Source organism: Rutidosis leptorrhynchoides, chromosome 1 (assembly GCF_046630445.1).
Source record: "Rutidosis leptorrhynchoides isolate AG116_Rl617_1_P2 chromosome 1, CSIRO_AGI_Rlap_v1, whole genome shotgun sequence".
Classification (NCBI taxonomy): Eukaryota; Viridiplantae; Streptophyta; class Magnoliopsida; order Asterales; family Asteraceae; genus Rutidosis; species Rutidosis leptorrhynchoides.
Window position 1 is genome coordinate 25109493 of NC_092333.1, and position 72089 is coordinate 25181581.

General features: G+C 33.1%; 2 protein-coding genes and 1 long non-coding RNA gene across 23 annotated transcripts; 1 reads left to right on the plus strand and 2 right to left on the minus strand.

Moving 5' to 3' along the window:
* The first annotated feature begins 2619 nt into the window (after positions 1-2619).
* On the plus strand, positions 2620-9544 carry LOC139857774 (uncharacterized). Of its 16 annotated transcripts, none has more exons than XR_011762694.1 (14): positions 2620-2704; positions 3174-3229; positions 3311-3389; positions 3596-3767; positions 3836-3957; positions 4091-4412; positions 4492-4621; positions 4769-5391; positions 5650-5846; positions 6012-6389; positions 8335-8546; positions 8695-8798; positions 9101-9287; positions 9391-9544. It is a non-coding gene; the product is annotated as an uncharacterized lncRNA (long non-coding RNA). The 16 variants fall into 16 exon arrangements; XR_011762705.1 differs by having other exon boundaries at positions 3332-3406; XR_011762702.1 differs by having other exon boundaries at positions 3332-3389.
* Positions 9545-18465: 8921 nt separating this feature from the next.
* Positions 18466-23242, minus strand: LOC139857817 (cleavage stimulating factor 64). 2 transcript variants are annotated; one of them, XM_071846665.1, is made up of 8 exons: positions 23057-23242; positions 22868-22945; positions 22317-22355; positions 21728-22234; positions 21408-21494; positions 20272-20466; positions 19379-19509; positions 18466-18746 (listed from the first exon to the last, which is right to left on the minus strand). In XM_071846665.1, exons 1-7 carry the CDS (start codon positions 23147-23149, stop codon positions 19384-19386), a joined length of 1125 nt encoding a protein of 374 aa, XP_071702766.1. In that variant the 5' UTR covers positions 23150-23242; the 3' UTR covers positions 18466-18746; positions 19379-19383. The 2 variants fall into 2 exon arrangements, with proteins under 2 accessions (XP_071702766.1, XP_071702759.1); XM_071846658.1 differs by lacking the exon at positions 18466-18746 and having other exon boundaries at positions 19170-19509.
* Positions 23243-30854: 7612 nt separating this feature from the next.
* Positions 30855-37085, minus strand: LOC139857832 (uncharacterized). 5 transcript variants are annotated; one of them, XM_071846672.1, is made up of 8 exons: positions 36876-37085; positions 36153-36367; positions 35292-35432; positions 35026-35191; positions 34797-34917; positions 32547-34274; positions 31716-31801; positions 30855-31111 (listed from the first exon to the last, which is right to left on the minus strand). In XM_071846672.1, the coding sequence occupies exons 1-4, from the start codon at positions 36887-36889 to the stop codon at positions 35034-35036; spliced, it is 528 nt and encodes a 175-aa protein (XP_071702773.1). In that variant the 5' UTR covers positions 36890-37085; the 3' UTR covers positions 30855-31111; positions 31716-31801; positions 32547-34274; positions 34797-34917; positions 35026-35033. The 5 variants fall into 5 exon arrangements, 4 of the variants coding, with proteins under 4 accessions (XP_071702773.1, XP_071702781.1, XP_071702793.1 ...); XM_071846680.1 differs by having other exon boundaries at positions 32547-34101; positions 34238-34274; positions 36153-37085; XM_071846692.1 differs by having other exon boundaries at positions 32547-32628; positions 33985-34274; positions 36153-37085.
* Positions 37086-72089: the final 35004 nt, after the last annotated feature.

Consider the following 72089-nt stretch of genomic DNA (forward strand, 5'->3'; position numbering starts at 1 on the left):
TTTAGACCACAAGATTTAGTTTAAAGTTGATTGATATAGAAATATCAATCTAAAAGTGTTGCTGCATTTTGTAATATCGCTACTAAACAAGTTTACCCTATGACACCTTGTACTGTCAGTGTCGTGGAATCATTATTATGTAACCAAAGACCAACGGTCGAATGGTTAGAGACGTTACTCTCAATAGGCCTACTCACAATAATTAAGTTTGCATTTAAACGTAGCAATTAACGATATTACGGTAGGGATTTAGCATGAATCAAAGCATGACAGCATAGTTAACAATTTAGTACTTGTGTTTAAGCGTAAAACAGTTATAAAGCAAGCATGTATCTCACCCCAAAAGTTATAAAACAGTTATGAAACAGTAAAAAGTGGGGCTATGAAGTTCACTTTAGTAGCACACGAAAGAATTGAACGGAAGGACGTGACCGAGATCTCAACCTAGAGATAGAACGTATGATCAGACATTGCCTAACAGACAATAGTATATAGTACTATATTGATAGTAATGGTTCACTAAAGAATTTCTATTTTCGGAAGGTTACTATTTATGGAAAGTTTCCACTTATAGTAATTTTTCAATTTTAGAAAGTTCGGATTAATCTTTAGCAAGATGTTGTACAACTCTACTCAAACTTCGTTGCTATCAAATAAGTCAGGAATGACCAGATGTAACCGGGGGCCCAGGATTCTTGACCAGAATCTAAGTCATGGCATTCGAGATCCACAAGCTTACCCATAAATGGCAACTTAGACCGTGAGTAGCGATGAAGTTCACATGAATTATACATTATCTTTGATTAATCTTCACTTTAGGTGTATACACACAACGAATTATTAATGTACTTAATAATTATATATGTGATAATATAACCTAAGTTTTATTTAATATTTAGTTATTATACCTTAGTATGTCTTATATATATTAAATATAATTACCTTTAAATAAATACCTAAATTACTTCAAAAATAATAGCGTTTTATTAATCGAACATTATTCAAAAATGTCTAAATAATAAATTAAATATCTAAAAATTACATACATAATTTTTATAGTCTTAGTTAATCATATAGATTAGTAGAAAAATTTAAGAAAACGTTTTTATTATATTTTTGTAATTATTTTTGTTTTTACCCTTAATGTATTCACAAAACAATTTTAATTCTGCATAATTACTAAATAAACCCAAATAATTATTTTTATAATTTTTATAAGTTTCTATCAGTCTAATAACCTGTAGAAAACTATTTAAAAAATATTTTTTTATTTTTTTATATTTATTCTTAATTTACCTTCGAATTACATAATAATAGAGTTTAATTATATAATAAATACCAATTCGACCCAAGTAATTATTTTTATAATTTTTTTCAGATCTATATAAGTTTTAAAAACTCAGAAAAAAATTATATATATTTTATTTTTGGTTAAAAGTATTTATTACGAATTTTATATTGTTTTTACGTTTAAACACTACATAATTCGTATTTAATTATAAATAATATTCCATAAATTATCAAAATTATTTTTATGCATCATAACACTTATAATACTAATTATAACATATAAACATAATTAATTTTGAGTTTTATAAAGAATATACAATAAATATAAATATAAATGACAATATTGAAAAAAATTAATAAAAATAGAAAGTTCCTCAAATTTTCTTCAAGGTTTTGAGAGAATAACTTAAGTTTTTGTGTTTGGCAAGAAAAAATGAATGAGGAGTCATGTATTTATAGGTAAAAAATAGTTGGTGAAAAGAAAAAAAAATAATAAAATACAGGTGCCAATTTTGACAAAATAATAAAAACATGTTAAAAATGTTTTTGATAAGTTTTTGTTTTTGAAAATATTTAGTCAAAATTCATGGGCTCATTATTTAATTTTTTAAAAAAATCTTATTTCTTTTTTTTTTATATAAGCTAAAAATATAAATAATGATTAAAATAACTTATCATTTAATTAATAATTATGTTACATATAGTTTTATATATAATACACATTAATATTAATATTAACTAAAGTTATTTTATATAATTAGTATAAACTTTAGTTAACAAAACGTGTCGACGAAAAAAAAATATTTAATCAACGTCGAATTTAATCATATATTAAGTATGGATAACAACCCTAGGGGCAAAGTAGTCAATTCAAGTATGAAAATATGAGGGTTGTTATAATATATAAAAGAAAATAAATAATTTAAATAAATAAAAAAACAAAAACAAAAAAAATATTTGAATAAAAGTGTTAAAATGAGAGAAAATATTGAGTTTGATGGGTTAAAAATGATGGGTTTTGATGTGTTTATATAGAAAAGAATATAAATAATTTAAATAAATAAAATAAAACAAAAACAAAATTAAAATCATTAAAATACGTGGACCAATCAGAAAACTGACGTTTTTTTTCCGTGAGAAAGTTGACTAACGCTCCGTTCGCGTCACCGGTGACGCTCGGCGTCACCCGTCGGGGCCGCGTTAAAATTGGTCTTATGCAATTCTAATAACATTCTCTCCTCTTCCTTACTACTTCCAATTCAAATGGAATCTTTCGACTAAAGAAATGAGATGGTTAAATGGAATTTAATTACAGGACATGAGATATTGTTCAATTCAGTGGAATATTTCAGTATCTTTCTTTGATTTTGTTCAATTCTCCGAAACTAGGGTTTTCAAATGATTCGATTTGTCAGTAAGTGCCCCTTATTATAATCGTTGATGGCTTCTTAAATTTTACTAGTAATGTCGATTGGTACAAAAGTCTGTTATTTATTTCTAATTCGGTTTTCTTCTTCGTTTTTCAAAGAAATTCGGGTTCCTTGTTTTTTTAGATTCTGTCGAGTTCTTCGAAATTAGGGTTTTGCTCTTTTGATTTTGTTCAGTGCTTCAGATTTGGGTATTTTTTCTGTTGTTTTTTTGTTAAAATTCTTATAAATTAGGGTTTTTTCTGTTGATTTTGTTAATCTTCTCGAAATTAGGGTTTTTATGGCTCTAATAAGGATGTGATTTTTTTCTTAAAGAAACAAAAGATGATCCTTATTAGGCTGACTGATTTCACATCTTTATACTTTCATCCTTTGCCCTAATACTACCTACAATATCATCAAACAGACTAGAACTTTGTACTTCGATACTTTCTTAAATTCAGATTTATATTGCAGCCGGAAAATTGTGATGACAAGGAGGGTCATCTGTACCTGAAGACAAGAAGCCTGTGGTAGTAAAATCGCATATTCTAGTGTTCTTTTCAAAAAATTTTAATTTGAACCAAAAACTGATTGTTTTTAATGATTATCAGGGTAATGATGACACGCCAAAGGAGATTTTCGACTCAAGAAGTTTGGGGAAGTAGTAAAGGGGGTCCATGGAAGGCAAAGGTTTGTGCACATTTATCGTAAGTGCAGATTTTCATGATAATCAGATTTATGCATAAAATCGTATTGATAACCCGATGTTATGATTATAGTGTAAATAGAGTTATGACATAGTGGTTGTGTTTCTCTGTAAAACATGTATACCAGGTCTGCTTGTCTGTCTTTCTAGTTTCTTTTGTTATTTTACTAATTAAATGTTGTTAATGAAGCTCATAGTCCTTTAGTAGATGACAATGAAGAACCATGTTCCTATGGCTGCTGTATGTGGTAACTTTTATAAAAAACAGAGAGGCAACTTTCTTTCTTTAAGCATGCCGTTTCTGCACCCCTTGAAGTGTTCACTTGGAAAGTCACGGTTGGCATGAATATCTATATTTTCATGTATGTTTTTTTTATTTTTTATTATCCATGATAAATATATCGTCAACTGTAAGTACCTAATTTTGCAGGCACGTGTTGACACATTCAGTAGTTGCATGTTTCTATCTGGTCATGCAAATTATGTGTGGGTATGCCTCCACTTTCTAGAGGCGTTACGACTGCCATCTGAGAGAGGACTTGCAAATTCTAGGTCACTGTTATTGCATTCCATTTTCATATTATTGACCCGTTTATGTTTTTGAAGACACCTTAACAAATTATATAACATGAAATTTATTTTCCTGTTTTTCTTGTGATACTTAAAGTCGCTTCTATTGGTGCAGTGGCATTACCTGCTCTGTCTTTAACATCATATTTTTGTTGAGAGCGTTAGATGATGCATTTAACATGGATTCAGATAAAATCTACAAACTCTTGTTGGACATATGCTAGGAGAAAAGATCAGAAGCTTGTTTTCAGTGTCACAATTCAGCATCATTGGTTTGTATGTATCTTATTGTATCGCTTTTCTCATCTGCTTCCAGATGCAACTCAAGAGTAAATCAAGAAAGCCATTATAATTGCGTGAAATCGTGACACCCAGACTCAAGTGGAAATGATCCCGATGCTACCAACTTCTGCATGTTCGTTAACACCGTTTATGAGGTGGGATGATTACACTGTACCTTCAAATGCTACATATTATGCCCTGTTCATTATCTATAAACCAAATGTTGCAGTGTAGGTTCTTAGCGGTACAGCTCAGCGACTTGTATATGATGAGATTCATGGTTATGCAATGACTGCAATCAATCATTTTCTTGATGGTACCTCTCCAAAGGATCGTGTATTTGTTGACGAGTTCAGTTGTATAGGTATGTCTTGTCATATGCTTACATTTACTGGTACATTTTTTCCTTTAGACCAAATGGACCACTTGCTGACAAAATCCAAATTTTTTTTATATGTATTTGTCTTGTTTTATTTGTTCACACATACATTTTTTTTATATGTTATCACAGGCTGCTAAAATGTATTACTCTGACTTGGCTCAAAAAGCTATTGATAGTTGGTGCTTTCTTCTCTATGTTTATCATTTTTTATATTCATAATAATGATAATGATATTAGAAAAACAGTATTGAGTTTTTGTAGAACTATATGCTACCATTTAGATCTTCGTTGGTTCCTTAAGGCATACTGTAAGTTGTTTATGTTATGGTACTTTAGTATCTCGTGGGTTAGATATTTGACAGCTACTTTGTTCCTCTTAAAATCCCGCAGATTGCATCCAATGGACATCTGCTTCACAAGTCCACAACTATCTTTCCTTGAATATGTAATATGGAGGGTATAAAGAGCGAATGTAAAAATACTTTTAAAAAATTATCTTACATCCTCATACTTGTCAGTCTTCATCCTCTCTATTTCATGTGATGTTACTGGTTTTAGTTGGAAACTGAAGTTACATAAAATTAACAAGCTTAACATGTCCTCAGGAGTAATTTTGTTATTGCTATTGTATCAGGGATAAGATACCTTCAGCATGGAATGGGATTTATGATATTATAATTATATCTTAATAATTGTACTGTTTATTTTGGCAGGTAAACACCCGATGGGAGAAGAGACAAAATAAAGTTATGGTAAGAAATATATGAGTACACATGTATGGACAATGTTTTATGTTCATATCTGTGGAATATAAAATGAAGATGATGTTATATATAATATATTCACCTTTTTAACTTGGAGATATGGACTCTACTTCTTTTTCTCGCATTTACTCTATTCAAAGTTAAGGTAATATTAAGGAAATGGTCACACAGCCAATAGTTTGAATATATGTTGTGATATAAGTGGCTTTTGACAATGCTCTCTCAAATTCAGATTGATTTTGACAGAACGATGATTGGATGACAAGGAGATTAATCTTTACTTGAAGACAAGAAGCCTAGGGTACTAAAATCGAATTTCTTATGTTCTTTATAAGAATTAAAATGGAAACCTGAAACTGTTTGTTATCAGGTAATGATAACATGCAAAGGAGGTTGCCCACCCGAGAAGATTGGGATGCTAGGAAGATGAATGGACTTCTACTGTAAGTGCAGAATTTCATGTAATTTTTATATGCTTGATTGATTTATTATCACATGTTAACACCTAATCTTACATGTTGATGCCGTCAGTGGTTGCAAGTTTCTATCTTGTCATGCAACTTACGTGTGGGTATTACCCACTTTCTGACTTGTTTATGTTTTTGCAGACACCTTATAATCTCATTCAACGTGAAGTTTATTTTCCTGTTCTTGTTGTGATACTTAAAGACGCTTCTGTGGGTGGCATGCTCTGGTCCGTCTTTGACATCATATGCATTCACTTCGGATGCAGATAACATTAACAAACTCCCGTTGGACATATGCTAGGAGAAAATTTCAAAAGCCCGTCTTCAGTGTCTACGGATAAGTTTTATGTTCATTCAAAAGTCTATAAAATATTTTTCTATCCTTGGTATCTTCTAAACTATCTCTTTTTGTCTCTTACATTACGTGTACCCTTAGGTTGGCTGTCTTGGCTTGCCGAAGAACTATTTGGTATTAAGAAGTGGTTAAAACTCAAAATCTACAGAGATACTTCTATTGAGGTAATTGACTACGATTGTTGTACATTGGATGATCATGTAATTAAGCACTTACATAGACAATACATTCAATTTTATTCTATATTTATCCTAGGGAAGTTATATAACCAAAACTGTAAAATGGGGACTGTGATGAGTTAAATGATTAAACTATCATATCATGCACATTTGATTCCTGAGTGATTACTGCCGCCATTGGGTTTGATCCATTTTCTACCAATTGTTTTTACAGATCTGTGCCCCATACTTTCTTAAACAAATTGTTTTTAAATGATAGAAAGGGCTTTGGGGATTATGTAATTTAGAGTGTATCACTTTAAAAGCGTATTTTATCTTTCAAATATAAGCCACATTAGTTAGGGTGTTGGTGTTTGGTTGATGATGAAAAGGTTTATGTGTTAGAAATACAATTTAGTGATCAAAGTGCCTTTGTTCTAGCATACATCAGGTAAATCCTAAGTATGAAATCATATAATGTCTGAAATTTATGCTTCTTCATATACCTTATGTGCAATCTTTTCCACCTTTTGTTTCTCCTTAATTCTTGAAAAGTTTAAACAATGAACTCTGTTGTTCGCTGCTAACAAACTGCTATTTGTTGCTGCTAATCTGCTTTTACTGCTTTTTTCTGATAAAAAATTATGATCAATATTGTGGCAAGCTACATGCTACTTACTTTCGATTTTCGATCACCGATGGTGATCACCTACTGCATCATTCTTCTTCTTTTGATGCGTTAACTGCTGCTACTATTATCTGCTTCATGCCTGCTAAACTTTTTATCAAAAAAATCAGCCCATGCTTTTCTCTCTTTCTCTCTTTCTCTCTTTCTTTCTTTCTTTTTTTTCTTTCTTTCTACGAACTAGGAGTTACTACCTGCTCTAGATACCAATTGTTGTTTGCTGCTTATAAACTATTTATTGCCACTAATCTGCTCATTTTCTACTGCCTTTTTCTGATAAAAAAATTTATGTTCCATGCTACTTGCTTTTGATCACCGATGGTAATCACCTACTGCGTCAAACTCAACATGGATGCAGATGACATTAACAAAGTCTTGGATATTTGCCTATAGATAAAGCTTAGAACCCTGTTGAAAGTTTCTATAGAAAATATTTGTGTACATTTCACAGAAGAAGCTGAACAATGAAAATCTTGCCCTTTGTATGTGCTAAACAATCTGTTTCCGTCACAGTTTATGACTAATGTAATAAATATTGTTTACCCATGTATTTAGGGTATCGGGCCGCTTTATCTCAAAAGTACTCCTTAATATAAGGCTTATAGGGATGATTATCCCTAACGTGACTTAAACTCACAGCTCAAGGTTGTTACTTTACCTCATTATTGCTTGTGCCAATGGCCAATATTACAAGTCCAAATACTATCAAACTAGCATAATTGGTTTGTATTATCTTTGTGTTCATCTTTTCTCGTCATCTAGCTCGCAGATGCAACTCTAGAGGATACCCAGAAAGCCTATTAGACCACTCCCAACCATGACGTCCTTCATCCCCAGCAAACATTGCCACATCAATGCCACATCAACTTTTTCTCCTCATTTCTTCCCCATCACGCATCACTACCAACCATGACATACTTCCTCCCCATCACATGGCTCCCCAAAATTAATCAAATAAGCTATATTACAACTCTCTATGCTTTATGTACAAACTTTTTGCTGCACTTGGTTCGTCCGTCATTATGTTTTGCCAGGAAAAAAAATGAGGGCATGAGTTTGAGGGCAAAGCGAGAGCAAGGCTGAGGGAGGAGTGAGGGCATACCCTATTGGCAATGGTCTTATAATGCATGAAATCTTTTCATCCTGACTTAAGTGGAATTGAATCTGATGCTACAAACTTCTACATGTTCACTAACGACGTTTATGAGGTGGATTCTACAGTACCTTCGAATGCTACTTATTGTTGGACCAAATTTTGCAGTGTAGGTTCTGAGTGATCCAGCTCGTCGACTTTTATATGGTGAAAATGATGGTTATGCAAGGACTGATGATATGCCTTTCAAGAGGATAATGCATATGTTGACGAGTTTAGGAATAAGTGTCTTCGTCAAGGACATTTTTATGAGATAATAACAGTCAAGGACATTTTGTAGAATGAGACGTATTATAATCTTTCATGGCTGAGACAGTATTAATAGGTAACTTGTGCAAAAACAACAAAAAAATGTTACATTTTGTTGTATGAAACACATATTATTCTAAAATATGTGTTGAAAGCATATTTGATTTCAAATGTTTATCCACAAAAGTGATAATCTAAATCATATATTTTATTATGTTGACCAGGTTGCCCTGATGCTTGCACGAATGGGTTCATCTGCAGATACTTTAGAATGGTGAGACATGTATTCGATAGCGCTCAAAACTAATTACGCATGCATATGCCAAATGTTAGTTCTTCACTTCTTTTTTTCGTCTCATTTACTCTCTTCATTTTCCATGTCTTATCTTAAATTTGTTAGTAAGATATAGAAGGATATAGCATGTTCCTTAACATTATTGTTGCCAAAACACTGAACTCTGCTTATATTACTATTATTATTATCTTAATAATGATAATGCTGAATAATGATAGTGATATGATATTTCCTGTCCCAAAGTCGTTTATACTGTTACATTAAATGTTTATTGGTAAGAATAGAAGACTATTTTGGGAGCTTAAAAATATTTGAAAAACAAAGCTGTTTTGTAGAATGCAATTATGGCACTATGACGGAACTTTAAAAGTCAATGTTCTGAAAGTGTTCGCATCATGTGTATGAAGTTCATTTTTCTCTTTTTATGTGATGCTTTGACTTCTCGAAAGATTTGCTTGATCTTAAGAAGTGGTTAAACTCAAAGCTAAACACTCGTGGAGTTACTTCTGTTTACGACTTGAGGTAATTGGCAATGAGTGTTGTGCATTAGATAATCGGGTATTTTAAGCACTTACAGGGACGATTAAAATAATCCTTTTTTTATTTTTATTTTTTCTTTCTGAAGGGTGGTGATAAAAATAATGTATGCACCAAAACTACAAAATGGGGACTCTGATGATAAATAATTATGTCTCTGAGATGATTGGTCAAACTATGAGATACATCATATCTTGGCGGCGGAACATTCAGGTACATTCGATGCCAGAGATATTTGCAGCCTTGAGGTTTGATCCTTTTTGTGCCATTTGTTTTTACAAATTTAAGCATCATACTTTCTTTATAAAATTGGTGCATATTGATATAAAGGGTTGTTTGGGATTGCGTAATTTTTAGAGTGTATCACTTTAAAAGTGTGTTTTCTCCCCTTAACATAAGCCACATTAGTTAGCGTGTTGTTTCTTGTTTGATGATGATGAATAGGTTTGTGTTAGAAATGCACTTTGGTGATCAAATGGCCTGTGGTCTAGCGTACACCAGGTAACTCCGAAATGTGAAATCATATTATGGATAAAATCTCAGCTTCTTCATATTCATTTTGCGCATTCTGTTCCATCTTTTGCATCTCCTCCTCCATTCTTGAAACTCTTAACAAGTGAACTCAACATGGGTGCAGATAACATTAACAAAGGGTCAGTATATGTTGATGAGTTTAGGTAATAAGTTGTTCAACACTACAAATTTCTTTTAATGAGATCGTTTCTTGTTTTTACGAGATAATCACGTTTAAGGACATTTTGTTGAATGAGATTTATCATAGCTTTTTCTATGGATAAGAGAGAATTAATACTTAATAGGTAACTTGCGCAGAAACAACCGAATACAATGTTACATTTATATTAGGGAAATTGATCAAAATACACTTTTTTTTAAGGCTTCAAACAAAATATACTTTTTTTTAAAAAATTGTCTTTTTACACCATTCGGTAGACGGGATTTCTGTCTACCACCTTTATCTGTCGTCTACTACCATTTTTACAAAGTAGTAGACGGTGAGATAAATGTGGTAGACAGAACCGTCTACTGGCATTTTCTGCAGGGTTAGTAGACACTGAGAACAAAGCAGTAGACAGACATTTACAAAGTAGTCGACTGTCTACTGCCTTCTTGTTTCTGTCTACTGCCTTGTTGTTGTTGTCTACTGCCTTGTTCTTTTTACACCATTCAGTAGACAATGAGAACAAAGCAGTAGACAGACATTTACAAAGTAGTCGACTGTCTACTGCCTTGTTGTTGCAGTCTACTGCCTTGTAGACACTAACAAGGCAGTAGACAACAACAACAAGGCAGTAGACAGCAACAACAAGGCAGTAGACAGTCGACTACTTTGTAAATGTCTGTCTACTGCTTTGTTCTCACTGTCTACTAAACCTGCAGAAAATGCCAGTAGACGGTTCTGTCTACCACCTTTATCTCATCGTCTACTACTTTGTAAAAATGGTAGTAGACGACAGATAAAGGTGGTAGACAGAAATCCCGTCTACCGAATGGTGTAAAAAGGCAATTTTTTTAAAAAAAGTGTATTTTATTTGAACCCCTTAAAAAAAGTGTATTTTCATCAATTTCCCTTTATATTAAGTAACACTTTATTCTAAGTTGTGTGTTGTAAGCATATCTTATTTCAAATGTTAATCCTTAGTTATATAAAAGTGATAATGCTAACTATGTCTTTCATTATGTTGACCAGGTATGCTTGCAGGAATGGATTCATCTGCAGATGCGTTAGAATAGTAAGACACGCTCTTGATTATGCCATTGGTTTTATATAAGTGGGCGGTTGAATTATTAGTATTTAAGAATCTAGTACCCATGTTATTAGCTGCCCAAGTATCTTGTCACACTAGTTAAGTTATTAAGTTGTAACATATATCTCATCATAAACCATAAACTGTGCTTATATTACTATTATTATCATTTTTATAATGATATTTCATTTTCCAAAGTCGTGTATTCAGAAGCTTGTACTTTTACATTAATTGTTTAGTGGTAAGAATAGGAAACTTTAGGGAGATTAATTATATGTACTTTTACATTAATCTTACATTCTTATTTCATATAACATGCTCTGTTCGGATTTTACAGAAACTTAAAATTTATATTAGGTAACTTATTGTTGGATTGGTTTAATGATCTAATTGGGTAATATCATGACGCGAGTTTAAATGGGTTGGGCTGACCACTAGCTACTCTTTTTGTACATGTTAAAATGACTATATAATTGTAGAATTACGATAACAATACAAATGAATAAAGCAATTTAGAAAGTTGTATGCATCAAACAAATACTTTTGACAACTCTTGTCGCAGTTTCACAAGCTCAACCCATTTAACCCGATCTATTTTTAGTGAAATGTTTCAATCTATCTGACCCATTCATAACTAGGGGGCATAAAATATTAATTTTTCTGAGATATATGATAACCCAAATTGACCCATCCATAAGCATATGGGTCAGTTTTCAGACCTTAGGATGATGTTTTAACTTTTAAGATGCCTCTTTTCAGTAATGATCTGTTTGTAAGCTTAACATGTAGGACACTCTTTTCTATATACCTATACTTTAACATGTAGGACACTCTTTTGACAACTGTGTATTGACTGTGTATTATTAATATTGTATTATATATTATATTACTGCTTAACTGATTTGTCTTCAATTCCTTTTCTTGCTTTTGTTATTTCTTGCGTAGTAACGTTTTATTAACCCTTTTATTGCTTGTCGTTTGGTAAGATAGACACTAGACGTTCTTATGGTAACTTGAGGTCATGTCCTAACTCAGGGGCGGGTAGGTTTATAGGGCCTAGAAGCGGCAATAGGTTAGCGAGGCCGGTTAGGATTAGAGTGGGTAGTTGGAATGTGGGAACTTTGACCGGCAAGCGGTATGAACTTGTTGAGACTTTACGTGAATGCAAGGTGGACATTTTGTGCGTTCAAGAGACTAGATGGAAAGGTCGTGGGGCGGCTAGGATCAATGACTACAAGTTGTGGTTCTCGGGATCGAGAGTAGCTAGGAATGGGGTTGGAATCATTATTGGCCCAGCCTATAACGAGTATGTTGTAGATGTGGGTAGACGGAGCAACAGGATTATGTCGGTTAGGCTGGTAATCCAGGAGGTGACTTACACCGTCATTTGCGCTTACGCACCCCATGCGGTCCGTGGAGATGCTGAAAAGAGACATTTCTGGGAATCGTTAGACGAGGTTGTGAGGATGTGCCCCCCGGACCATCGATTACTAATTGGTGGAGATCTCAATGGCCATATAGGATCTGTTGTTGATGGTTTTGCGGGAGTTCATGGGGGTTTTGGGTACGGAGTTAGAAATGAGGAAGGACTTTCTATTCTCGAATTTGCTGTGGCCCACAATTTGGCTGTTGTGAATTCGTTTTTCAAGAAGAGAGATGCTCAGTTAGCAACTTTTCATAGCGGGGGTCATAGTACCCAGATTGACTATTTGCTAATTCGCAAAGGGGACCTTAGGACTTGTGGAGATTGTAAGGTCCTGACTCCCTTGACATGCTCTTCCCAGCATAGATTGTTGGTCATGGATTTGGTTCTCCAGAGACGAGTCACCAAGAGTGTAAGACAAGTCCAACCTAAGATCCTGTGGAAGAAGTTGAATGGAGAGAAGGCGGAGACCTTTAGAACATCTGTTGTAGATAGAATAAATACAGAATTGGAAACGGTATCCAATGATGACGCGGATCAGATGTGTAACTGTCTGGCGTCCACCATTAGAGTGGTAGCCAAGGAAATCCTAGGTGTGGCTGTAGGTACATTTAGAGGCCATAGGGCTGTTAGAAAATCATGGTGGTTCAGTGACGAGGTTCAAAGCAAAGTTGCGCTTAAGCAACGAAGGTTTAGGGAGCTCATCACTTGTGGGGAGAGGACTCCGATGGATAGAATTATGGCTGAAGAGAGATATAAGGAAGCCAAAAGAGAAGCTAAGAAGGTTGTAGCCCAAGCAAAAGAAAAAGCATATGAAGATCTGTATAAGAAACTTGACTCCAAAGAGGGAGCTAATGATATTTACAGGATAGCCAAGGCTAGGGAGCGAAGACGTAGGGATCTTGATAACATCAAGTTTATCAAAAATGATGCAGGCCAAACCTTAGTAAAGGAAGACGAAATTAGAAAAAGATGGGAAGAGTATTTCTCATCTCTCTTCGTGGGGGGAAGACCAGAGCGCCATGAGGACTTACAAGACTCTGATATAGAACAATCCCAGAACAACATGGATTACGAGAGGATTAGCCAAGAGGAAGTAAGATTGGCACTACGAAAGATGGGGAGAAATAAATCAGTGGGACCGGATCAGATTCCTATCGAGGCGTGGCGGTGCCTTGGCGACGCTGGTGTTAGGTGGCTGACTAGCCTTTTTAACAAGACGTTTCGAAGCTCTAAAATGCCCATGGAATGGAGACTGAGTGAGACTATCCCCATCTATAAGAACAAGGGGGATGCTCAATGTTGCGGTAACTATAGAGGCATAAAATTACTTAGTCATACTATGAAGCTTTGGGAGAAAGTGATTGAGACTAGACTTCGACGCGAAACCAATGTCTCGGAGAACCAATTTGGTTTCATGCCAAAGCGCTCTTCGATAGAGGCAATCCATATTATTAAGAACCTTATGGAGAAGCATAGAGAGAAGCAAAGGAACCTAGAGATGGTTTTCTTAGACTTGGAAAAGGCCTACGATTGCGTGCCACGATACTTGATTTGGAAGACCCTTAAGGATAGAAGCATCTCGAGTAGGTATATTAATGTTATTAGGGATATGTGCGAAGGGGCGAAGTCTTGTGTTCGAACGCCGGTGGAAAATACTGAAGTTTTTCCAATAGAAGTAGGCCTGCACCAGGGATCGGCCCTTAGCCCTTTTCTTTTCGCTTTGATCCTTGATGGGCTTTCTCGAGGGATACAAGAGTGCATCCCTTGGTGCTTGATTTTTGCAGATGATATTGTGCTTGTTTCGGATTCTAAGGAGGAGCTTAATAGAAGACTAGAGCAATGGAGGGTGGCCTTAGAAAGCAATGGCCTGCATATTAGTAGACAAAAGACGGAATATCTTAGTTACGATTTTGATAGGAACGATGATGAACTAGGTGATGGAGCGAACATCTGCATTGGAGACCAGATCTTGCATCCGCAAACTTCGTTTAGATACCTAGGCTCGATGCTTCACAAATCCGGGAGGATAGATGAAGACGTGACACACCGTATTAAAGTAGGGTGGGTGAAGTGGAGAACAGCGACTGGAGTCTTATCGATAAGAAAATCCCCCTAAAGCTGAAAGGAAAATTCTTCAAGGTGGCAATTAGACCTGCCATGTTATATGGATCGGAGTGTTGGCCAATGACGAAGGCGCAGGAGAGGAGGATGGAAGTGGCAGAGATGAGGATGCTTAGGTGGACATGCGGTAAAACCATGTTGGATATGATTCCAAATAGTGTTTTTAGGGAGAACCTGAAAGTTAGAAGCATCATTGACAAACTAAGAGAAGAACGACTACGATGGTTTGGGCATGTGAGAAGGCGACCTCTGACTGCACCTGTTAGGAGAGTGGAGGCACTTACGGTTGACGGCATTCGGAGAAGGGGTAGACCTACTCGTAGGTGGGAGGATAGAATAAAGCTCGACTTGAAGGAGCTTTTATTGACCGAGGACATGACTTCAGATAGGATTGCGTGGAGAACTAGAATTAGAATAGAAGAGTAGGTTTTTGTTTGTTTGGGTGTTAGTGTGTCTGTGTGTTTGTGTGTTGGTGTGTTCGTGGGTCTGTGTGTTTGTGTTTTTGTGTCTTCTTTTAATGGGTTTTTCGTGTGTTTTGTTTTTGTTTGTTTGTTTCGTCATGTAGCGTGTTTTTCTGCGCTTTGTTTATTACCGGGCCCTCTTCTTTTTACTGGGTATGTTTGTGTGTGCTTGCATGTGTATGTTTGTTTTTCATGTTTAGGGATTAGGTTGCGGTTGCGGGTATGTTTGTTTGCATGTTTATTTGTTTGCTTTATGTATGTTGCGTTTGTTGTTTATGCGGACTTGTTACGTTTGTTTTTGTATGTATGTTTGTATGCGTATGTGGGTCTTCTATTATGTATGTTTGTATGTATGCTCGCGGGTACATTTCAGGTGTTCATGTTTTTTGTTTGGTTGCGTACGGTTTCTTGTATGTATGGGTGTGTGTGTGTGTGTTTCTAGGTTTGTATGTTTTGTTGTGTTTAGGGTTGCTTGTTTGTGGTCATATATGTTTTTTGGTTTTTAGTGGTAGCATCTCTCGTTTTGTCCTGAGCTTCGCCCTACTGTCTAAGGTACGTCTTCTTTTTCCCTTTTATATATATATATATATATATATAATTTTTTTTTCCATACACGGTTCTGTTAAGCGATGCTTAGCAAGCGTCGATTTATTGGCGACTTGACTGCTGTTTAGAGCCTAAATTGAACTCCAGGCACGATGTAAAACCTATGAAAATTTGATTTTACCATTTTCATGGCGTCTCTGTTTATTTTATTTTATTTTATTTTATATTTTTATTTTATTTTATTTTATTTTTTATTTTATTTTCTTATTTTTTATTACTATTATATATATATATATATATATATATATATATATATATATATATATATATATATATATATATATATATATATATATATATATATATATATATTTATATAGGGGCAGGATCAATGGGGAAGTAACCAATCGGGGGGAAGCAAAAAATTTTTTTTTTTTCGTTTTTTTTGAATTTTTTTTTCCCGGCATCAAGATCACACGAAAATATGAACATTTAGAAGAGACACTTCGTGATGAATGTTATTATTTAGGCGGAAAAACGATCGACAAAAATAACATTCAAGATAATATTGTTCGTGAAGAATATGAACGTTTTTTTTCATGTTTTGTGAAGTAAAATTTAGCCCGATTTAGAGTTTAGGGTTTAGGGTTTAGGGTTTGGTGTTTTGGGTTTATGGAATAAACCCAAAACACCAAACCCTAAACCCTAAACCCTAAACTCTAAACCGTTCGTGTTAAAAACTCAATCTAAATCCTAAATCTAAACCCTAAATCTAAACCCTAAACCCTAAATTTCTAAACCCTAATATCTAAACCCTATAAACCCTAATATCTAAACCCTAAAATCTAAACCCCAATAGCTAGAACCTCAAAATACGCTCGAAAAACACGATAATTGTTATATATTACTTCTTCGAGCGTTTTCCGTCAAAATAAAAACATTTATCACAAAGTGTCTCTACTAAATGTTCATATTTTCATCTCATATATAATGTTCGTGAACAAAGTTTTTTCAAAAAACGAAAGGAAAAAAAAAAAGTTTTTGCTCCCCCCACTTCCCCCCGAATGGTTACTTCCCTCTTGATCCTACCACTATATATATATATATATATATATATATATATATATATATATATATATATATATATATATATATATATATATATATATATATATATATATATATATATATATATATATAATTGTTTTTTTTTTTTCATTCTTTATGGCCGGAGGTCCCCTTGAAAGCAATCTCTTTACCCGTCGAATAGAGAGAGGGAGAACTTTCTCCGCTCTTGTGAGTGTTTAACTCGAGGTGGAGAAATGATTTCTCTTTATTCTAGAATAGAGGAAGGATTGTCTACATCTCACCTCTCCATACCCCACTCTTATGGGATTGGGTATTGTTGTTGTTGTTGTTGTTTGACATGTCATTCAAATATATTCTTCTCAAACATAAATATGCACATTAGGTTATCAGGTAATTGGTAATGATTTTAATTTTGCACATTAGGTTATCAGGTAATTTAAACATTTATTGGGATGATTCGTTTAATTTAGGTAATGGTTATTGGTAAGGGTAAGCCATTGAAATTAGCATAGAAAAGTTTAGAAGTGCTGTAATTTTTCCAAATATATGTTTAAATTAACTATGCGCTTAGGAAACTGATTGGTGTACTTCATTAAAAAATCTATACTAGTTGGGTGGTTAAATTTGATAAATGCTAGAATGTTCTTACCGATATGGCTAAAAATTTAATTTCAAATTGTCCAACCCCAAGGCATTCATACTTTTAACTGCTTTGTAAGATGTTTTAAAAAAACTTTCTGGTGTATATTTCATATTCATAATAATCTATCTAATAACAACATTCGAATAAATACGGTTAGATTTATTACTTTTATAGTTTTGAATACACAAAATAATTAAGAACATTTGTCAGTCATTTGGTAAAGAATGTACAAAACTCAACATAATTAGTTTGCTTTTGAATTTGAACAACCAGTCACCCACTTTGGTCACTTAGACCGTATCTAAGAGCGTCACAATCAAACCGTCAGATGAGGTGGAGCTTGTTGACGGCATTTGACGCCATTAACCCTGCGTCAATTTCTGACGCCAACTTCCGTCAGTTGCATTTTTGACGGTACAAGTTTGGAGTGTGAGATTTGGTTGAGCCAATCACATGTTTTTGCCATTTTTATATTTATATTAAATTTATTTTTTTCCTACCCAATTTCCAATCAGATTTTATCATCTCATCCTTTAAATATTTGACACAAAAACTTGACATTTTGGGTTAACGGGGGTCGAGTACAGTCACAGTCAAAAACTCACTTTTTCACCAAAAAGTGCACAATCTGACTCTGACATCACAGTCAGGGTTGGACCCATAAACTTTACTAGCATAATACATGAATAAATTTATATAAAGATTAAAGATATATTTTTGCTAACAATACTATGTTTAATATAATTTTTTTTATTATTATCATAGAAGTCCATTTTAAAATGCCTAATTAGTTCATAATTTGCGTGTTTAAAATCACTAACAACAATTTGCGTGTTTAACAACTTAGGCGTGAACCCAGTGAGCTAATATCTCAGTGGTGTACCTGTTTCCTTAGAAGCCATGTGAAAATTGTTGTCAAAATGCGCGTATATTCACATCCCACTCTTGATAAAGTAGGACGATACTCGTTTTTGTCACATGGGGATATTTAGTGGAGATATTTTTATAGTAGAAGTTTAGGATGGGTTTGGTGGATTTCAACTTAAGGGTGAATCAGTCATTAGTGTCACTCATTCAAGTTTATACGAAAAAAGTTAATAACATATGCCTAATGACTCCCAATGCTACTTGCTCACGAAGTGGAAAAAGCAATAGTTCAAAAGCCCATTGTTGTATCTAGTTAGTTCACTTGCATCCGAAAATACAAAAACCCAAAAGCTATTTTCTAAAGATGTTTCAGCATAATCGAACGGTCTAAAAACAATTTTGATTATAAATATCAAAGTTGACATGGTTGCCCAAAATGCAACACAAGTAAATAGCTTGATGAAGGTCTTGACAACGATCAATCATTTCGCCCATCATCAATCTGATCTTATTGCTTGGTGACACCTGAAAGAGAATATATGTAAGATAGTGCATATGGATGTACACTAAAAGAGAACTTAAAAAACAAAAAATATATTAGATTCTAGATAATTTTACATCCACTTTCTGAATTACTCCGTGGTAACTTCAAATATTGCTTCATAAGTTTTACTTATTTGGCATACATTATGGAACCACAGAATCAACAATCTGAACTTTTTCATTCTACCGTATCAATGTTTCATACTATAGTAAGCGTTTTGAAAGTGTGATTATGTCATTGTTTAATAAGTCGCAACGGAACGTGGTGTAAAAAACGGTGTAAAGTTGTGTGCTTTTCTAGCTTGGAGAGTAGTCACTTCTGATATATGTTGGCCATTTCATGGTTATTAATCTTGCAAAACAAATGACAGTAAATTCCTTCATAGTAACAAATATCAAAAAATATATCCAAAACTGATAATAACTCTTAATAACCAGATAAAATAAGCAGTATACTTTGACACTAAAAACTATTGTTGTCACTTAATATTGCAAGAATCAGACGATAACTTCCATAAAACATACAACAATGTCCCCCCAGAATGTTTCCTCAAACGTTGCATCCATCAAGATGATGAATTACACAAAATTACAGCCTCGGGGGAGATATTTACCGATGTTAGTGGCGCAACATCTGCTGTAGCTGAAGGACTTGATTTCTTTGATCGGGTGGTAAAAGATTGATTTGTTCAGGAGTGAGGCTCATCACTTGTTGAAGTAGTGCCTTTTCCATATCAGCAGTTAACTGTAGTAGATTAATAAATCAAAGCATGTCATCATAAAATTAATTAACACAAAGTCGTCACACAAAAGAAACTGACACGATTTGATCAAATCTATAGAAATAATAAACCTTGACAGGAAGTTGAATTATATTGGAATAATAATATTGCGGAGTAATAATAATAATGAACGTGACCTCCTAACTTGCTTTTTAATGAGAACCGATGATAAATGTATAAGGCTATTACGGATTTAAATTCATGTTTACTAGGATCTAATTTTTATGAGAAAAAGAAGGCGACCCTCAAAAAATATAATTAACTTTATATATTGGATGCGTTAGATGGCAATTCCAACCCATTTATAAAATGGACTGTTTCAGGCTTTAGTTACTTAATAATGGCTAAACAAGAAATTGAAAAAACTATTATCAAGAATGTAGGTGGCTAAACAGGTTTTGCAGATAAAAAATTTCCTAACACGCATCTGAACGATAAAAACCTCTATAAAATTAAAAATAAAATATAATCTTTATCACACTATTTATATAAATTAACAAGAAACGGAGGATCAATCCAATCCTTTTTAGCATCATTACCCAACCCCCATATCTTGCCTCCGCTAAGTGCACGACCCTAACCTTATATCAGTTTTTGTAAAAATAAAATAAAATAGAGATTTACAGATGCAGGTCGAGAAGGCTGACATCTATGTGCAACAACATATACTTCGATAAACTTATGTTAACTTTAAAAAAAAATATTATAATGAGAAAGAAATTTACAGATGCAGGTCGAGGAGGCTGAGCGGCTGAGCCCATATGAGGAGGAAATGGTGGTGAGGGTCCAGGGAGCTGCTGCTGCGTTCCAACCGCATTGTTGTCTGACAAACCAGGCATCCAAGTGGACCCACCTCTTTCAGGTTGTGATGGAGGGATTCCCATTTGATTGTAATCCATTCCTACATGTGAACTTCCTCCCTGTTTTAAACGACGACATTACGTTAAACAATTCTCGAGATATATAATAATATAAAAAATGAACAGATGCGGCACAATATGGGTTGAAACAGGTAGGTCACTGATGCATATGTGTATGATCCAGGTGGGTCTAGCTCAACAATATTTGCTACCTATTTGAAAGGATTAATTGGGTTGAATAGCTCTTTGGATCGAGCAATGAAAGTGGGGCGAACAACTTTGGGCCAAACAAGAAATAATTTAATTGGAGGAGCACATGGACATGAACTTAAATAATTTATTTCCGAGTCAGAATGTGGACGTGGAACAAGTCAAGAATTGGAAGCATATTCAACTTCTATTTACTTATCCTTATCTTTAGTTATTCTTATCTTTAGTTACTTTGTTAGCATATATAAATTGACGTAGCTGGGATTTTAGGGAGTCAGTTTTGAGTTTTTTTTATTATTATTTGAGTTAAGAAAATAAACCGTGAAGGTTTTTCTTCTTTCTTCAACCGAGAAGGTTGCAAGTTTAGCAATTATATTTTTGGTGTGTAATATCCAATTATATTTTGCTATTTGTATTGGTGACTCATATCCAATACTATTTATCCTATTCTATTTAGCCATCGATCCTTCATTCCGCATTATGTGGTATCAGAGCCTTGTAGGGTTGAGGATACCGTCCCTATTTATGATACTGACGGTGAGGAAGAGGAAGGAGAGGCACAAGCGAACGGGGTGAATATTACTTTGGGGCCTTTGGTTTCGTCAATCACTTGTGATAGTGAAGACGACTTGTTTGGCCCAAAGTTGTTCGCCCCACTTTCCTTGCTCGATCCAAAGAGCTATTCAACCCAATTAATCCTTTCAAATAGGTAGCAAATATTGTTGAGCTAGACCCACCTGGATCATACACATATGCATCAGTCACACTGGGTTGACATGCAAAACCTATACCTGATACATTGATTGTGGTGGTTGCTGGACAGGTGGCGGTCCTTGAGAAAAAGGGGGGCCCATGTTAGTAGGAGGTCTTGAACCTGACTAAAGCATTCAAAATCAAAAAAACAAATTAAAAATAAATCAGCACATGTTTTCAATATAACAAGATAAAAAAATATTGTAGCATGTCAACATAACTGACAATAGAAAGATATGTTTCCTAATTATCTTTAAGAAAAGAGAAAGTAGTTTATTTAATTTTAATAAAAAAAATATTATAACTGAACATTACATGAGAACTCGAAGCACACAAACAATTAAAAAATGGATCTTACATGAAACATGGATTGAGAATGGTGCATTTGGGGTGCACCAGGGTGCTGATAACCTGCACTGGGTCCCATGTGAGGATAATTTTGATGTGGAAAACCCGACATAGACGGTGGTCTCGGTTGTGGCGGTAGTGGCGGTTGAAGTGGCGGCATATGAGGCATGCTACTGATATGTGAAGGCATATGTAATGGGGTCGATACAGGTGGCATTGGCGGTTGAATAACAGATGGTGTTTGTGTGGAATAATGAGGTGGAAGTTGAGAAGATTGCTGAGGTGGAATCGGTGCTGATGGGGCATTATGACTTCTGCTATGTTGTATTGGTTGTATGGGATGTGATGGTAATGAAGGGTTAGACTGCTGAGCTGGCAGTGTTGACGATGGGAATGGTGCGATTGTTTGGTTGAGTGAACTACTTTGAACTGGCAAAGAAGTCACGTGAGTGTTTGACTGCTGAGCTGGCGGGGTAGTTTGTTGGGATGCAGTTGGACTTGGTTGAATGTTTGGTATCTACATTAATAAAGACAAGAATTAGTTTCATAAACATATTATAGACGAATAAAAATGTAACAATTGATATAAGCCGGCATACCTCTTGAGGAGGCTGCAACATTCCTAGCATTATTTGTGCCTGACATAAGATATAAAGAAAATTATATATAAATAAAAAGAACAGCAGCTAATGAGTAATTTTGAATCGGTAGAGTAATTTACAACTGTTATTACTAAAACACAAGTGCAATATTTTCCCTAACATGTACAAACTGGTTGAATGATCATTACATGTTTTCTAATAATAATATTATCCTCCAAAGACGCCTATTTTAATTTCAAAATCTAAACTTTTTTCACAATTTTTCATAATATAATATGATCAATCACAGGTGAATTCTTAATGCTATAAAACAGTAATAAAATTTGTCAGTGTACACAGTATGTTACCATCTGAAAATTGATAATATAACATCTACATGCAATCAAAACTAAGTTTCGTATTGAAATCAAGTACTACCAATATTCTATCTTCCAACTTGTTACTTTCAAATACTAGAAAGAGGATAAAAGTCGCAATAAATTGTAAAAAAAATTAAAATAATAACACTAAATAAGAAGATTAATAGATTATACAATAATTAATAGTACCTGAAATAAGGCTTTTGTGAGTTGGGGATTTTGAATCAAGATTTGCCTTGCTTGATCCTGATTCTGTTCTATCAATGTCTGCATAACAATAACAGAAAAATAAATATTTTAATATTAAAAATTTCATCTTTAACCCTAATTTTTTATTATTGAAAAGGGGAAGAAAGTGATTTGTGTGTGAACAATAACCTTCATCTGAGACATGATATCATAGAGTTGGTTCTTTGACATTCCAGCGAGATTCATTGAAAGACCATCGCCGCTGATTTGATTTCCGGCCATTCTACCGGAAATTGCTGATTCGGAGTGACAAAAAGCTAGGGCTTTTTTCTGTAAGGAATTATGAAAAATATGTGTGTGGGCAGAACAGGAAGAGGGCTTTTCAAAAAAGATGTATTATGGCGAGGCGGTGGCTATTACAATGAAATAATTAGAATTAAAATTATATTAATTAATTAATTGAATTATTCGATTGATTTTCGATTTTATAATAATAGATAAAAAAAAATTCATCTAAATTTGTGATATTTTTTTTTAGAGATAAACAAACATACAAGACAAATTTATTATGAATATTTACAAAGTGTTCACACTTAAACTTAAATCATGAACTCTTAATAGTCCAACCTTAATACCAATACTAACTAGCTTAAGACCCGCGAATTCGCTGGATTTATTTTTTGATGGGTCAAATTAAATTTTTATTTGTTCCATTAATAAGATTTCATATGGTATTTGTTAGACCATATCTAACGTTCCGTCAGTTTGCCAAGGTCAGATTAGGTGGCAAAACTAACGGAAACTGACGACCGTTAACGGGGCGTCAGTTTCCGTTAGTTGAAAGCGTTAGTTAGGACTTTGACGGAAAAAAAAAGTTAGATTTGTTGTTCGAATATTACTGGTCCACGTGGCGTCTGTGTCCCCCCAACGGCGGCTATAGAGCCGTTTACCCATTTTTTTTTTTTAAATACATAATTTTATATTTAAATATAACCCATTCCATCCCATTTTTACACACAACATTTCAATTTTCTCTCAAATTTTACACAATCAAACCCATTTCCACAATTCTCAAATCAAAAAAATGGCCAACCATTGCTACATCAACCTCGACGTTCATCACGATGGTGAACTTTCCGACAACCGAAACTATTGGTACGACGGGAAAACTCAATCGTTCAACGATCTAGACGTCGCCGGCTGGGATGTAGAACGCGTAATAAGTTTTATACACAATAGGGTTGATTTCGAAGCCGTCGACGTTTGGTATTGTGACGAGGTCACAAATTTGTTCAAGGCGTTTTGTTCTGATGCCGTGTGGGAACGGATGGTCGGAATAGCAAAACTGAAGAACAAACGTATCACGTTGTACTGCCGTAACGTGTGGAGCCTTCCGGCGGAGAACGGTCGAGATGATGATACGTCTTCGCATGATTCGGGATCTCCCACTCGCTATGGACGTTAATTTTTTTTTTTATATTATTTAGGAATTAATAAGTAATTTTAGGAGTAATTTTAGGATTTAATAAGTAATTTTAGGACATTAAGTTTTTTAACTTTTAATTTTAGGTTTTTAATTTTAATCGTTTTAGGACTTTTTTTTTATAAATCGTGATTAGGACTTTTTTTAATAAATTTGTAATCGTGTTTAGGATTTTTAATTATTAGTTTTTTTATAGTTTTTTTTATATAAAATGTGTTACAAATAAAATAAAATTTAAAAAATAATAAACTGGTGGACCCTACTGAAAACTGACACAAAAAACTGACTCTGACTGTTAGAAAAGGTCAAAAACCGACCCTGCTGACTCACAGCCACTTTGCGCTTTTTGGGCAAAAAGCGCAAAAACTGCCTCTGACGTAAGCGTGACCACTAGAAATGGTCTTATGTTGATTAGAAAACATAACAATAACAATATTAAAAATAATGGTGTATTAATATTGCAAAAACCAATCAATGTTCGAGCATTTTTATGTTCTAAGGGACACTTTGACATAAATCAGCATATTAGTCTTTATTTAATAAAGCTTATCATGCAAATCCACATTCAACTTGCCCTCAAATTCTGCTGCAAATGGCTCAACCAAGTATCCAATTACATTTCTTAGTCTCCTATATATATTAACCATAATAGCACGAGTTAATACAAAGTGTAAAACTTTAAAGATTCAAGTGACTTCAGTAGGATAAATATGGGTCGGGTTAGGTTGGACTGGGTTGACACCAAACTTAGACATTATGTGCATTTTTTAGAAGTAGTAACCAACTAATAATGTGAGAGAGAGAGAGAGAGAGAGAGAGAGTGTGTGTGACAACCCGGAAATTTTTGATCAAATTTAAACTTTATCTTTAAATGATTTCACGTTTCCGACACGATAAGCAAAGTCTATGAAGTTGAATCTCAAAATTTTAGAACTGTTTCATTACATTTGACTGCTCTCGACGATTCATGAACAATTATATGTATGTATATATATATGTACAAGTAAAAAACGACTTTCCTACAGTAAAACACTATTTGCTACAGTAAATGACTTTGCTACAGTAAAATACTATTTGCTACAGTGAAACCGTATTTTGCTACAGTATTACAGTGAAAACGACTTGCTACAGTAAAACACTATTGCTACAGTAAAACACTATTTGATGTCGACGAACTAGCAAACAAAAATGGATAAGGCGGCCATGCGATCGCATGGCAAAAACACTGAAAACTCATGCGATCGCATGAGGTAATGTAGCAGGTCACATACTATAAAAGCTCGGTTCATTCCTCCGAATTATTATTTTTTTATATTATTATTATTATTATTAAGATTAATATTATTATTATTAATCTTATTATAATATTATTATTAGTAGTATATATACCTAAAATACTACGACGAGGTTATGAGCGTGTCACCTTCAAAATGGGTTTGTGAGCGGGATAGAGCTAAGGAAATTATGGGTTATTGCCAAGGAGGTTATGGGTAATGTTCGGGGGTATATTTGTGAATCAAATCTAGTGTTTATCATCTTCGTTACGTCTACGTACTTTCCTACAATATTGAATCTCAATATTTATACGTAAGCACTCATATTTTATCTTTTATATATTAATTGTGTATCCATGTCTAGTGCTCGAGTATATATATATTTATATATGCTAGTATGCTAAATTTCGTTGTTAAACAATTATAATGAATCACGAATTAAATACATATATTACTGATAAAAAGTATATGATATACATGTTTTTGGAAAGCTGGCGAAAAATCAATAACTTTTCATTTAGACATCGAATAATTTCGATGAACGGATTAAAAGATATGATCAACTGAATTATGATTGACGTTAATTGAAATTGCTTTTGAATCTACAATTAAGATTTAAACAACTCGTTTACGAGATTGATAATTTGGATTTTTGAATATTACCAACCGAGTAAATGAATCCTTATATAAGGTACGTCTCGTTTTGTTAAACAACTGTCAAAATTGACTTTTTGAAACGACATTGGATAACTTTTGTATGTCGATCTCGAGCATTAGGATTGTGATACACTATGACCTGACCTAGCTTGATAGACGTTTATTGACCAACATATGTTCTCTAGGTTGAGATCTACGATTATTTGGTAATCCGAGTTTCGATCACATTTTGGTGAACGACTTTATATGCTGCTAAGGTGAGTTTCATTGATCCCATTTTAATTGCTTTTGCAATATATATTTTTGGACTGAGAATACATGCAATTTATTTTAAACACAATGGATACAAGTACGTACTAAATTCTACACTGAGTTTGAACCGAAAATCCCTTAGCTTTGGTAACTAGTAACTGCTGGTTATAAGAACTGGTGGGCTCGAGTAGTAGTATATGGATCCATAGGGCTTGATATCCCCGTCGAGCTAGAGCACTAGCCTTTTAACGGATGTATGCTATTTGAGAAGCGTACACGTTGGTTTGTGTGTATTATTAAGATGATTATACAAAGGGTACAAATTATATATACGTTAAAGTTTAGTTACCAGGGTGCTCAATTTCGTAGAATATTTTGATAAACGTTTCTGGATGAAACAACTGAAATCTTGTGATCCACCTTTATATACAGATTATACGAAACATTAAAACTATGAACTCACCAACCTTTGTGTTGACACTTGTTAGCATGTTTATTCTCAGGTTCCCTAGAAGTCTTCCGCTGTTTGATTATATGTTACACAAGCTATGTGCATGGAGTCTTACATGGCATATTTTTTCAAGGAAACGTTGCATTCACCAAATCATCACCATGTATCTTATTTTGACTACATTGTCAACGGAAGTACTATTGTAAACTATTATTTATGGTGATTGTCTATATATAGAAATCATCAGATGTCGAAAACCTTTGATTTAAATATTCATTTATGGTGTGCCTTTTCAAAAGAATGCAATGTTTACAAAACGTATCATATAGAGGTCAAATACCTCGCAATGAAAGCGATGAATGACGTGTTCGTCCTTATGGTTTTGGAGCGATCGACACACACACACCGAGAGAGAGAGAGAGAGAGAGAGAGAGAGAGAGAGAGAGGATACATACGTTTAAGTCCCAATCACATAGGTGGATTAGTAAGAATTATGTAAAACAATTAGTAGAAACGATGTCAATTTTTTTAGTACTAACATCAACTTGAATATTTCACCTATAGAAACTAAAAGTTCGATGTTGGTAACTATAAGGTTACATATAAATAAAGTTTCCACAACTAAACAATAGTATTAGCTTTATTGTAAAAGACACATCATGGAGTTCAATTCATGCGTACAAATTAGAAGTCTTTTGATGAATGTTAGTCATATTTGTTTCTTTATAAGTTATATTGAAACAGATTAGCAGAATTATACAGAAAATCGAAATCAAAATATAATATAATAAATCAATCAAACTAGTAGAGTGGAGATACCTTATAATGGTAGATGTTACATATAATTCAAGCAAGTGTATAACCTAAATCACTTAATAAAATAACAAACTACCAAAAGGAATAAAAAAGCTCGTCATTCTCAACTTTGTCCACACTTTTTTTGCATACGGGAAAACTCTCAAGCACATCAAATTTTTATGTCAAAAGTAGACCATCATGCTTGAAATAGTACCTGTACAACTAAAGTTAAAAAAAAAAAAAAAAATACTAAGAGGGTGTTTGGATTTGCGTTTTGAAAATTGATTATGCGTTTTAAATAATTATAATCAAATAATCAATTGTAACAAAACGTGATTTTGATAAATGGTGTTTGTATTTGATTATGCTGTTTGAAATCGTAATAATCAAAATAATCAGTTTTTTAGTTATGGAAAAATCAAATTATTTGAGAACTTAACATATCTATCTATAGTTAATATTAAATCTCTAAAATGATGATGTCATAAATAAACATTTTCTAAGCATAAAAATAATTTAAAATAAAAAAGAAAAATTTTAAAACAATTTTGATGATGTCATTATTTTATATTAAATTTAGATTAAAAAAAATAATAGGAAATCTTTTATAAAAAGAAATACTAATCTTCAACAGAACACCACCATATTTACAAATTTTAAAGCATATTGTATAACTTTAAATAATATTGTATTTTAGTTTTCTAATAAAAATTTCAAAAGACATTTATTATTACTAATAATTATTTTTAAAAATATAAATACTCATTTGAGCAAACTTTATTATTACTATTATTTATTTTTATTATAGTAATTATAATAATAATTATTATATTATTAATATTCAAATATAGATTCTCTTTATGAGATTAATTACGTTACGTATGTATGCGAAAATACATGTCTCTATATATTTGTGAAAACAACGATAAGTTTCTTAGTCGAACGGGTCATTAAAATAAATGATTTTAACATTTACATTTAGTTAATACCTAAAACATGTGATTAAATTGTTTCGCTTAAACAAACTCGTGATTCCACGGGTCATTTCACTAGTAAAATTACTAAAATGGACATTTTTTAAAGTTATAAAAATTAAGATTTATTGATATATTTTTATGATTATTACCAAGCTATTATACAATATATATAGCTTTAAATTGAAATACAGTAATATATCAATATGTGTAAATGTATATTTATAACATATTACTCTGTATTATTTTTAGTTAATAAAAATACTCCCTATATATTTATGTAAGTAGTTCAAGCGTCAGATAGATCGAAATGTAACTATATGTGTTTCATGCTCCACAAAAGTCTTATCATTGAATAGTCACCATGAGTGACAATATAATGTCTGATAAGTTAACAGAGCCAAGTCTGAAAAATAAAAGCAAGAAGGTACGGGGTATTACGGAATGACAATATACTGTATATATAAAAGTACGGGGTATTGCGGAGTAGAGTATATGTAGGGGTATATTAGTAAAATAAGATGTTGAAATATTTTATTGGGAATTGCGTTTTTCTCTGCAGTACCTCCCTCCTTACTTCTTGATTTTCACGATTTGGAGCTCAAAAAACGCAAAAAATTGATTTTTACCATTTATTTGCCAAACACTTAATACAGATTATTTACGATTTACAAACGCAATAATTAAAAAATAAAACTTCAATCGCAAAGCCAAACACCCCCTAAATCTAAATATTTATCAGTTGGAACTCAAACCAAAATGTCCATTCAAAGATTATGATCTTATAAATAATTCCAATACGCTCAATCCAACCCTTACCCCAAATATTTAAATTCCAGATTAATGTTTTACTATTCCAACATCTACTTTGAGCACAAAAAGTTAATGACCAAGAAAACAAAGGAGTATTTAGTCTGCGACAAGGCCCCATTGTCGTGTCACATTGTTAGAGATGAGGATGACGATGTCGGTTAGTGGGGGTTGGTTTTGCTTGTTTGCTAGTTGTTGGCCTCTTAGTTAGATTGTTTGCTAGATTCGTTTCTTCCATATTTTTTTTAATTGTCGTGTAGGTCGATGGCTTTTAACGGGGCTCGGGTTTAGTTAGTGTTTTTTAGATGTTTGTAGTTAGTTTCTTGTTTCCAGCTTTCGTCGATCCATGTCCATGTTTGTTCTTGTTTCTCTTTTTCTCTTTTTGAGAAAGAGAATTTGTTATACAAAGTTTTCGTTTTTTTGTAATAAAAAAAATCAGTCTGCAACAAATATATTTGTAATAAATGTTTTCCCAAATTAGTTCTGACCTCAAATCAATCAGAAATACTTGTAAGTTATAAGACCAAATATACCATACCACTTACATTTATATGTAGTATTTATTTTTCACTTCAAATTCCATAAAAACCAAAGGGATCCAAATCAATAACCATAATGACATTGACACTCAAAAGTGCACATGAATGGTGAAATATTCAATGCTATCTATACACAAGTGCTTTATCTCGATATCTAATATCTAATTCGTGCCATGCATGTTAAAATAATAAATGGGTCAATTTACTTGAACTAATACTTGAAGTAATCGTCAATAAAATCCATGGAGTTAATGCTTTAAAGTTTAAACCGAGTTAAAACGTAGTAAACCAAATAGTGTAACTTCACAAATCAAATTGACCCATCTATAAGTAAATGTGTCAAATATGTCATCTAGGCTATACTCACCTTTTCCCACGTATTTGACCCACCCATATTGCCACTGCTTTAAGTTAAATTAAGGATGACAAAGAGAACATGACAACCAAAACGGCGGTTATTGCATGTCTGTTTCCTAATAGAAAATCGATCACACATGCATGAAAAGATAAAATAGAATCACCTTTTTGTTATCTCATCTACATACATGTATAACATCCCCATGAAACTAAGCACAACAAAGTACCGGAACATGAGATCCGTTATCGGTACCAAAAACAGAGATTCATACCTTAGTTAAGATTTTCAAGGATATTTGGATAGGGTGAAAAGCAACAAATGATGTATACTCACAATAGTTTCTAATAGATGTGAACAAGAGAACTCTTATTAAGTTGTAAAAAATCTCAGGTATTACATTGAATACGGATATTAAATTAGCCCCATATGCTTGTACGAAAAAAGGCATGGCTTTATGGTTGACGTATTCATCATACATCAAGACTAGTTCAGTAAATAATGAAAGAATACAATTTGTACTTCTATATCTTATCTACATACCTTTATAACATCCTCATCCTACAGGTAACCAAAAATTATTCATCAACTGTGAGCTGTAGTGTACCAAAATCTATGTCTTGAAATACATATGCATCTGAGTCAATATCACTGCAAAATTATCAAAACCAGAAAAAGTTAAGGTCAAAGCATTACACATTCAACTTTAAGTAGGGATAAGAACTATAAGTTCTTACAAACTATCTACATCTTTAACATGATTTTTGGAGGTGGGATGCAATTGAAATGAACTTCATGCGACTTTCATGTTGCTGAGGCTATTTGACGTATTATCCTTTTCGCTATATTTATATCAACGAACATCTAATGTAAGTGCTCATGATCATCTAATGTACAACAATTGTAGACAATTACCTCACTTTAGATTACCTTTATAGTGGTAATCTATATAGCGAAAATTTGGTAGCAATGTAATTTAACCAAGCCTAAGATGGGTTAACAATTACCTCACTAAAACAGTTACCTCACTTTAGACAATTACCTCACTAAAACAGTTACCTCACTAGAATGCGGCGTATTCAAAATTTAGTAATCTATTTTAATGGTCAAAATTTGGTAACAATTACCCAACTTTAGACAATTACCTCCACAATAATATTAAACCAACCTAAACTTCACTAAAACAGGTACCTATTTTGATGATTACACAACCTTCTTTATGCAACATTTTCGTACAGAAAGAGATCGTTCTCACCTTGAGAAGTTTTCTCATGGAACCAAGATCTGGTGCTGGAGATTCATCCATAATCTCAATGACATTCTTTCGCTTCAACTTCTCCCCTGTCATTTATCAACAGTTCATATTTCAGCTATCCTCTATACGTACTACAAAGCAACATTCAAACATAATGCCAATTCTTTGGTGAGAAACGTATCAAACAGTTAAAGTTGTTAAATGAACAAGACTTTATGTGCTTTACAATTACGCCAAGGATTTTGATAAACCGGAGAGACCTCTAATGCTCAAGAAATCATCAAATTTCTAATCGTATAATTTAAATGACTTTCAAATAAACATTCATATCAAACACCCCAAATCATTAGCATCTGAGTTTCAAGTTATAAATCAACTCCTGTTGCACATCTATATTACAATTATTTTTACTCCAATTGCAAGACACCAGATTTAGATAAAACTCGGGAAACCACTAAGGCCCCATCAAAGACTTTATATGTGGACCCAAACCTCTCCTGAATGAAAAAAGAAAGCAATCCATAACTTGGAGAACTGAAAATAAAGATACTCATGAAGTTACAATCTATTAAGTGGCTTAAGAACAACAACTCCTCTTAATAATTATACAGTCCACCATATTTACAACTTAATTTATACACATTTAATGACTATAGAAAGGCTATAATAATGCTATTTTTCAATCATCGTTAGAATGTTCATTGCAAAGAGGGATGACTAAGATAATGATTTATTTAGAAAAAAAGGATAATGTTTAGTCATGTGATAGAGGAATGGTGAATTTACTACGCCTAAAAGTTGGATTACTTGTCAAGCATAATAGAAACTTACCTTAACAGAATTTGGTCTTGAGTTTCAGTCAGCATGGAACAAAGGTATTCATATTTTCCTCATACGTCATTGCCCGAAACCACTATCAAGAACATAATTGTAAAAAGTAAAAAATAAATTAATAGGTCATGCTCCGATGGATAAAAAATTAATTTGGAAAAAGTAAAAAGAAAAAATATTTTAACCTTCCCACCTAGTCAGTCATTTTCTCTCTCCAACAACATAATCCTAAAAACCCTATTTCAGGCGCCGCCACACCGCCATCCAACAAATGGAGAATCCACACAATATACCCCCAATTGAACAAGATCTGTTTCCTGTTGGCAATGATCAGTCACTAGCTCATCGTCAACTAGACGTACCTGAGCTATATAGACAAGTTGCTCTTGTAAACCAAAGTTTCCGCCATCTAATTAGGCGCGATCCAGAATTTATGAGAGGCTACAACCTCCGGCCTTATCCAGCACCTTGGATGTTTAGCTGTTCTGGTCCATTAGAATTTCATAATAATGAAATTCAAGGTGTAAGATTTCAAGAGGCTAGAAATCTCAGACGTACACCCCCTCACGTCCTGTCTACTCTACTTGATATACACCATAGCTATATGCTCTTCAGAGAACAAGGAGAAGATAATGTTTTCGTTTTCATGATTTTGAATGTAATCAATTAGAAGAAATAAATATTCTTCAAGATCCACATTTTCCTGTTAATGCTTTACTAGGTACAGATCTTACCTTTCAAATAGGTCAGACCTGCCATTTCATTGTTGATATGGAGGAGTTTGAGAATGATGTTAACAGCGTTTATTGGTCAGACATGTTTGAAAGGTAAGATCTGCGCCTATTGAAGTATTAACAGGAAAATGTGGATCTTGAGGAATATTTCTTTCTTCTAAATTGATTACATTCAATGTCCTGATAAAGAAAACATTATCTTCTCCTTGTTCTCTAAAGAGCATATAGCTATGGTGCATATCAAGTAGAGTGGACAAGACATGAGGGGGTGTCCGTCTGAGATTTCTAGCCTCTTGAAATCTTACACCTTGAATTTCAATATTATGAAATTCTAATGGACCAGGACAGCTAAACATCCAAGGTGCTGAATAAGGCCGAAGGTTGTAGCCTCTGATAAATTCTGGATCGCGCCTAATTAGATGGCGGAAACTTTGGTTTACAAGAGCAACTTGTCTATATAGCTCAGGTACGTCTAGTTGACGAAGAGCTAGTGACTGATCATTGCCCACAGGAAACAGATCTTGTTGAATTGGGGGTACATTGTGTGGATTCTCCATTTGTTGGATGGCGGTGTGGCGGCGCCTGAAATAAAGTTTTTTAGGGTTATGTTGTTGGGGAAAGAAATGACTGACTAGGTGGGGAGGTTAAAATATTTTTTCCTTTTTACTTTTTCCAAATTAAATTTTTATCCATCGGAGTATGACCTATTAATTTTTATTAATTTATTTTCCAAATTAACAGAAGCTTGAGTGCCAGAGTCTTGTCCTCGTCTATCAAATCCCATTTTCTGCTTCAAGCAAGATCCTTAATTTTCTAAGAGTCTGCCCATCAAAAATCAAACAAAAAAACCAGATGTATTGGTTGCTACCCAATTCCGTATGCAATCAAGCACCTTATCATATAATTTTCATAGAAACGTGAAAATATAAACTCATCCAATTAGGCAAGATTGCTTACCTTTATAATCAATCCAACTATACCAATAATTTACCACCTGTTGAATCAAACATAAAACAATCAAAGTAAATTTAAAAGATTTGCAGTTAGGGTTTATGTATCTCGTAGTATATCACTAATGGAAGTAGTCTTGAAAATTGTTATATTGCAAGCAGTATTTATATTCGATGATTATTGACATATCTAGCCGTTATCGAAGGAATTAGGTTATCTCCATTTGACTAACTAGCGGAAATAAGTTTAATTGATTACGAAACATTATTCAAAACTTATAAAATTTAGTAAATCACATTCCATGATCGACTGTTAAAAACTTCGATATTTAGTATAAATCACCGATGATCGATGAGACATGGTTAACTTTGATATTTAGTATAACTCACCTCTTTTCAATGATAACAATAGATATTAAAAAGAAAGCCCATATCATATTATATACGAGTATAATAATGCATTTTCAAGGATGACTCTTTTTGATAGCTTGACTTAAACCCAGTTAGACCAGCACCCATTATGGCACCTAACTTATTTCAAAGGGAGGGGATTATCACTTATATACCTCCCATGTCTTTTTTTTAGTGCAGCCATTGTGGCATGTATCTTCATATCACCGTCTCTAATATCTGAAACAAAAGATGATTGGAAATCCGAGATACTTCTTCATGCCCATCATAGTTTCCCTACATTCAAGTTTTACATTAATCACATAAACTGAAATATTATAAAGAAGACGGTGACTCTTACATAAAAATAAAGAATTATTAGTTACAGACTTACAGCATACTTGCAGCATATGTTACATATGTAAATAACACAATTCGATGTTCATGACAGCATCCACGGGAATAGTCTCCCCTGGCAAAATCAATAATAAATCTCCAATTCGAATATCATCAGTAGGGACTTCAACACGGATTGAATCACGGATATAGATGCTTCCAACAGATACGTTACCTGTATAAATTAAAGATCATTTATCATACTGAGTATTTTCGAATATTTCATTACAACATTCACGTTATATATCACATCAAGTTAAGCTTATTTCAATTACCTAATACAACCATTGGATGCGAGATCAGCCCCATGTAATCATTCCCCGATCTTAGAAAAAATTTGTAAACACCGTTTATGAGTGTCTCAACTTCATCACCAATTGCAACGACCACATTATATATCACATTTAGGCTGAGACCTGCAATAAGAAAACTGTAGAATTTTTATTTAAAATCTGGTGCTGATAGTTGTGAATAATTGAACGGCAGCAGCAATTTGAAATGAACAAATACAGTTACAAACTTACAGATATATTTTATTAATCCCTGATCGATACAATCGATCTTGATTATGTTTGTTACAAATCACCATTGTAGTTTTGCATTTTATCGTAACTTTTTTTTTAAAGTCAAATTCACACACTCATTAATATTTACAAACACGAATATGTCACTTGGACTTGAACCATCAACATCTTGGTTGGAGAGCCAACACGATACCGCTAGACCAAAGGCCCTTTGGTTTTATGGTAACTTTTTCAGCTTGATTAATGTAAAATTTATAATTATAATTGGTAGAAGTAAAATGTTACCTCGAGAGTCTTAATATAACCAAATCGACCAGATTAATTTAGATCGGAAAGCTCAAATGAAATGAAATGGAATTTGCATTACAATTCGTGAAAGTTAGTTCTCATTGAAGGTAGGGTTTTCAATTTGTTTTGTTTGAAGGGATGTATGTATGTTTTTTTGTCTGTGCCGCGTGTTATTTTAGGGCTATCTATATATGAGTTCCAGAAAATTAAATTTGATGTATTAAATAAATTTCACCTCTCTTTAAATTTATACTATCGCGGGCCTTTTTTATGGGTCCAATCGAAATTGAATTTGATCAAGTAATAGGACATGTTACTCCTTACCGGAAACAAAGATGATTAGTTTGAACAACTTCAATGTTGTGTGCATCAATTCATCATACATTTGGCACATGCATTGTTTGAAATTTCTTTTTTTTTTCCTTTCCAATTTTAGTCCATATACTTCAGTAAGAGCAAAATAATACAATATCTCGAGCCATGTCCAAGAGCATTGAGTGATGCTGATAACTACATATATCAGATCCTCAACCAAATGCCTAAAAGAAAACATTAAGAAATATTCACTATCAATTCAGGAACAACATTATAAACCATCAAGTAACCAAAGAATGAGTGTACTTGCATAAAATCCGAATTAAGTATGTATCTCCATTAAGCTTCATTGTACTTAAAACAATAATAATTAATATCAAGTTCAAATAATAAGTTAACAAAACCATTACAACATACGAAGTATTATTTTTAAGACATTTCATCGAACACATTATGTGCATTTCCTTCCATACGATGTTGTAAACATCCACTCCGTGCATTTACTGAATCGTGTGTAAACAAAATCACGACACTATAACATGGTTAGATATGTCTAGCAAAATTATGAAGAAAAAAAAAAAAGACATCTAGTATCTTCTACCTTGAAAAAGATACGCCTAACAAAATCAAGGAAAAACCATAAATAACAATATCAAACGAAGACGTCTAGTATTAAAACCAAGAAATATAGAATCCGAAAAACCCTAAAATGAAATGAAGAAGCCAAAATACCTGGTGTTTTTCATTTTCTACAACCGAAACAGTAGACATCGCAAATGAGATGAACTTGATTAGATTAAAGAAGATGAGTAAAAAATACGGAAAGCAAAACCCTAAACGGATGAAGGTGAAACCCAGATGAAGATTAAGATCAGATGCATGAATGGTTTCTCCATGGCAACTGATTTTGAAATTCGAACCTAAATTGAGAAAAGGGTTACCTCAATGTATAAAAGGCAGGCACGCGTGAAGCTTTTTAATTGTGAGTTTAATGGCTTCTCCAGGTTTTATTATACTCCGTATATCCCTATTTTATTTAACTGTATCATCATTTTTTATTTATAAATTAATTAGGATTAATGACATAGATGTGATTTTTTTGTTTTTTTATTGAATTTTTTTTAAGGCATGAAAAGACATATTTATGATGTTATCATTTTAAAATTTTAATAGAATATATAGATTGAATGTTTGATAGGAAAGTTATGTCACAATAGGAAAAGACAAAGAAAAAAATTTTGTAACTCATAATAATACCAAAAACTATACTTTCATCTTAAACTTTAGGTCTGGTTTCCCATAGCTTATTCCAGGATTCCAATATCTTTATGCGTTGATGAATTGTGAAGATAGTGACTATAATGAGAAAAGTAAACAACTATAATGAACTGAAGAAAAGCAATTTAATGAATTGATAACCAAAAATCCATTATATCATGTAATCATAACAGAGCAATAACAATCTCCATATAAATATATTATATTTACAATCCAATGCAAATAATCTAGGAAAGATAGTGCTTAGCGGAGCTGACTCGTTAGGCAACCAAACCTCCTTCCAAAACAGTGTGGACGATCCATTACCCACTCTGCAAGAAAAGGAATTAGAAAAAGCAATACCCCATTTACCTATCTCCTTCCCGCATTTGATAATACCCGTCCAAGGACTTGATTTACAGTTAACAGAGGCCGAGATACCTGAACTTAGCCCACCATCAGTACGATGAACTTAGCCCACCATCATAGTACTTTAAAGTTTGTTTGAAAAAACATATAAACAACCTTAATTAAGCAATATAAAGACTCAAGATTCAAGTAATTATAATTTATAATATGAGTTATAGCAACATTTCTATAGATTTGAATGACAGTAATTCTATAATAACATCAATCTTATAACAACTTTAATACAACATAAAAATAGTATAGATTTATAAGCCTAAATTCAATTCAATTCTGATTATCATCATTATCACTATATGCATTATAACATATTTGTTAAACTGGTCATCCTAAAAATACTATAGATTTATAACATAACACATATAAGAACGATTCAAATCATTTTTGAAAATCAGAAATATATTTGCTTATCTATAATTTACAGTTATTTGGATTTATAGCCTTTCAATGAATCTCAATTTCAGGTCAAATCTTTTGTGCATACTTAAAGTTATACACTTAAACACATATAACATTTATGATGGCTTGTATTGAAGTTATCTCTACTTATATAATATAAACTTATATAATATATACTTATATCATATACATTTTAACAGTTCAAAAACACTTATATCATATAACTTTACTGACCACCAGATGAATTCAATTTTTCCACAATAATTAAATTATAACATGATTTTGATAAAGAGATGCACATTTAAATATTTATGATTAATCAGTTGCAACATATTAATGTCAAAATAGCTCATAACATACTGAATTTAAATTGCTGCAAATTTACTTCAATCACTATATAGACATAAACTGATAGGACAGAACAATTCAATACCTGCTGGTCAACCATGAGCATTTCCGAGGATGCAACATATGGAGTTTTGAAGTACTTCTTACCCACAATGTTTTTAGTGGAGTGATTTCTTCTACATCAATGGGAGTAGAGAAAACTTTGCTTAATGTAGAATGATAGAAGAGATGAGTTAGTTTTTGAATATAAGAAAATGAATAGATACTGCAAGGTATAAATAGTGAAAACATTTTACAAAATCACAAATTTTTCTTGGGCTAATTGATTTCTACTTATCTCATAAACGCATCAAAATAGGCTAATTGATATGCATTTAATTTAGGAATTATGTTACAGGTCAAATTTGGAATAAATTATGGTGCTTGAATTCTAAAATGCGTATTTTATGGATTAATAATACCGAATATGTTACATTTATAGTGGTGCGTATTATGTGATAATAAAATCTGTAATTTAAGTAACATATTTTGCATATTTACAACAAATTTGAATTTAAATTCATACACAACTGGTTTTCGAGTACAAGTCAGGGTATTTTTCTACATGGTCATACCAAATTATTCATATTCATAACATGTATATACTAAATAATCAAACGATCAAAAGACCTTTAAGAAAACCTATTTACTGGAAAAAGTAATTAAAATTAAAATAAAGATGAATCAGAAAACATATTAACCTAATTATTGAAAAATTTGATTATATGTATCGATAATAACCTAATGATCGATTAAACATAAAATATTATATTGAAATAAGTTGTGATTAACTGATTTCATAGATGTTAGGTTTAAATGATAAACCGTAACCTTCAATTAAAGCCAGAGTAATCATCTTCAAATCTTTCGATTATGTTGGACGATTCATCATCTGTTTTCATATACTAACGCATTGACAATCAACATCTTAACTCCATCGAAGTACAACTGATGATCAGCACTCGTCATATTCATGATACCATAATCCGATTCTTCATCGATATATCTTAATCTTCCTGATATATTAGATTACAAAAAAATAGATTAAGCTTCATGTAAAAGGTTGCAACGATTATTGATTTGTGAGAATCCATTTAGATCAATCCGAGGGAGAAAGTTAGGGTTTAATTTCCCCTCAAACTCGTGAAAGAAGAAGAATATGGAACCCCAATTGTTGTTGTTTACTCCCGTGCAGATCCATTAATTTACTGATTTATGGCAGAACCATGAACATCATATTCATCAATTTTCGTTGTTAAAAACTGACTTGATTCGATTCCAATCTTCATAAACGATTTCCTGAACATAGTTGAGAGTTGTAGATGGACCTGTTATGGACATGATTCCTCTCATTTTGAGAGGAAATTAGGGTGATTTGGGGTTATTATTGCATTATGAACTTCTATCTCAGAACCCCTATTTTTAGATCAATGACCTAATTTTCTCTCATCTATGAACTTCATAGAACGATAAGCTCATTCGCTATCCTGTGAACTCCATAATGTTCCTATAAAAACAATAATGTTAATGATGTTAATGTAGCACAACCATTACAAAAATATATGCAATATGCATGACACAAACCTTAAACATCGAACACTTGACCCGCCCAAATGTAACTCATTGCAAATAGAGCAGCTACTTGACAAATAACGTTTGATGTCATTACCTGAACCTTCTTCTTCCTCTATTATAGAAGAATCAAATGATGGCACTACTACTCCTCTGAAGGACCCTTTTTATGAAGGAATTAATGAGATCAATTGTAATTGCAATTACACTTCAAAGGCAAATTCCGTTCATCGAACACACCAGAAAAAGTCGGCACCAACTATTTATAAGAAACCATAAGAAAGGAAACCCTAGCCTTGCCTTTCACCCTTATCAATAGCTTCAAGAAGCCAAATACGACCATCGATCGCACAAGAAATAGGTGGCAGCAATCATCAAAAAAAAGCTTGGTGAAAGGAAAGATCCCAAAAGCTTATTACCAATTACACAAATAAAAAGACATACCTTCAACCGGAACCACAATTGTATTGCAGAAGCAGAACAATGATGGCCTGACAACAACTAACAATCTAAAAAATTGGACTTATAGTCGGTACAAAAAAAATATGCTGATTTTTCGGATGGCATTCGGTTTGTACAGTAACGGCCATCCAAAGTAGTGACCGTCCAAATATCCCAATCAAAATGCAAAGTCAATTACGCCTTTTAGGATGTATATATAGTAGAGATATAAATATACAACAAACACATACGTATATACAATTACAGAATATGAATATGAAATGTGATTAAAATGAAATGAAATACAGCTGACCAGATCCGCTAGAAAGAAAATCTCTCCCTACAATGCTCTCTAACACTGAAGACTTTCCAGAACTCAATCATCATGTCATGTAAATTAACAAATTATAAAACAAATAAATCAAAAAACTGAATTGAATAAATAACAAATAAACCAAAGCAAAACAGTGTTTCATCAGAGAAAATAACAGATCGAAGTAATTAGTAGGAATTTATACCTGCCCGCCGACGACTGCAACCAAAGGAAGAGCGTCGCAAAGAGAAGCAAAAGTGGAATCACCGAGAGCAGTACAAGGTCTTTGTATACGATTAACTAAACCCATCAACCTAATCGTAATCATAAATCATAAATATCGTAATCGTAAATCAATCGTAAATCGTAAATATATATAAAAATGGAAGTAATAAACCCTAGAATATGAGATCGGATCTATGGTATACGAATTTGGAATTCGAGACAATCATATTAATTAATAGACTAAGCATCGAGAATCATCACTTTATCACTCTCATTTTTTAGAATGAATGAAAGATTTAGGTTTACAGTTGATTTCTAGACGATTGGGAGAGAAATATGGTCTGGTCTTCTCTTCTTTTTGAATGTCGTAAAAGTGAATGGTATTTCCTGAACCCCAATTTAGATTAATCTCTCCCGTGTTTTTTCTAAATGTATGGGTATTTTAGTCTAGCTATTTCTAATTTCGAGGATTATGAGCTCATAATGATTGGATGGTCTTTTTAATGGTTGAGATTTAGTGGTAGCTTATGAATAGATGGCTATGATTAAAAGTTAAAGTTTTAGATGACCTATTTTTGTGTTTGTTATTATATATAGTAGAGAGTAGAAATAGTAGAGATTGTGGGTAAAATAAGTTAAAAAATTTACTACAAAATATATACTCCGTATTAAATAATAACTAGCTTAAGACCCGCGAATTCGAGGGATTTTGCAAAAAAATTGTTGAAATTGAATAAGCACGTAGATAGAATGCAATCTAAACAAATGAAAATGAGACATTACTAATTAGACATATTTCCTAAACCAAAAAAAAATTACGGGATAAGCTATACTTGCAAAAAATAAAATAAAACATAGAAAGCACGTTATAACCAAATAAGCAAGCTACTTCACAAAAAATTAAACTATCAAACATCTTATCAAACACCTAGCATGATTAACAACTGCCAAATACCAAGTTCCTGCGCAGAACAAACCCGCCTTCAATTGATCCAAATTCAGGTGTTCTCATCTCCCACAACACTTGAGACCTCTTAGAACTGAAAATCTTTTAGAAGTTGAAAGACACCTATAATATTCAACATCAGTTTCAGTTATGTTAACTCGTTAGTCTCCCATATTAAGCAACTCAAAAACTTCAAATTAATCAGGGTGTCGATTTATGGAATATCATACGGTTCTAGCAAAAGTATTTGATATATCATTTTTCATGTCAAAATTAGTTGTAGCTGAAATCTCTTGTTGCTTTGTTGGAAACTCTTATATTTCAATGATTTAATTTTATCATATTGATGATTTGGTGTAATAAGTAAAGGTGTCATAAGGTAATCAACTGTTTACAAACTTCAAGTACTCGCTTTTTGTCAAATTAGTCAACTTATTTTACTAACAAAATGAAATCTAATTTTTATCTTATGGAGTGTCATGACACCAAAGTCATTGACCATAAGTATATTAGACCAACTTCACTTATGAATAACTTCCCAATTTGCTACAATATTTGACACTTAACCCAACTCGTCAACCCGCCTAAGTTGCAACCATCAATTCCCTCATTTTGTGGATGTCCCAACTTCACATATGAATATTTTTTAAAGAAAAATGACCTTTTACATTTTATATATGAAAAGAAGCATTCACATTTCATTCTGGTCATTTCATCATCCTTCTCCATCTTCATCTCTATCTTCATCTTCAATAATACCTGCAATGTTCTAACACTTAATCAAATCAAATATCTAACTCAAAATCCAATTTCAATTTAAAACATACATATTGATAACCTACTACCATATTTTCTTAAACCCCTTACAAAAAATCACCCAAATCATCTGCAAATCACCAAGTTCCCCCTATTTTTTTATATATATAAAATCAACTGTACTTCTGGAATCTTACCCTTCTAATTACTAAAACTTTATTTCATCATATTCCTGTTTTTAGGAACATACCCAACTACTCAAACACGGTTGACCATTAAATCTAACTATCGTCTCCTAGATCTCCGTCAGTATCAAAAACACAAGTGACTTCAATTGAAAAATATGTTGCCATATCTTTTGTGAATAAATCTTTTTTTGAGCATGACGTGAATTGATAATGCTAAAAACGAACATATATTTCATAGCATTATTCCTCAAGAAAGACAAGCTTTTAGTTGCAATTGTTCTTTTTACAAGTGATATTCGTTTAAATAATAAAAGGTGAAGACAAAAGACAGATTCGACGAATTGAAGACGCAAACGACCAAAAAGCTCAAAAGTACAAAATACAGTCCAAGAGGTTCCAATTATTGATAAGAAACGTCTCGAAATTACAAGAGTACAAGATTCAAAACGCAAAGTACAAGATATTAAATTGTACGCAAGGACGTTCGAAAATCCGGAACCGGGACCAGAGTCAACTCTCAACGCTCGACGCAACGGACTAAAAATAACAAGTCAACTATGCACATAAATATAATATAATATTTAAATAATTCTTATAATTATTTAATATATTATATTTATTTATAAAACCGTCGGCAGAAGAAAACAACCAAATATGAGCCTCCCCAGCTGGCCATGCGATCGCATGGCCTGGAAGGCATAAATCCATGCGATCGCATGAGCCCCAGTTCCAGCCCACATGCCTATAAAAATCGAGCTTTGGTGCACCACAAAATCCATCTATATCTTTCTCTTCTCTCCATTCATACGTAATATTTATATTTATAATTTATATTTTAATTTTAATTTTAATTATAATTCTAATAATAAGGGTATGTTAGCGAATATTGTAAGGGTGTAAGTCGAAATTCTGTCCGTGTAACACTACGCTATTTTTAATCATTGTAAGTTATGTTCAACCTTTTTACATTAATGTCTCGTAGCTAAGTTATTATTATGCTTATTTAATCCGAAGTAATCATGATGTTAGGCTAATTACTAAAATTGGGTAATTGGGCTTTGTACCATAATTGGGGTTTGGACAAAAGAACGACACTTGTGGAAATTAGACTATGGGCTATTAATGGGCTTTATATTTGTTTAACTAAATGATAGTTTGTTAATGTTAATATAAAGATTTACAATTGGGCGTCCCTATAAATTACCATATACACTCGATCGGACACGATGGGCGGGGTATTTATATGTACGAATAATCGTTCATTTAACCGGACACAGGAATGGATTAATAGCCACTAGAATAATTAAAACAGGGGTGAAGTTATGTACAAGGATACTTGGTATAATTGTTAACAAAGTAGTAAAACCTTGGTTTACACGCAGTCGACATCCTGGTGTAATTATTAAACAAAGTATTAAAATCTTGTTACAGTTTAAGTCCACAATTAGTTGGAATATTTAACTGCGGGAATAAGGATAATTTGACGAGGATACTCGCACTTTATATTTATGACTGATGGACTGTTATGGACAAAAACCAGACGGACATATTAAATAATCCAGGACAAAGGACAATTAACCCATGGGCATAAAACTTAAATCAACACGTCAAACATCATGATTACGGAAGTTTAAATAAGCATAATTCTGTTATTTCATATTTAATTTCCTTTATTTTATATTTAATTGCACTTCTAATTATCGCATTTTTATTGTTATTGTATTTAATTGCACTTTTAATTATCGTACTTTTTAATTATCGCAAGTTTAATTTATCGCACTTTTATTATTCGCAATCTCATTATCGTTATTTACTTTACACTTTAAATTAAGTCTTGTATTTATTTATTATTTTACATTTGGTTTTAACTGCGACTAAAGTTTTAAAATCGACAAACCGGTCATTAAACGGTAAAAACCCCCCTTTTATAATAATAATATTACTTATATATATATATTTGTATTTTTATAAAAGTAAACTAATATAGCGTTAAGCTTTGTTTAAAAAGATTCCCTGTGGAACGAACCGGACTTACTAAAAACTACACTACTGTACGATTAGGTACACTGCCTATAAGTGTTGTAGCAAGGTTTAAGTATATCCATTCTCTAAATAAATAAATATCTTGTGTAAAAATGTATCGTATTTAATAGTATTTCCTTGTAAAAATTAATAGCTATTTTCTATATACCTCGCACTACAAAACTAATATATAAGTTAACTATGCATGTGAATTTAATATAATATATAATTAATTATATAAATTAAATATATTATATATATTATTAATTATTATGTCGACAAACAAAAAAACAAAAATATGTGAGCTGGATCTGACGGCCATGCGATCGCATGAGAAATAGGCATAAAACCCATGCGATCGCATGGGCATCAGAATCAGGAATTATGCCTATAAATACCAGGTTTCTGCGCGAGTTGTTTTACACGTATATTACTATGTGTAAATTTATTTATTTAAATTATTATTATTATTATTATTATTATTATTATTATTATTATTATTATTATTATTATTATTAAGATTATTATTATTTATTTTATTATTATTAATAGTATTATTATTATTATTATTAATTATATCACTTAAAATACTACGACGAGGTCATGAGCGTGTCACTTTCAAAATGGGTTTTCAAGTGGGATAGATGTGATGACCCGAAAATTTTTGACTTATTTAAACCAATTCTCTATACGATTTATTATTTTAACACGCTAAACAAAGTCTGTTAGATTGAGTCTCAAAATTTTATAACTGTTTCATATATACAATTACCTTTGATTATTCTCGACGATTCATGAACAATTATATGTATGTATATATATATGTACAAGTAAAAAACGACTTTCCTACAGTAAAACCCTATTTGCTACAGTAAAAATTACTTTGCTACAGTAAAACACAATTTGCTACAGTAAAACACTATTTGCTACAGTAAAACCGTATTTTGCTACAGTGCTACAGTGAAAACGAGTTTACTACAGTGATTTGCTACAGTAAACACTATTTGCTACAGTCAACACTATTTGCTACAGTGAAACACTATTTGCTACAGTAAACACTATTTGCTACAGTAAACACTATTTGCTACAGTAAACACTACTTGATGTCGACGAACTAGCAAACAAAAACAGAAAAGGTGGCCATGCGATCGCATGGCAAAAACACTGAAAACTCATGCGATCGCATGAGCTACAGTAAATCGAAAAGTACTATAAAATGTCAGTTTTGCTCGACGATATTTTTCATAAATATATATGTAACTTAAGTTTTAATTTATAATTATAATTATAATTTAAGTTTAATAATAATAAAGTATATTCGAGGGTGTTTTAATTCGGGTTTCAAACCGCTTTAAGCTAAGGAAATATTGGGTATTGTTCGGGGTATTGTTCTTGAATCCAAGGCCAACCATACAGTCGTCTACCATCATTACGTCTACGCAATTTGCCAACAATATTGAGTCTCAATATTGAACTGTGAGTTATATATCCCTTTTTAAATACTTTAAATATTTTTGGGCTGAGAATACATGCAATTTATTTTAAACGCGATAAGACACAAGTACATACTAAATTCTACACTGAGTTAAACCGGAAATCCCTTAGCTTTGGTAACTAGTAGCTGCCAGTACATAGGATATGGACTGGTGGGCGCGGATAATTGTATATGGATCCATAGGGCTTGACATCCCCGTCCGAGCTAGAGCACTAGCCTTTTAACGGACGTATGTTATTTGAGTTTAAGACACGTTGGTTTGCGTGTATTAAAACGAATGGGGTAATTATCACTATAGCGTTAAGTTTAGTTACCAGGGTGCTCTGTTACGTAGAATCTATTGATAAATTTTTGATGAAATCTTGTGGTCTATCTTTATATATGTTTATGACTCGAGCAATTAAACCTATAACTCACCAACATTCGTGTTGACTTTTTAGCATGTTTTATTCTCAGGTCCTTAGAATGCTTCCGCTGTGATGTGCTTGTTGCCTGCATGGAGTCTCTCATGCTTTGTACAAAGTTTATTGCATTCAAAATAAAACTGCGTTGTGTAATAAATAATTGGACTGTGATGTCAACCTGTAAATTAAAGACTTATGTATTTCGGGGTTTGCTTATACCTAAGCACTCGCCCACATGTTTATAACTTTCTATGTTTAGAAAGTCACTTATTTTAATGAATGTAATATTTTATCAAAACGTATCATATAGAGGTCAAAACCTCACTGTGGAATCAATGATTAACGTGCCGCGTCAATAGCGATTTTGACGGGTCGTTACAATAGAGCTAAGGAAACTATGGGTTATTACTAAGGAGGTTATGGGTATTGTTCGAGGGTTTTGCTCGTAAGTCAAACCTAGTGTTTATCATCTCCGTTACTTCTACGTACTATCCTACAATATTGAATCTCAATATTGATACGTAAGCACTCATATTTTATCTTTTATATCTTAATTGTATATCCATGTCTAGTGCTCGAGTATATATATTTATACATACGTGTATGCTAAATTTCGTCGTTAAATAGTTTATAATAGATCACGAATTAAATACATATATTACTGGTAAAAGGTATATGATATACATGTTTTTGGAAAGCTGGCGAAAAATCAATAACTTTTCATTTAGATATCGAATAATTTCGATGAACGGATTAAAAGATATGAGCAACTGAATTATGATTGAAGTTAATTGAAATTGCTTTTGAATCTACAATTAAGATTTAAACAACTTGTTTACGAGATTGATAAATTGGATTTTTGAATATTACCAACCGAGTAAATGAATCCTTATATAAGGTACGTCTCGTTTTGTTAAACTATTGTCAAAATTGACTTTTTGAAACGACTTTGGATAACTTTTATATGTCGATCTCGAGCATTAGGATTGTGATACACTATGACCTGACCTATATTGATAGACATTTATTGACCAACATATGTTCTCTAGGTTGAGACCTACGATTCTTTGATATACCGAGTTTCGGTTACATTACGATGAACAACTGTATGTGCTGCTAAGGTGAGTTTCATTTGCTCCCTTTTTAATTGCTTTTACAATCTATATTTTTGGGCTGAGAATACATGCACTTTATTTTAAACACAATGGATACAAGTACATACTAAATTCTACACTGAGTTTGAACCGAAAATCCCTTAGCTTTGGTAACTAGTAACCGCCAGTTATAAGAACTGGTGGGCGCGAGTAGTAGTATATGGATCCATAGGGCTTGATATCCCCATCCGAGCTAGAGCACTAGCCTTTTAACGGACGTATGCTATTTGAGAAGCGTACACGTTGGTTTGCGTGTATTATTAAGATGATTATACAAAGGGTACAAATTATATATACGTTAAGTTTAGTTACCAGGGTGCTCAATTTCGTAGAATATTTTGATAAACGTTTCTGGATGAAACAACTGAAATCTTGTGATCCATCTTTATATACAGATTATGCGAAACATACAAACTATGAACTCACCAACCTTTGTGTTGACACTTGTTAGCATGTTTATTCTCAGGTTCCCTAGAAATCTTCCGCTGTTTGCTTATATGATAGACAAGCTATGTGCATGGAGTCTTATATGGCATATTTTTCAAGAAAACGTTGCATTCACCAATTCATCATCATGTACCTTATTTTGACTGCATTGTCAGCAGAAGTACTATTGTAAACTATTATATACGGTGATTGTCTATATGTAGAAATCATCAGATGTTGAAAACCTTTGATTTAAATATTCATTTATGGTATGCCTTTTCAAAAGAATGCAATGTTTACAAAACGTATCATATAGAGGTCAAATACCTCGCAATGAAATCAATGAATGACGTGTTCGTCCATATGGATTTGGAGCGATCGTCACATAATAATATAAGTACAACCGTACAATTAGAAAATTTGATAAGATTATTACCTGGGTGGTCAAATTAGATATGTACCTTGCCAAACTCTCAACTTGCAAGAAGTTACATGATGGAAAAATTAAAACTCCCCCTTTCTTGGTATTTTAAGTGCCCCTATTCCTGATGTAGTATCTCATGTTGGAGTCTCAACTTCACCAACTTCAGGGGTGATTCACTTTTTCGTTTTAGTAAGCAATAGTGACCATCTGCTGAAACTCTGACATTGAGTTGGTGAGGTTCTCCAATTTTGCTACCTGCACGGATGTACTTTGTAAATTTATTAATCAAACGTAGTAAGTTAACCATCAAATTTTTATATAAGAATGTAAGATGCAATATTCGAATGAAAATACGATATCGAAAAGTACCTTATCCGTAATTATTGTCTTGTCAATGGAGTTCAAATCTTCCAATTGAAATACATGCTCCTTCTCTTTAAGCTTTGCATCAAGAGTGTTAATAACGTCTTGATAGCCAGTCACATCAGTTACGGTGAATCCCTTTTTTGTTGAAGGTTGTGATCTTGATGTGAGACACAATCTGATTTCGCAACTGATCTGGAATGTCGGTGGGATTGATGTACTTTTGAAATAAAAAAATGGAAAATTAAAACTATTAGGGTTGTCAAGTATCCGTTCCCTTTATATTTGAATTCGCATTTATGCAAATTAAACAAATAATATATCCATAGGTAATAGATATAACTTACAGTATCCGGTTATCGGCTATAGCATTTAACCACACTGTACTTTTGTGCATCATCTTAGCAAGTTGGCTTTGACAAACCATGCCAGATCACCACCACCAGTCTAATCGTGATCGCAACTGGTGAGCAGATGGCAGTTATAATTGTTAGAATCTTGTATTGTTCAAACATCTTCCAAATTAACAACAAGGATTTTATATAAGTATCATAATTATACTCACATAGGATAGACTTCTTTAGTAGGTCCACACTTATCACACTCAAACCCCGCTTCAAGAACTTCCACGTCATGTTTAATTTCCAGCTTATTTGTTGCATTTTCTGTAATGGTAGCTAAAACAACCTTTATTCTCACAAGATCTTCTCACTCGCCAGCAAAGAACGAAGTTACACACCTAGCAACAAATTGTGTAAAAATTATGATATCTTCATTTCATCATTATTCTTCAACTGATATAAATATTATGACATCGTTAATTATACGTGAAAAATCAATCAATACTAAGTTATATATCACCTAAAAGTGTGTTAATTTACAGTTGCGACAAAAGTCATCTTCTTGAACTAAACAAAGTCATTAAAGTTGGAATTTGTAAATTCTGTTATTAAACAGCTGGTCAAGCTAATTTTCCATCTATTATAGATCAAATTGTTTTTATGTAAAAATGAGTATATTATTATAATTTTGCTACTCATACTTGATACTTAACGATGAAAACATATCCCAAAATTTACATCTTGATTTCACACATGAGATATTACAAATCAACCCGTTTGGGCAATTTTAATCGATTCTTTTTAGATTTATTTATTTACCTGTTACAATTATAGCATAACTTAAAACAGGACCATTGATGAATATAATCATATATGGGTTTAAATTTGTCAAATTGTTTACGTTACCTCAAGAAGATTGTTAGGAGGTCATATACCACTTGAATGATCTTGATTTACACATCAGACTCTTTGTACCTAATTGATCATGAGGTCCAAACAAGATTCTTTGTACCAAAATGTTAATAATGTTACATTGGAATTTTTTAGGTCAGTGCAGCCTGTTATTGAAATTTGAAACTTAACATGAAGTAATTCTGGGAGTTACCTGGACCGTTTTGTAAGTGTACGCATCAGTTGTTAGTTAATGTCAGGAGCCTCTCATGCAAATATTTACTGTGTATGGATATCTGAAGGGTGATTTCTATCATATTGTTCCTCACATTTGAAAGCTATAATTGCTGCAACAACAACAAAAATGATAATTAATCGAATTCGATTTAGTAGACCTGTTGAGCTTTATTCAATACTTAATTGAATTCGTCGATCGAATTAGTAGACGATGGTAAAATTAACGGATCTATTATTTTTTTAGGGTTTGCGGATTAAAAAATTAAGGATATAGAGTATTATCATGAGACAGAATTGGGGGAAAATCTGATATGGTACGGTGAGTATTGAACAAACCCTAACAATAAAATACCTAATTAAAACTACACATCAGACATCATATTCGTTAAACCTGTAAATCGAAACAACAAATAAGGAATACTAACCCGTGATTTGCAAATGACGATTATTCAACAGCAGATATTGATCCAACGAATCTACCCGTAAAAGATTTCAGACCATCATTTATGCGATTGATTCAAAGAGTGAAGGTAGGTCTCTTTTTTTTTTTTTTTTTTTGAGAGAGAGAGAGAGAATTTGGGGAAATTTTTGATGGAGAGTTTGAGAAAATGGTATGAATTGTGAAGGACCCCTATTGATTATGAGGTGATTATGAGGTCATAATATTGATTAGGAAAATTGAATGGTTAATATTAAAGTTGTTAATGAGAATGGAAGGCTAGGATTAGTAATTGGATTGCTAGATGATCTATTTTTACTTTTGTTATTATAATATAAAGAGATGGTAAAAAAGTAAATGAGAATCTCTATATTAAGTATTAATAAATTATTAAATAAATACTAATACATTTAATAAATAGAACATCAAAAATCTTCTATTTAATTACTAGCTTTGCATTTTCTTGCAAGTCGATTCATTTTCATTCATTGCATACAGATAACCAGTAATATAAAAGTTTAAACTTAAAAGTCAAAAATTCAATGTTAAACGTAACATTGTATTCATTGTATTAATTATCAATGATTAGTTACCTCTCTTTATCAAGTTCTTTTACAATTTCTAATAACCGATTTTATGTTGTTTTTATAAATCGTATACGTTTATATTATTTTATGTTTCTTTTTTGTAGGTGGCCGTCTAAAATGATCAAGAGCGATTATGATGAGTTCACTGTTGATTATCAATGGTAATTTTTCTTTTACTATCTTGCAAAATAGATTAAAACATTACATGTGTTTCCAATCATTTTACTGTTAAAGTTGTCTATTATACTAATTTGATATTGAAATGCCTCCATTAGAGTGTATATTTGGAAGCGGAGCTTTTAGAGTAAGATCACTAGCATTTAACCATTTTTCGTTTTCATCATCCATTCATGTTCTATTAATAGAGAAAGGTTATTGAATCCTTAGTATAAAGAGGAGACATGTAATTAGTCTTGCATATCACGGTGTTCTAGATTTTTGTTCATCATCGCCTTCATATGTAAAACGTAAGTTCTTCAAATTTTATTTGTTCACTTTCGATATACATATTATCATTGTGTTTTAGTTTGTATTCATCATCAACGTCAGCTCTTTAGCATTCATACATTCACTCAATTTTATTTGTTATCATTATGTTTTAGTTTGTATTCATAATCAACGTCATCACATGAAAAACATAAGCTCTTTAGCATTCATACTTTCACTCAATTTTATTTGTTCAATATATATATATATATATATATATATATATATATATATATATATATATATATATATATATATATATATATATATATATATATATTATTGTGTTTTAGATTTGTACACATCATCATCGTCATCACATGGAAAACGTAAGCTCTTTAGTCCTCATACTTTCACTCAATTTTATTTGTTCATTTCGATATCAATATTATTAATGTCTTTTTGTACCTAAATTTTATTTGTTCATTATTGTGTTTTCACTTTCGATTTACATATTATTATTGTGTTTTAGATTTGTATTCATCATCATCATCATCATCATCATCATCGTCATCATATGAAAAATGTAAGTTCTCTAATCCTCATAATTTATTTGTTCACTTTTAATATACATATTATATTATTGTGTGTTAAATTTGTATTCATCATAATCCAAATAATTGTGATTACCCTATCATAATATAATTAATATGGTAAAAATGAGATGACAAAAAAGGTTAATTGATGATTTGATTAGTTTGTAATATCTAACTTTTTACACATAAATATATTAAAATTAAATAAAAATTGATTAAAATAATTGTAACGAAAGTAATGTATATATGTATACTCTTTGAAAACTTATCTATGGTTTTTTACTTTTTAACGAAGAAGTAATTATACATTACTTAATTTGTTTTGCAACGAAATTTTATTTAATCTATATGACAAAGAGAAACAAATATACGAGTTTAAGAAAATTAAAATATAAAGATGGTAAAATTGTTGATTAATTAATCAGGATAAGATAATCTTGAACTTAAAAATTTAAAATTAAATGTTGTGTATATAGTCTTTTAATTTGATATTAATTAATATTAAATTTTTATCATAAATTTGATCATAGATATTCTTAATAACTAAAATTAAAGCATGTCATACATAATACTGATAGTATTAACTTTTCAAATTCTTTAAACATTCATAATAACTTTATGTTATATCATAAATAATAACAATACTTTTAACCCTTTCACTTTCCTTATATTAAGTACCTAACTAAACTGATAGTTATTGTTGTTTATAAATACTATTTTTTCATTTTTCACATCACTTCCACTTTTCAAATAAAATATTAGATAGAGTTGTATAAATACTCCTTTTTATCATTATTTTATAAGATGATTGATCTTTTAATGTTGTGTATCACATATCACATGAAAAATGAAGATATATTATGTTCTAACTTCTTTAAGATATTATTTGTATGCATTTTAGTTTATAATTTTCCTCTATTTTCTTTTGTTACATTAGTTATGGATATTTCATTTGGATGTTTGTAGTGATTACATTTTTAGATTGAAAATCAATTGTATTTTGTGTCAATATTATATATATATTGTTGCCAATTTGAAGAACATTATATCTTACAATTGTAATATTTGTGTCATCGATTTGACTTAAAAGATTGACATATATTGCTACGATACTAAACTAATATTAAAACATGATTGTTTCTATAATTGATTTTGTTGAAATATTTATTTATTATTGAGTTGATATTGTAGGACAAGACGTGCAACTCACGGGCTTTGCCCTCTAGTTATAGGAATAGTTGTGTTTAGTGTATAGTTATTGACTTATAATTAAATCTAGGGTTAAAGCTACTCAAGTGTCATATACTTTTTTGTCCCAATGTAGACTATATACCCAAAAAAATACTAATGTAGGTCATATACTTTCAAAAAGTGTATCGATGTAAACAAAAGGTAACATGTTACCGGCTAAACAGGTCACCTTTTGTTTACATCGATACACTTTTTGAAAGTATGTGACCTACATTATTATTCTTTTTTTTTTGTATATAGCTTACATTGAAACAAAAAAAAAAGTACACTTTTTTAAAAGTTTAATCTACAAAATCAATCAAGGATGATTCTCTTAATAAATTGACTTCAGATTAGGGAATCATGACATCAAACGAAGTTTCGCACATCATTAGAACTGATAGTCAACAACAAATTCATAGAATTTGATCTCGAGTTCATCCTTGACCGAAAACCGTGCCCGATTTGAACACCGAATCAATCTGAGAGGTTATAGAGAAATGTAAAAATACAGATGTGATCGAAATCTCTTCGTGAAACTATCTTTAAATTTACAGCTCTTAAATCGAAGAAATGAATCCGAATTTTGAAGTCAAAGTTTAGGGGGGAAAAAGTCAAACGAACAACCTTATTTATCAGGTCAACAAGTTAAGTTGGTTTATATTAACACATTTTTTTAAAGTTTATGGCCTATAATAGTATTTTTTGGGTATATGACCTACATCGGGACAAAATAAAAAGTATATGGCCCTTGAGTAACCTTAACCCTTAAATCTAATGGTGTAGATTAAGGGTAAGTTGTGGTAATTTGTTTGATCTAATGGTGGAGATTAGAAGTTAGAATTTAGGATATCTCAATTAATACTTTCTTTTAATGTATAAAAAGAGAAAGAGATAATAATATAATTATTAGAAATATATTACTTTGTTGAATTGAAAAATTAAATTAAATATATATTGATTTTACGTATCCAAATCAATATATCTTTAAACCCTATTAAGTTTGAAAAAAATCTAATATAAACGTTTTAATGAAAACTAAATCATGGTGTAAGTTTTTTTTTACTAAAGTAACATTATCAAAAGTAATTTATTTTTTTATTTTTTTGAAAAGCAAGGTAATATAATATATACTTCAAAGCGATATAATAATTGACATGACTACAACATTTGGTCGTGCCAAAAACACCAAAGGAAATACGAACTAATTACATGCTAGGGTGTAAAGAATACACCCCATAACAACTTAGGAATCTAAATACATATATGGATTAACAAGCCAATAATGCCAATCGATGTCTAATCCTTTGATCCTAGACTAGATTCAATCAAAAGATTTTACTTGAATCTCATTTAGAATTACCGGTGAGATAGAACCTTTCCCTTGAAACACCAACGAATTATGATTTTTCCAGAACGAGTATGTACATACTTACTCCACGGCTTTCCAAATTTTTGAGCCGGGAGAGGAGATAGCATGAGATGATTTTCCACGAAGAACTCAGATGTACATAAGTTATTATTCATGTTCCACCATTTGAAAACACGAGCCCACACGTCCAAAGAAAACTTGCACTCATACAATGCATGCTCAACCGATTCAAGACCATCATCACAAATGGGGCAACGAACACTATGTAAATCGATGCCTCTTTTGTCAAGTTCAATCCGAACCGGTAATCTTTTTTTCAAAGCCCTCCACACAAAATGTAGTGACCCGAACTTTTCCATGTTTATATATATTAAATGAAATTGATATTTACATGATTAAGTATTTCCAACATGTTAAGCAATCAAACTTGTTAAGACTTGATTAATTGAAATAGGTTTTATATAGACAATTGACCACCCAAGTTGACCGGTGATTCACGAACGTTAAAACTTGTAAAAACTATATGATGACATATATATGGTTATATATATATATAGTTAACATGATATTATGATAAGTAAGTATCTCATTAGGTATTTTAACAATGAGTTATATACATAAAAATGAGACTATTGAGTTAAGAAACTCGAAATCGATATATATATAACGATTATCGTTATAACAACGTCTTACTAAATACATATGAATCATATTAAGATATTGATACACTATGTTAATCATGATAAATGATAAGTAAACATGTCATTAAGTGTATTAACAATGAACTAAATATGTAAAAACAAGACTACTAACTTAATGATTTCGAAACGAGACATATATGTAACGATTATCGTAGTAACAATATTTAACTGTATATATATCATACTAAGATATACTAACATATCATAATATCATGATAATGTAATAATTTAACATCTCTTTAGATATAATAAGCAATGGGTTAACAACATTTAACAAGATCGTTAACCTAAAGGTTTCAAAACAACACTTACATGTAACGACTAACAATGACTTAACGACTCAGCTAAAATGTATATACATGTAGTGTTTTAATATGTATTTATACACTTTTGAAAGACTTCAAGACACTTATCAGAGTACTTCTACTTAACAAAAATGCTTACAATTACATCCTCATTCATTTTCATCAACCATTCTACTCGTAGTCATTCAGTATTCGTATCCGTATTATACACAACTTCTAGACGTACTTACTATGAGTATATACCAATAGGAACTAGCATGGGATTCCACTCTTAATTATGTCATGCATGACTAATCAAATATAACTTCTACCATGAACTAGTCAACTAACTAGAACTCCTTTTAACCCCACTCACCACTCATCATTCACCACTCACCAATCAATTCATTTCACTTTCAATTCTCTTTCTAACTCTCTCTCAACACCTACACACACTTATGAACGAATTTTTCCAGTAAACTAATCATCATCTTCATCAAAAATTACTTCAAGAATCAAGCTATAATCATCATAGGTTGAACACTTCAAGAACACTTCAAAAATCCTTTCAAGTTTACTAGTTTACTTCCAAGCTTTCTAATCCATTCCAAGTAATCATCTAAGATCAAGAAACCTTTGTTATTTATAGTAGGTTATCTTTATTATTCAAGTTAATATTCATATTCAAACTTTGATTCGATTTCTATAACTACAAACTATCTTAATTCGAGTAAAAATCTTACTTGAACTTGTTTTTGTGTCATGATCCTACTTCAAGAACTTTCAAGCCATCCAAGATCCTTTGAATCTAGATCATTTCTTGTCACTTCCAGTAGGTTTACCTATTAAACTTGAGGTAGCAATGATGTTCATAACATCATTTGATTCATATATATATAACTATCTTATTCGAAGATTTAAACTTGTAATCACTAGAACATAGTTTAGTATATTCTAAACTTGTTCCCAGTTTTAACTTAACTTTTAAAATTAACTAGCCACATGTTCTATATCTATATGATATGCTAACTTAATGATTTAAAACTTGGAAACATGAAGAACACAGTAAAACCGGATATACGCCGTCGTAGTAAAACCGAGGGCTGTTTTGGTTTGGATAATTAAAAAACTATAATAAGCTTTGATTTAAAACTATTCTTCTGGGAAAATGATTTTTCTTATGAACATGAAACTATATCCAAAAATCATGGTTAAACTCAAAGTGGAAGTATGTTTTCCAAAATGGTCATCTAGACGTCGTTCTTTCGACTGAAATGACTACCTTTACAAAAACGACTTGTAACCTGTATTTTTGACTATAAACTTATACTTTTTATGTTTAGATTCATAAACTTAAGTTCAATATGAAACCATAGCAACTTGAATCACTCAAAACGGATTTAAAACGAAGAAGTTATGGGTAAAACAAGATTGGATAATTTTTCTTGTTGTAGCTACGTGAAAATTGGTAACAAATCTATATTAATCATATGCTAGCTAACTTATATTGTATTATACATATATTCTAATATATTATGTAATCTTGGGATACCATAGACACGAATACAATGTTTTAACATATCATATCGACCCATCTATATATATATTTCGGAACAACCATAGACACTCTATATGCAGTAATGTTGGAGTTAGCTATACAGGGTTGAGATTGATTTCAAAATATTATATATACTTTGAGTTGTGATCTAGCCTGAGGCTTGTATACACGAGGTCGTGGATTGATTCGAGATAATATATGTTGCTTTATTTTCTGTACATCTAACCGTGGACAACTAGTTGTAGGTTACTAACGAGGACAGCTGACTTAATAAACTTAAACAACAAAACGTATTAAAAATGTTGTAAATATATTTTGAACATACTTTGATATATATGTACATATTTATTATAGGTTCGTGAATCGACCAGTGGCCAAGTCTTACTTCCCGACGAAGTAAAAATCTGTGAAAGTGAGTTATAGTCCCACTTTTAAAATCTAATATTTTGGGATGAGAATACATGCAGTTTTATAAATGTTTTACAAAATAGACACAAGTAAATGAAACCACATTCTATGGCTGGATTATTAAACCGAATATGCCCCTTTTTAGTCTGGTAATCTAAGAATTAGGGAACAGACACCCTAATTGACGCGAATCCTAAAGATAGATCTATTGGGCCCAACGAGCCCCATCCATAGTACCAGATGCTTTAGTACTTCGAATTCATCATGTCCGAAGGGAGTCCCGGAATGATAGGGGATATTCTATATGCATCTTGTTAAGGTCGGTTACCAGGTGTTCACCATATGAATGATTTTTATCTCTATGTATGGGATGTATATTGAAATATGAAATCTTGTGGTCTATTATTACGATTTGATAAATATATAGGTTAAATCTATAACTGACCAACATTTTTGTTGACGTTTAAAGCATGTTAATTCTCAGGTGATTATTAAGAGCTTCCGCTGTTGCATGCTAAAATATGGACAAGAGTTGGTGTCAGCATGCTTGTATAATATTGTTTAAAACTGCATTCGAGATTTACTTTGTTGTAACATATTAATATTGTAAACCAATATGTATTGGTAGTGTGTGAGTGTGATATTTTAGATTATCATTTCTGGATAATCTAGGTGGTGACTTTTTAACCTTGTCGATAAAATAAATGTTATAGTTTGTTTTAAAAACGAATGCAGTCTTTGAAAAACGTCTCATATAGAGGTCAAAACCTCGTAACGAAATCAATTAATATGGAACGTTTATAATCAATATGAACGGGAAATTTCAGTTGGTATCAGAGCGTTGGTCTTAGAGAACCAGAATTTTTACATTAGTGTGTCTTACCGAGTTTGTTAGGATGCATTAGTGAGTCTGGACTTCGGTCGTGTTTTTCTTCAAAAACGATTGCTTAACATTTTTTTGTTGGAAAACTATATATTATTAACATGTAAATATTATGTGATATATTAATCTCTTAACGTGTTTGATATTGTGTGATAGATGTCTACCTCTAGTACAAATCCCATCGACTCACCTAATAATAATGAAGAATCGAATATACTTTGGGAAGATTCACAAATTCCCGAGGAGGAACCGGAAGAGGAGGAACCGGAAGAAGAGGAACCGGAAGAGGAGGAACCGGAAGAGGAAGAACCGAAAGAAGAAGAGGTTCCGGAGGAAGAAATATTGATACCTACAGTAAATTGATTAAATAAAAGAAAATCCACAACCAACGGACCAAAGTCAAAAATGGTCAATGGTGTTTCCGCCAATGAAGCAAAATATTGGGAAGATTACCAATTTTCCAATGAATCGGATCCCGATGAGAATTCATATGATGTTATAGAAATTACCTTGACCCAATTTAATAAAGCAAAAGAAAATAATAAGGGAAAAGGTATAAAAATAGAGAAACCTGATTCCAACCCCGATGTACTTTATATGTACCGACAACGTCCGTATTTCCTAAAATGTAACAATAACCCGGGAACCTCTAAACCACCAGGTTTTTCTAAACCATTGTGGAAAACGACGGCTCGTATTAGAGGAACACCATAAATCCCTAGAAAATTAGGAAAACGAACCAAGTTCGAAGAAGATGAAACCAGTGATTCGGATTAGAGGGTTGTAATCATGTTGTGTATTATATGTATTGTAGTGTGCTTGTATTTTTATGTTCTATGTAAAAATTGTTTGTATTGTTTGTTAATTATCTTTTACGAATCTAATCCTTGTCTATTTTACAGTATAAAAATAAAATGGACGTTAAGGGTAGACAACCGAATATTTTAGAAGACCTACCAGAGGATATAATTGAGGAAATCTTATCTAGAGTCGGTCAGAATTCATCAGCACATTTAGTTATGACGAAATTAACTTGTCAAACATTCGAAAGACTTTCCAGAAATGTCTTAGTTTATAAAAGGTTTTCCTTTGATAGGTGGGGTATATCACATTGGGGAGATCGTAAGTTACGCCGTGTTTTCTTTAAAGCGTTAAATGCAGGGAACTCAAATGCAATTTTACGCTACGGGTTAAGAACCTATTTTGACTCAACATATCCCAACATAGGATTTCGTGAGTTAGAAAGAGCTTCTAACATGCAACATAAAGAAGCATGTTATACTTACGTGTTAGTGATGTTCGCTTCTTACCAAAGTGAGAAAAAGAATATCGGATTACAACTTTTAAATAAAACCTTCCTACAAGTGACGGATTCAGTAGTTGGGGTGAGAAACAAGGTTTTTAGATTATTACGGGGTTGTTGGACATTACGAAACCCTCGTCCTTTTGACGACATTACAACATGCTGCCTAGCCAATGGTCATAACGGTTACTTTCCACAAGACCAAGGATGGGAAGTCGTCTTAGTAAAACCAGAATGCATGACTTGTTTCTGGACTTATGAATTACGTGTCTTTATTTCTTTTACTGAACGACTTACGTATTAACTAGAATTGCCTTTATAGCTGCCGAGTAGCAAAGTTATTATGTGCTATATTTCATCCTATATGTATAATAGCATTATTATAAGTTTGTAAATATTGTATAAAATTTGAACGTGAAATATTATTATAATCAGTTTTTTCATATAGAATTATAGTAGTTGAATTGTATATTAGCTACTAAGTATGAACTTAACGGGTAGGTACTACCCGAATTAAAACTATAAAACTCTAATATGAAGAAAAAGCTTTTATAAATGAGTTCATACTATGCTACGAAATACTATTAACTACTCTTAAAATTCTATATGATTAACTTAATTCTTTGGACTATTTTTGAAGGAAATGGCACCGGCAACTCGTCAGAATTTGAACATGAGTGAGGAAGACTTCCGTGTTTTCCTTGCAGCAAACATAGCCGCAGTACAGGCTGCGATGTAAAATAACAATAACTCTGGATCTAGCAGTGGAACTAATTCCACAAGAAATCGTGTAGGATGCTCCTATAAAGAATTCACTGCCTGCAAACCTTTGGAATTTGATGGAACCGAATGACCAATTGGATTGAAACGGTGGACCGAGAAGGTCGAATCGGTGTTTGCCATAAGTAAGTGTACTGAAGAGGACAAAGTTAAGTACGCTACGCATACCTTCACAGGTACTGCGTTAACGTGGTGGAACACCTATCTTGAACATGTAGGACAAAATGCTGCTTACGCACTACCGTGGTCGGCATTCAAGAAATTGATGAACGAGCAGTACCGTCCTAGAAACGAAGTCAATAAGCTCAAGGTAGAGCTTAGAGAGTTACGAACACAAGGGTTCGACATTACCACATATGAACGACGATTCACAGAGTTGTGCCTATTATGTCCGGGAGCGTTCGAAGATGAGGAAGAGAATATCGACGTGTTTGTAAAAGGGTTACCAGTAAGGATTCAAGAAGATGTGAGTTCACACGAGTCCGCTTTCATACAGAAGGCAAGTCGAATGGCTCATAAACTCATAAATCAGATTGAGGGGAGAATTAAACAGCAGGCAGTCGAAGAAGCCAACACGAAACAACTCAAGAGGAAGTGGGAGGAAAACGGTGACAAGAGTCACTCGTACAACAACAATAATAATTACAACCACAACCGCAACAACAATCGCAACAGTAACCACAATCCTAACAATAACCACAACAAACATCCCAACAACAACAACTACAACAACCGTTTCAACAACAATAACAATCCCAACAGCAACCTCAATAACAACAAACAACAGAAACAACCATGCTTCAGGTGTGCAGAGTACCATCCGAATGCGTTTTGCAAACAGTTTGCACCAAGTGTAAGAGAAGTGGTCATGGTGCGGCAAAATGTGAGGTTTACGGACCAAAGAACAACAAAAATAAAGAAACAAAAAAGGTCGGAACAAATAATGCCGACGTAGTTTGTTATAAATGTGGAAAACCGGGCCACATTATTAGAAATTGCCCAAACCAAGGGAATACTAATGAGCAAGGCCGCGGAAGGGTTTTCAATATTAATGCGGCAGAAGCACAGGAAGACCCGGAGCTTGTTACGGGTACGTTTCTTATTGATGATAAATCTGCTTATGTTTTATTTGATTCGGGTGCGAATAGAAGCTATATGAGTAGAGATTTTTGTGTTAAATTAAGTTGCCCATTGACACCTTTGGATAGTAAATTTTTACTCGAATTAGCAAACGGTAAATTAATTTCAGCAGATAATATATGTCGGGATAGAGAAATTAAACTGGGGGATGAAACGTTTAAAATTGATTTAATACCAGTCAATTTAGGGAGTTTTGATGTAATAATTGGCATGGAATGGTTGAAAAAGGTGAGAGCAGAGGTCGTTTGTTACAAAAATACGATTCGCATTGTGCATGAAAAAGGAAAACCTTTAATGGTGTACGAAGAAAAGAACAACGCGAAATTAAATCTTATTAGTAGTTTGAAGGCGCAAAAAATAATAAAAAAAAGGTTGTTACGTCATTCTAGCACACATCAAGGAAGTTAAACCTGAAGAAAAGAACATCAGTGATGTTCCCATCGCAAAAGAATTTCTCGGTGTATTTTCGAAAGAATTACCAGGATTACCCCCACATCGATCCATTGAATTTCAAATAGACCTTGTACCAGGAGCTGCACCAATAGCTCATGCTCCATACAGACTCGCACCCAGTGAAATGAAAGAATTACAAAGTCAGTTACAAGAAATTTTAGAGCGTGGTTTCATTCGACCAAGCACATCACCATAGGGAGCTCCTGTTTTGTTTGTCAAGAAGAAGGATGGTACATTTAGGTTGTGTATCGACTACCGAGAGTTGAACAAACTTACCATCAAGAACCACTACCCACTATCGAGAATCGACGACTTATTTGATCAACTACAAGGCTCGTCGATTTATTCGAAGATTGATTTACGTTCTGGGAATCATCAAATGCGGGTGAAGGAGGATGATATTCCAAAGACTGCTTTTAGGACGCGTTACGGTCATTACGAGTTTATGGTTATGCCATTTGGGTTGACTAACGCACCAGCTGTGTTCATGGACCTCATGAACCGAGTGTGTGGACCATACCTTGACAAGTTTGTCATTGTTTCATCGATGACATACTTATTTACTCAAAGAATGACCAAGAGCACGAAGAACATTTGAGAAAAGTGCTAGGGTTGTTAAGGAGAGAAAAAATGTACGCTAAGTTTTCAAAGTGTGTGATGTGCGAAAAGTGGTATATGAATTATCGTATGGAAAATACCGGTTTTAGAGATTGCTACACACTAACGGGCAGTGTACCCGATCGTGTAGTAGTATAGTAACTGGTTTAGTTCCGTGTATCGTTCCAAGGACAGTTATATCAGTCAAACTAGAATTAGAAACTATATTATGATTAACTAAGTGAATGAAAGTTAAAAGTACAAGTTTTATGTTTTGGTGGCTATTTAACGATTTAGTCAAATCAGAGAAGGTTAAATGTAAAAACAATATTTTTGTCTTTTAAGTTTATGAAATGATAATAAGTGCAAATAAAGCAAGTAAGATAGTTTTGAATTAAATCAAAGAGATGAAATGTTTATCTAGATATTTTACCCTCGGTATTGGATGTATTTTTAGATATTAAGTCCTGATTGAATAATTATGTGTGTAGTTATCTAATAGGTTCACTAAGAGTTCTCTCGGATAAACACGCAAATACAATAACAAGATCAAGGGTTCCCTTTTCACTATGGTTCTTGTATTTGTAATCAAATAACTATAAGCATGCTAATCACCTAAATCGACTCGCCAAGAGTTCTCTTTAGCAAGTACTCAAACTAGAATTACTAAGCGAGGGTTCCCTATTACTTAGACCTTTTCGTTTGTGACTAGTTGATCAACAAGATCAAAGACTTGAATAACAATTGTCTTTGCGTTCGCTCTACACAATTCATTCCTATTTTGTTTAACCGTTTTAATCTAGTTTACCCCCTTGGTCCGGTTTAGCAAACAATCAATCTAAGACAAGTTGATTGTAAATCAATATGATACATCAACAAGAGTTCTCTTTATCAACAACATATCAATTAACTAGATACAAATGATTTTAACAACAATAAGCATGGTTCTTAATTCAAGCTTCAATCTATCACGCATAATACATTCAATCAATAAGATTACATCCAATACCTTGGTTATTAATCTAGACAAACATTATAGAAACTAGCCAACAATCATGGTAACAGACAACAATACAATCAAATTATTAACTGAAATCATTGCTGAGAACAAGTAAATAACCTACAAGAACAAGAGTTCTTGGATGAAGAAGGTTCTGATGGATGATGCCTTGATGTTGAGCCTCTTCAAAGAGGTTGGAGTTCTCCAATTTGCTCCTGAAAATCGCCTCTAAACTCTCTGGTTCGTATCTCTTTTTTTCAGTCTCTAAAAAAAACTGAAGTTTTAAAGTGGAGAGAGTAGGTAAAAAGCCAAAAAGTCGGCTACACCTACTACGGGACGTCGTCCCAAAATTCAGGACGGCGTCCCACTAAACAGAGCTAGACGGCGTCCCAAAATTCAGGACGGCGTCCCACTAAACAGAGCTAGACGGCGTCCCGACAAACCTAGACGGCGTCCCAGAACAAAGGGCAGGACGTCGTCCCACCTTCCAGGACGGCGTCCTGTCGTGCCAATTTTGACTGTTACGTTTTCTTTTCAATATTACTTCATTTGGACGAACCCTAACATATCGGAAGCCTTGTTTTATCATTTTAGAGTGCTATCTTGACCCTAACTCGTATCGGGATCAACCAATGTCATAAATCATCAAAATTCTTTGTAAATCATTCTTCCGATACGAATTTGTACATCTTGGCCTATAGCTTGTAGAATACCTTCATCATCTTCGATTCTAGAGCGTTTTTAGTGATATTGCGATAGATATATATGATGTTATTGAGCAATATCAGTGTGCATTTTGGTTGGAAGAAGTTCAATTCCTCGGTCACATAGTGAACAAAGAAGGTATTCAGGTGGATCCAGCAAAAATTGAAACCGTTGAAAAGTGGGAAACCCCGAAAACTCCGAAGCATATACGCCAATTTTTAGGACTAGCTGGTTACTACAGAAGGTTCATCCAAGACTTTTCCAGAATAGCAAAACCATTGACTGCATTAACGCATAAAGGGAGGAAATTTGAATGGAAGGATAAACAAGAGAAAGCGTTTCAATTGTTAAAGAAAAAGTTAACTACGTCACCTATATTGTCATTACCTGAAGGGAATGATGATTTTTGTGATATATTGTGACGCCTCAAAGCAAGGTCTCGGTTGTGTATTAATGCAACGAACGAAGGTAATTGCTTATGCGTCTAGACAATTGAAGATTCACAAGCAGAATTATACGACGCATGATTTGGAATTAGGCACGGTTGTTTTTGCATTAAAGACTTGGAGACACTACTTATATAGGGTCAAAAGTATTATATATACCGACCACAAAAGTCTTCAACACATATTTAATCAGAAACAACTGAACATGAGGCAGCGCAGGTGGATTGAATTGTTGAATGATTATGACTTTGAGATTCGTTACCACCCGGGGAAGGCAAATGTGGTAGCCGACGCCTTGAGCAGAAAGGACAGAGAACCCATTCGAGTAAAAGCTATGAATATAATGATTCACACTAACCTTACTACTCAAATAAAGGAGGTGCAACAAGGAGTTTTAAAAGAGGGAAATTTAAAGGATAAAATACCCAAAGGATCGGAGAAACATCTTAATATTCGGGAAGACAGAACCCGGTATAGGGCTGAAAGGATTTGGGTACCGAAATTTGGAGATATGAGAGAAATGGTACTTAGAGAAGCTCATAAAACCAGATACTCAATACATCCTGGAACGGGGAAGATGTACAAGGATCTCAAGAAATATTTTTGGTGGCCGGGTATGAACGCCGATGTTGCTAAATACGTAGGAGAATGTTTGACGTGTTCTAAGGTCAAAGCGGAGCATCAGAAACCATCAGGTCTACTTCAACAACCCGAAATCCCGTAATGGAAATGGGAAAACATTACCATGGATTTCATCACTAAATTGCCAAGGACTGCAAGTGGTTTTGATACTATTTGGGTAATAGTTGATCGTCTCACCAAATCAGCACACTTCCTGCCAATAAGAGAAGATGACAAGATGGAGAAGTTAGCACGACTGTATTTGAAGGAAGTCGTCTCCAGACATGGAATACCAATCTCTATTATCTCTGATAGGGATGGCAGATTTATTTCAAGATTCTGGCAGACATTACAGCAAGCATTAAGAACTCGTCTAGACATGAGTACTGCCTATCATCCACAAACTGATGGGCAGAGCGAAAGGACGATACATACGCTTGAAGACGTGCTACGAGCATGTGTTATTGATTTCGGAAACAGTTGGGATCGACATCTACCGTTAGCAGAATTTTCCTACAACAACAGCTACCATTCAAGCATTGAGATGGCACCGTTTGAAGTACTTTATGGTAGAAAGTGCAGGTCTCCAATTTGTTGGAGTGAAGTGGGGGGTAGACAGATTACGGGTCCGGAGATAATACAAGAAACTACCGAGAAGATCAACCAAATTCAACAACGGTTGCAAACCGCCCAAAGTCGACAAAAGAGATACGCTGACATTAAAAGAAAAGATATAGAATTTGAAATTGGAGAGATGGTCATGCTTAAAGTTGAACCTTGGAAAGGCGTTGTTCGATTTGGTAAACGAGGGAAATTAAAATCCAAGGTATATTAGACCATTCAAGATTATTGATCGTGTCGGACCAGTAGCTTACCGACTTGAGTTACCTCAATAACTCGCGGCTGTACATAACACTTTCCACGTCTCGAATTTGAAGAAATGTTTTGCTAAAGAAGATCTCACTATTCCGTTAGACGAAATCCAAATCAACGAAAAACTTCAATTCATCGAAGAACCCGTCGAAATAATGGATCGTGAGGTTAAAAGACTTAAGCAAAACAAGATACCAATTGTTAAGGTTCGATGGAATGCTCGTAGAGGACCCGAGTTCACCTGGAAACAAGAAGATCAAATGAAGAAGAAATACCCGCACTTATTTCCAGAAGATACGTCAACACCTCCAACTGCTTAAAATTTTGGGACGAAATTTATTTAACGGGTAGGTACTGTAGTGACCCGAACTTTTCCATGTTTATATATATTAAATGAAATTGATATTTACATGATTAAGTGTTTCTAACATGTTAAGCAATCGAACTTGTTAAGACTTGATTAATTGAAATAGGTTTTATATAGACAATTGACCACCCAAGTTGACCGGTGATTCACGAACGTTAAAACTTGTAAAAACTATATGATGACATATATATGGTTATATATATAGTTAACATGATATTATGATAAGTAAGTATCTCATTAGGTATTTTAACAATGAGTTATATACATAAAAATGAGACTATTGAGTTAAGAAACTCGAAATCGATATATATATAACGATTATCTTATAACAACGTCTTACTAAATACATATGAATCATATTAAGATATTGATACACTATGTTAATCATGATAAATGATAAGTAAACATGTCATTAAGTGTATTAACAATGAACTACATATGTAAAAATAAGACTACTAACTTAATGATTTCGAAACGAGACATATATGTAACGATTATCGTTGTAACGACATTTAACTGTATATATATCATACTAAGATATATTATATATCATAATATCATGATAATATAACAATTTAACATCTCAAAGACTATTAATAATTAAAAATGCAAAACAACATTTATTTTCTTTTAAAATCACAATGCATATGACATGGTTTTGTTTTTGGACTTTTAATCGTTTTTTTTTTAGGCTTACATGAAAAATTTTAAAAATTTTTTAATAAACACCAAACGCCTTAATTTTAGTGAAACGAGTTCCCGATAAATTTCTACTCCCTACCCCACACTTGAGATCATGCAAGGCCCTCATTGCATGAAATCAGAAAAAGGATTAAATTTAGAGGGCAAAGTGATAGGGTGATTGTAGAAATTTTCAATTTTTTAACCTGTAAATCGTGGAACATGTAGACGGATGCCGCTGAACTTACTGCCAGCATAAGAGCATCGTCCAGTCCGCGATTATCATCATACACACATCATAATATCAAATGTCGCTGAACTTAATGCCAGTCTTTGAAGTTCAATCATGCTGCACAAATTAACAAACCACACAAATCAAAATAAAAATAACGGTGTTTTTACAACCACAACCGTTTATCAAACCACACCATTAGTACATTATTACAAACCGAAAATATCTCAAAACACATCACACAAATTAAATTGTCTCAAAACAAAGTACAAAATGATCCAATAGGCACGCAGGCCTAGTTATCAAACGGCCAAAAATAATTACCCGAACCATCTCTGTACGGGCGTCCCTGTGGATATTGCTGCTCAAATCTGTTCCGAGCATCCTGCAACGCAGCGGTATTATCATAAATCGGGTGAGGCGGAGGTGGGTTTTGAGGATCCGTGTAATATTGGGGTGTCAGACGTGTCGTCCCATAGTACTGCTCGGGGTTGGAATAAAACAACTCTGAGTTATGGTTATTCCAATCAATACCATAACTCATCCATCCCTGATCGTGCACTTGAGCAATCTGTCGTTGCTCCATTCGCTGCTGACTATCCCACATTCGATCGTTGTGCATCCCTTGTTCGTTCGGGCTCAACCTCATGTTATTAACACTACCAACCAAACTGTCCCAACTTGATTGGGACGGATGCCACGGAACCTGTTCACCAACATTAGTCTGTGCCTCCATTTCCGCCTCCTCTTCCTGCCGCTGCTCTTGCTGAACACCACTGCCACTTGCGTCACCTGCACCAACTGCCACAAAAGGCACCAAATGCCCATTTCTATCTTTCATAATGATTTCAGCATTAATATAAAAAACCTTTTTTAATGGTTTCATTACGCTCGTGTACTCCTGTAATCTACTGAAATCAATGTTAAAATGTCGGGCAATTCGGGTGATGTAGTGGCCTCCCAGAAGTGGCTTCCGTAGCCGTGTCTCAGTCGCAATGGCAAGGAAATAATTACCGATTAGCCCAGGAATGTCGGTATAGGAACCCCGCTTGATTTGATCCATAATCCACAAATCTAATGTTTTCACCTTCTCATTACCCTCAATCCTCGCATTAAACGTGCATGCGATGAGTCGATGAAGCAGCTTATCATCCCGGGCTGCGATTTCGTTGTACATGTGCTTGCTTGATCTAAAATGTGCAGGCGCAATATTTGGCTTACAAATTCTGCGCCAATAAGAGGTGTCATCAAAAACATGCCGGCCAACGTAATCAGAAGCCCGCAAATATTCACCTAACTGATTATCGGTGAATTCCTCAAAAATTCCCAGAACTCTACAAAGCTGTAAACTGCTTATACCCCTATCTTGGCCCCCGAGACGAAACTGTAGAAACTCATTCGATAAATAATCGCTGACATTGTTAAACCGCATGGTAGAGTAAAATTCTTTAAGCAGCACCGGATAGATTGGTTCATTGATGCTAAAAACCTGTTCCCAAACGTGGGTGACTACTCTACCGTAAGGAATGGCGAGTAAATTAGAAACATGTCGGCGCATGCCCGCTTCTTCCAATGGCCCCCAGAAAAAATACCAAGTGGCATTAATCGGCCTGCGGTTTATTCTCTCAAACGTTTCGGTGTAGTCTTCGTCGTTCTGAACCTGTGTTAACCAAACTCGAGGATCGTTTAGATCCTCCTCCTCTTCTTCTCCGGAAGACGATGATGAATGATGTTGTTGTTGTGGTGGTGGTGGTTGTCGTGGAGGAGCCAAACCTGCTGTCCTTCCTCTTTTTGCCGGTCCTCCTCTGCTTGATTGTCCCTGCAAAACATTATACACCAAACCAAAAGAACATAGAAACCGTTGTGTTAATGTTAGCTAAAAACATAACCGAGTAGCAGGAGAACTTCATCATTCAATTCCTAGTTCAAAAGCATTATGATTCATTTAAACGAAAGTGCATGTTCACAATTTTAAACCAAAGTCAACCAAAGTCAACATGAATTCGTTAATACACCTTCAAAAAAAAAAAAAAAAAAAATTGAAAATCATAACTTCACAATGTAGCACAAACTTAGGACTCAAAGATTCAAGTATGTTGTGTCATAGGTCATAACATTTAACTTTGCATTCTAATCATATTCATCACAAATCATAATACAATTTTCACAATTTTTAGCTCAAATGACCATCTTAACATCATACATTATGGCATTCCATTCCATTAATTTGATTCAACAGGCCCTTACAAATGAAAAACAAGCATACACATTTCATAAATTCATTACAATTCAACAATATGCTTAGAAATTCACTAACATTCAAAAATGACCCGGCCAAGTTGACATCAACATCACCAACACAATCATATACTTCACAAGAATCATAAACATCATACATAAACTCAACATCATAAATTAAGCATCCCAAATTCGGATTTAATTTCTACAAACCCTAGAATCATGAACAAACCCTTAAAAACATGTAATCTTTGCAAAATAAACACATTAAGGGCAATTAAACTACTAAGGTATGTTAATCTTAACAATAATCATGCAAATCAAACACCCCACACTTATCCTTCACCAATTTATAGATATAGACATACAATTCAAGTAATGGATAAAGAAAAGTGTGAAAATGGAGTATCCATACCAAAAAGTTCATGATTTGAAGCTTGAATTTGAAGAAGGAAACGCGAAATTGAAGTAGAAATTAGGGTTTTTGGAGAGTGGTTCGGGTTAGGGCAGAGAAAAATAGAGAAGAGTGTGTTTTGTGGATAAGAAATGAGTGGGTTGGTGTTTTAAAACGTCTAATTTTTCTGAGTCAGGGGGTCAGGACGTCGTCCTGGATATCTAGACGGCGTCTAGGATAAAGAAGTGGGACGGCGTCTTGCTATTTAGGACGGCGTCTAGGTTTGTAAAACGGGACGGCGTCTTGACATTTAGGACGGCGTCCTGTTACACTAAAACCCACTGATCAGATTTTCTGAGTCGCGCGTGTTTAGAGGTCATACGTTAATCATTTTGTACCAAACTAAAATTTATCGTGCACACAATACAAACCTAATTACAATTGTGAACCAGTTTTTTTTTTACGAGTCGTTCACCAAACTCGTCCCCATTTAGATTTAGGCGTTTTTCTTGAAGTTGAGGCTAACCTCATCCTCAATTTCTAGGGGACCATCAACATTGTGTTTGACTCGGTGGCCATTCACTTTAAAAATATCACCCTTCCCGTTCTCCATTTCGACTGTACCATAAGGGTACACCTTTCTAACAACAAACGGTCCCGTCCATCGAGACTTAAGCTTTCCGGGTGATAACTTGAAACGGGAATTATAAACAAGGACACGATCGCCTTCCATGAATTCCTTTGGACGTTTCAATCTTTTGTCGTGCCATTGTTTGGTTTTTTTCTTGTAAATTAGAGAGTTGTCATAGGCTTCAAGCCTCAACTCGTCTAATTCATTTAGTTGGGTCAAACGTAACCGACCCGCTTCTTGGTAATCCAAATTGCATGCCCTTAGCGCCCAATGTGCTTTTTGTTCAATCTCCAACGGGAGATGGCATGCTTTTCCGTATACCATACGGAAAGGA

Excerpts from the sequence above, each read along its gene's own strand:
- LOC139857832 (XM_071846672.1), bottom strand. Across the intron at positions 35,433-36,152 it reads ACTAATCATCTTTGTTTCCG|GTCTCAGCCTAAATGTGATA; the intron begins GTAAGGAGTAAC and ends TTCTTATTGCAG. Across the intron at positions 35,192-35,291 it reads GCATCCAATGGTTGTATTAG|GTAACGTATCTGTTGGAAGC; the intron begins GTAATTGAAATA and ends TAATTTATACAG.
- LOC139857817 (XM_071846665.1), bottom strand. The coding sequence starts at position 23,149 with ATGGCCGGAAATCAAATCAGCGGCGATGGTCTTTCAATGAATCTCGCT. Across the intron at positions 22,356-22,867 it reads TCACAAAAGCCTTATTTCAG|GCACAAATAATGCTAGGAAT; the intron begins GTACTATTAATT and ends ATCTTATGTCAG. Across the intron at positions 21,495-21,727 it reads ATTCTCAATCCATGTTTCAT|TCAGGTTCAAGACCTCCTAC; the intron begins GTAAGATCCATT and ends TGAATGCTTTAG.